The sequence below is a fragment of the Saccopteryx leptura genome, chromosome 1, assembly GCF_036850995.1.
Source record: "Saccopteryx leptura isolate mSacLep1 chromosome 1, mSacLep1_pri_phased_curated, whole genome shotgun sequence".
NCBI lineage: Eukaryota > Metazoa > Chordata > Mammalia > Chiroptera > Emballonuridae > Saccopteryx > Saccopteryx leptura.
The window spans coordinates 289,769,851-289,841,939 of NC_089503.1; the positions used below are offsets into that span (position 1 = coordinate 289,769,851).

The following is a 72,089-nucleotide window of genomic DNA, read 5'->3' on the forward strand; positions in this document are numbered from 1 at the left end:
TTATGCAGTAAGTTTGTGGTTTTTTGAATCATGTATCATTTAAGTAGTCCTTTATTAGTCTACATATTCTGCCCTTTCTATTTTTTTTTAAATAAGAAAGAACATATTAAGTTATTTTTGTTTTCCATTACATGAATAGGGCTTGTCATTTACAACAAATATTTCTATGAAAATACAATGAGTTATGATTAAAAATAAATCACAAAAAACATAATTAGTAATTATGCAAAAATTTAATCTTTGTCATAAAGATATAGTTCAATATTGTTTAATACTTTATCCTTCATAGAGACATTATTTTACCAAGGGAAATTTAAATAGCATTTAAGAATAATAAAAGAACACCCTGGCTTGTTAGCTCAGTGGTAGAGCATCAGCCAGGCATGTGGATTTCCAGAGTTCGATTCCTGACCAAGACACACAGGAGAAGTGCCCATCTGCTTCTCCACCCTTCCCCTTCTCCTTTCTCTCTATCTCTCTCTTCCTCTCCCACAACCAAGGCTCTTTTGGAGCAAAAGTTGGCCTTGGCACTGAGGATAGCTCCATGGTCTCTGCCTCAGGTAGTAGAATGGCTCTGGTTGCAACAGAATAATGCTCCAGATGGGTGTAGCATTGCCTCCATGTGGGAATGCCAGGTGGATCCCAGCTGGGCGCATGCACGAGTCCATCTCTCTGCCTCCTATCTTCTCACTTCAGAAAAATATGGAAAAAAAATAACAAAATAAATGAAGGAATTTTAAGAACAAGGGCAGAGAAATTGAGGAGATTGTTACATCCCAGGAGACAGACCACAGCAGACCCAAAGTAAATTTTATAAATTTTATTGCAAACCTGCGCAGGGACTGCAGGCAACCCACGCAAGGGAACACTGCAGCCCCGAGCTTCTAAAATGGCTCCTTTTTATAGGGTGGCTATCTAGGCTGAGCAAGCAAGCAACATTTACAAGGGCAGGAGAGGTGCAATTAGCTGACCTTGTTCTTGGCTAAGTCTCTAGGGTAGGGGCTTCCTTGATCTGTATACATAGAGTTCAGTGGAAAATCTTGCTACATTTCTAACGGTTGTTTATCTTTTTTCCTCCAGCCATGAACTGGATGTCCTCAGTTTTCATGGCTGGTGGCCTGCACTGCTGTCCTAAGATGTCACATTTCCCCATTTTTTTCTTACTAGTTCAAATCATTGAACTTTGATATTGCTCATCTGAACTGGGTATAATCTGGTAGGGCTGAGCTAAGACTATAAGTCTTACAGTATCTATTCTTTCTCGAACAAATGCTGTGGTGCAACCGTAACAAACTGGAACTGGACCCTAAACTGATGCAATCAATTTGGGTTTTATACACTGGCCAGTGATCAGCCTACTACGCCTCTCACAATGGTCAGCGATGAGCTCAGGGGGAGAGGGGTATTTATAGGTGAAACCTACAAGGTTACAATGTTTTCAGCACGTTTATACAATATCTTTGCAAAAGCACACAAGCACACACTGTTCTAAGATAATAAACTACCTTCCTGCAATATCTGCAGGGCTGATACACAAGGAATGCATCCTGCCTTTGCTAGCAAGATTATATTTGCTGAGGCTCATGAGAATTTTCTACTTTAGCTGTAGCTATAAGCTAATTGGGTCAGGGGTCCTTCCTAGTATGTGCTGGCATGCTGATAGTGTGCCCTTAGTACTACAAGCTTTACGGCTTGAATTCTCTTTTGTACATACTGCGTGAGGCAGTTGATAATACACAAACCAATGGTGACCCCCCCTACTATAAGCAAAATGAGGGGTCCGGTAAGAGCAGTAAGTAATGTAGTGAGCCAAGGGGATGAAGAGAATAAATTCTCATACTAATTTCTTTCTGCCTTGCATTTTTCTTCTCTGTACTAACTTCTTACAACTTGCACAAACCATCTGCAACTTACATAAACCTTTAATTTTTATAAACTTTCTTATCTATTTAGAAACAACTGGCTTTATAATAACTTATTTTCTCCCTTTTTCATTCTAAAGTATTTCTATACCTTATACCTTTTATTACTGAAAATACAATTTCCTTTCAATCAGAACTCTTAATTTTAAAAATTTTAACCTTCATCTTTAGTGACAACTAAGCTGGCAGTAAGTAATTTTCTTTAAAGTATACTTCTTCTTGGAGGTGTCCTCCCTCTAAGTAGCTAGTATTTATAGGTTAAGTGTAAGTACATATATATTTTTCATTACCTTGTAGCTTCCCTTCTAACTAAGGGACTTATAATAGTATATGTATTAACTTTTAAGACAACTTGTTCTGGCTTTCCTTTGACCTTAGTTCTCCTCCCTTCCCAAAGTCTAATTAAAAGGAGGTCCTTAGTATCTTCTCTAGGCATTAGCCATGTGTGGACTAGTCAACTTCTGGTTTGTGGCTGAAGCAGGGCATGCTGTCCTTCTCAGGGTCAGCTTACAAGGGTTGGCGGGGTCAGTCTCTGCTGTCTACAAGGGTGTCTCTGCTGGGACTGCAAGCTTCAGCCAGCTGTGGTGGACCCAGGCAGGTATGCCTTCTACCTTGGCAGTAGTGGGAGTGGTCAGGATCATGGTGTGTGGACCCATCTACGTGGGAGTCAGTCCTTGGGTGGTGTACTTCTTTACCTAGACTGAGTCTGCAGGCTGGAAGGGATGTATTAGGTCTTCTGGCAGTGCTGGAATCACCTCTCAGACAGTCTTTTGGACAGCCTGCTGAGTAATCTGTAGACCCTGTAAGACTCAGGAGTCCTGAAACTTTTTACACAGGGGGCCAGTTTACTGTCCCTTAGACCGTTGGAGGGCCGCTACATACAGTACTCTAGTACACTGACTACTAATGAAAGAGGTGTCCCTTACAGAAGTGCAGCAAGGGCCAGATAAATGGCCTCAGGGGGCTATAGTTTGGGGACACCTGCTGTAAGTACTTAAGAAGGAGTGCTTATTTAATTTAGTTGTTTTATTTCCTCTCTGAATTTCAGTAGGAAGGGAGGGAGTCTCTTAAACATTATCTCAAAAGGAGTAAATTCTTCCCTGTAGGGGGTGTACTTCGCCCTAAGAAGGGCTAAGGGGAGTAAGGTGGGCTACTTTCTACCAGTTTAAAACAAGTTTAAAGTTTTCTTTAAGATCCTATTCATGTTTTCTACCTGTCAATTACTTTAGTAAAATCTATTTCTAAACGTTCACCTGGGAAAGTTCTCTCTCTGTTTCTCTTTATAATTTCTTTACTTTGCTTAATATTTATTTGGGTACAGACTAAACACTTAGAAATTATGCTTTCTCTATTAGATTCTAAGTCTGACTTTTCTAATTGGTTGTAAAAAAATAAATAAAACCTTTGGCAACCTGGGTTCTAGAAAAGTCACTAAAATTTCCTAAAACCCCACTGGTTTTAGGGCTACCTTATTGGTAGCATCATCAGCTGCTTGCTTGGTTTTTCTTGAGAGTTTCTATGGAGTCCTCCTCTCTAGGTGGCCTGGACAGTGGATGATGACCACTACTTCAGGAGAGCAGTCTCCTGCATTCTCCGGGGGGAGGGTTTGAGCCTCACCTTTGCTGGTTCTTAAGCCTTCTCCTGATGGCCCCTTTTCAACTGTGCCTGTTTTAGGTTGTTCCTGCCTTCAGGAATCTTACCCGTCTTTGGCTAACCAGCCATCTTAGGGCCCAGAGTTATTTATGGCCATGAGAGTGAGGGAGGAGCAACGTCCCTTCTAAAATGCTTAGTTTTAGCAGCCGATGTTTCTACCTAATGAAAAACTTATAATACATTTCTTTTCTAATTCCTAGAGCTGAATGCTATGTAAAGGCTAAGTTCACTGCCTTAGTATCTTCTGGCTCCTCTAAGTCTAGGGGTGTATAGACTGTAAGCTTTCTATAGTCTAAGAAAGCTGTAGGGGTCTTCTGAGGATCCTGCATAACTTCTGACCTTAGATAAACTTATGGTTGTTTTTCTGAGTATCTTCTCTGATTCAGGCTAACAGAAACTGGTGGAAAGTGTCTAAAAATTTCTTCACTTGCTTGAGTGGTGGGGTCCCGCCTAGGCTAGACAATTAGAAACATTTTCTCAAGGTGGTCTCAATTGTTGTAAGTGGGGTAGCCTATGTACAGTACAGATTCCTAACAGTCCTGTTCAGGCTTGAGGCTCCTCTGAGAAAAGGGGGCTCTGAGCTTTCTAATTCTGTAGGCTACTTGGAAAAAAGAATTTAAACTATTTTTTATTTTCCCTTTCCTTGACTATCAGCTATAATTGAACTATTGATCTTATGCTACCTTAAATTAGCACCCTGCCCTTTAACTCAGTTGGAACTATGAGGGCTCTAATCTATGACATCTCCATAGGAAATATTAAGTAAAACCAGAGCAGTTTCACCTCTGTACTTTTCCTAATGTACTTATTTACTTAGTTGATTAACAATTGCAGTTTGATAGGGTGGCAAATCAGGTGGAGGTTCAGTATTATGTCTCTAGAGTTCTCTTTTCTACCTATTATGTTAAGAATTCTTCTATTAAGCAATATTAAGTAATATTTTTCACTCTGGGTTTTGTGAGCTAACATTGAACAATTAACAGTTACTGAATTATTACATATCTCCTAATATTTAAACTAAAATTTTAACATTTCAGGCTATGAAATAGCAAATGAAAAGGAGAATTAACAAAAGATTTTTGAAATAACATATACATTTCTAACATAGAAAATGTTTTTGTTTTTTTTTTACAACAACAGATTCTTGGTACAAAAAGGAAGTCTTTGTATTTGACAGACTATACAATTCTGTATGCTTTATTATTAGTACAAATTTAGTACGATTTACAATAAGAGATTATAAACTACTATCCCTAATGAACTACTGATTTTCAGATAAAAATAAGGAATGGTCAAAATGTAGTTACTATTTTGTGTCTTCCTAGCTGGCAAAGAGATGCTAACCCTCTTTTTGACCTATAGAGCTTTACAACATTAAGTCATTATATGGATCGGGGTAGTAAACTAAAAAAAATACAATTTTATAAACTTATTTTCTTAACAGTGGGGTATTCTAGTCTACTTAAGGTCCTCAATTTCCTCAGGGACATAGTAACCTTATAATTCCCTGAGGACACTTTTCTTATAATTCTTGACTGTTATGGCTAAAGCAGTGGGTTTAGAAGGGGCCCGTATTCCCTAAATCTTCTCCTCGGGTTTGGCTCCAGGTAGGAGGTGGGGATTCCCCGGAGCCAAAGCAGAGGAGGGCAGGGGGCTGTAGCAAGGTGATGATAGCCTCTAGCTTACTGCACTGTTATCTTTTGCCTGACCAAGCAGTGGCTCAGCCCTTGAGCTAAGAAAGAGGTTTCTTTGTAATATATACTATAAGGGAATTAGTCAGGGTGCCTGGGATTCCCGGTGCCCAAGGGGGAGGGGCAGGTGTCCAAAACTGCGAGGGGAGCCTGCCGCTTCTTCTTTTTTTTTTTTTTTCTTTTCTCTGCCGCTTCTCCTGCAGCCAGCTGCAGCCTGGATGCCTTTTCTTTCTCTACCTCTGCCATACTGGGCTGCATACTGACCGTGCCACCTGCCTGTGGGTGGGTGCTGATGATAGTACTCTAGACTCACTATGTTTTCTATGGGTCTAGCAATCCTTGGTTTGGCCAGTCTGCTCTTAAGTTGGGCATTTTAATTTACAGAGAGTTCTCAATGTATCTCCTTTTTTTTTTTTTTTTTTTAATAAATTTTTATTAATGGTAATGGGATGACATTAATAAATCAGGGTACATATATTCAAAGAAAACATGTCTAGGTTATTTTGTCATTAAATTATGTTGCATACCCCTCGCCCAAGGTCAGATTGTCCTTCGCCACCCTCTATCTAGTTCTCTGTGCCCCTCCCCCTCCCCCTAACTCTCCCCCTGTCCTCCCTCCCCCAACCCCTGGTAACCACCACACTCTTGTCCATGTCTCTTAATCTCATTTTCATGTTCCACCAATGTATGGAATCATGTAGTTCTTGTTTTTTTCTGATTTACATATTTCACTCCTTATAATGTTATCAAGATCCCACCATTTTGCTGTAAATGATCTGATGTCATCATTTCTTATGGCTGAGTAGTATTCCATAGTGTATATGTGCCACATCTTCTTTATCCAATCTTCTATTGAAGGGCTTTTTGGTTGTTTCCATGTCTTGGCCACTGTGAACAGTGCTGCAATGAACATGGGGCTACATGTGTCTTCACATATCAATGTTTCTGAGGTTTTGGGGTATATACCCAGTAGAGGGATTGCTGGGTCATAAGGTAGTTCTATTTTCAGCTTTTTGAGGAACCACCATACTTTCCTCCATAATGGTTGTACTACTTTACAGTCTCACCAACAGTGAATGAGGGTTCCTTTTTCTCCACAGCCTCTCCAACATTTGCTATTACCCGTCTTGTTGATAATAGCTAATCTAACAGGGGTGAGGTGGTATCTCATTGTAGTTTTGATTTGCATTTCCCTAATAACTAATGAAGCTGAGCATCTTTTCATATATCTGTTGGCCATTTGTATCTCTTCCTGGGAGAAGTGTCTATTCATGTCCTCTTCCCATTTTTTTATTGGATTGTTTGTTTGTTTGTTGTTGAGTTTTATGAGTTCTTTGTAAATTTTGGAAATTAGGCCCTTATCTGAGCTGTTGTTTGAAAATATCATTTCCCATTTAGTTGGCTGTCTGTTTATTTTGATATCAGTTTCTCTTGCTGAGCAAAAACTTTTTATTCTGATGTAGTCCCATTCATTTATCTTTGCCTTCACTTCTCTTGCCATTGGAGTCAAGTTCATAAAATGTTCTTTAAAACCCAGGTCCATGAGTTTAGTACCTATGTCTTCTTCTATGTACTTTATTGTTTCAGGTCTTATATTTAGGTCTTTGATCCATTTTGAATTAATTTTAGTACACGGGGACAGGCTGTAGTCGAGTTTCCTTCTTTTGCATGTGGCTTTTCAGTTTTCCCAACACCATTTGTTGAAGAGGCTTTCTTTTCTCCATTGTGTGTTGTTGGACCCTTTATCAAAGATTATTTGACCATATATATGTGGTTTTATTTCTGGGCTTTCTATTCTGTTCCATTGGTCTGAGTGGCTATTTTTCTGCCAATACCATGCTATTTTGATTATCGTGGCCCTATAATATAGTTTAAAGTCAGGTATTGTAATGCCCCCAGCTTCGTTCTTTTTCCTTAGGATTGTTTTGGTTATTCGGGGTTTTTTATAATTCCATATAAATCTGATGATTTTTTGTTCCATTTCTTTAAAAAATCTCATAGGGATTTTGATGGGAATTGCATTAAATTTGTATATTGCTTTGGGTAATATGGCCATTTTGATTATATTTATTCTTCCTATCCAAGAACAAGGAATATTTTTCCATCTCATTGTATCTTTTTCGATTTCCCTTAACAATGCTTTGTAATTTTCATTATATAGGTCCTTTACATTCTTTGTTATGTTTATTCCTAGGTATTTTATTTTTTTTGTTGCAATCGTGAAGGGGATTATTTTTTTGAGTTCGTTTTCTAATATTTCATTGTTGGCATAGAGAAAGGCTATGGACTTCTGTATGTTAATTTTGTATCCTGCGACCTTACTGTATTGGTTTATTGTTTCTAATAATCTTTTTGTGGAGTCCTTCGGGTTTTCGATGTATAGGATCATATCATCAGCAAAAAGTGATACCTTTACTTCTTTTCTGATATGGATGCCTTTTATTTCTTTGTCTTGTCTGATTGCTCTGGCCAGAACTTCTAGCACCACGTTAAATAAGAGTGGAGAGAGTGGACAACACTGTCTTGTTCCTGATTTAAGGTAGAAAGTCCTTTAAAACGGTTTTATGCCGTTTAAAATGATGTTGGCTGATGGTTTATCATATATGGCCTTTATCATGTTGAGATATTTTCCTTCTATACCCATTTTGTTGAGAGTCTTAAACATAAAATTGTGTTGTATTTTATCGAAAGCCTTTTCTGCATCTATTGATAAGATCATGTGGTTTTTGTTCTTTGTTTTGTTGATATGGTGTATTACGTTAACCGTTTTGCGTATGTTGAACCATCCTTGAGATTCTGGGATGAATCCCACTTGATCATGATGTATTATTTTTTTAATATGTTGTTGTATTCGGTTTGCCAGTATTTTGTTTAGAATTTTAGCATCTGTATTCATTAGAGATATTGGTCTGTAGTTTTCTTTCTTTGTGCCATCCTTGCCAGGTTTTCGTATGAGGGTTATGTTGGCCTCATAAAATGTGTTTGGAAGTATTGCTTCTTCTTCAATTTTTTGGAAGACTTTGAGTAGAATAGGAACCAAGTCTTCTTTGAATGTTTGATAGAATTCACTAGGATAACCGTCTGGGCCTGGACTTTTATTTTTGGGGAGGTTTTTAATAGTTTTTTCTATTTCCTCCCTGCTGATTGGTCTGTTTAGGCTTTCTGCTTCTTCATGACTCAGTCTAGGAAGGTTTTATTGTTCTAGGAATTTATCCATTTCTTCTAGATTGTTGTATTTGGTGGCATATAGTTTTTCATAGTATTCTACAATAATTCTTTGTATATCTATGATGTCTGTGGTGATCTCTCCTCTTTCATTTTGGATTTTATTTATTTGAGTCCTGTGCCTTTTTTCCTTGGTGAGTCTTGCCAAGGGTTTGTCAATTTTGTTGATCTTTTCAAAGAACCAGCTCCTTGTTTTATTGATTTTTTCTATAGTTTTTCTGTTCTCTATTTCATTTATTTCTGCTCTGATTTTTATTATCTCCTTTCTTCGGCTGGTTTTGGGTTGTCTTTGTTCTTCTTTTTCTAGTTCCTTAAGGTGTGAAGTTAAGTGGTTTACTTCGGCTCTCTCTTGTTTGTTCATATAGGCCTGAAATGATATAAACTTTCCTCTTATTACTGCTTTTGCTGCATCCCAGAGATTCTGATATGTCGTATTTTCATTTTCATTTGTCTGTATATATCTTTTGATCTCTGCGCTTATTTCTTCTTTGACCCATTCATTTTTTAGAAGTATGTTGTTTAGTTTCCACATTTTTGTGGGTTTTTCCCCCTCTTTTTTGCAGTTGAATTCTAGTTTCAAGGCTTTATGATCAGAAAATATGCTTGGTACAATTTCAATTTTTCTAAATTTGCTGATATTGTCTTTGTGGCCCAACATATGGTCAATTCTGAGAATGTTCCATGTACACTAGAGAAAAATGTATACTCTGTCGCTTTGGGATGAAGTGTCCTGTAGATGTCTATCATATCCAGGTGTTCTAGTATTTCGTTTAAGGCCACTATCTCTTTATTGATTCTCTGTTTGGATGACCGATCTAGAGCCGTCAGCGGAGTGTTGAGGTCTCCAAGTATGATTGTATTTTTGTCAGTTTTTGTTTTAAGGTGAATAAGTAGCTCTCTTATATATTTTGGTGCTCCTTGGTTTGGTGCATATATATTAAGGATTGTTATGTCTTCTTGATTCAGTGTCCCCTTAATCATTATGAAGTGACCATTTTTGTCTCTGAGTACTTTTTCTGTCTTGTAGTCAGCATTATCAGATATGAGTATTGCTACACCTGCTTTTTTTGGGGGTGTTGTTTGCTTGGAGTATTGTTTTCCAGCCTTTCACTTTGAATTTGTTTTTATCCTTGTTGCTTAGATGTGTTTCTTGTAGGCAGCATATAGTTGGATTTTCTTTTTTAATCCATTCTGCTACTCTGTGTCTTTTTATTGGTAAGTTTAATCCATTTACATTTAGTGTAATTATTGACACTTGTGGGTTCCCTACTGCCATTTTATAAATTGCTTTCTGTTAGTTTTGTATCTAGTTTGATTCTTCTCTTTTGTTTTTCTATCATTTGTTTTTGTTTGTTTATGTTCCATACTTCTTTCCTCTGTTGCTACCTTTTTTAAGTCATGTGTTTTTGTGGTGGTTTTTTCTAGGGTGGTTACCATTAAGTAATGAAAAGGGTACCTACCATATTCATTGTATTACCCTATCTTATAAGTATTTCTGCACTTCATCGTCCTTTGCTACTGTTAATCTCCATTCTCTCCCCCCTTTTTTTCCTTTTTTGTCACAGTTTAAGTTTGGTTTTATTGTGTTCTTGGTGGAGCTGTTACTTGTGGTGTTGTTTTCTTTTGTTCTTTGAATCTGGTTGGAAAACCCCCTTTAGTATTTCCTGGAGTGGGGGCTTTCTGTTGATAAATTCTCTCATCTTTTCTGTATTTGTGAATGTTTTTATATCTCCTTCATACTTGAAGGATAGCTTTGATGGGTATAGTATTCTTGCCTGAAAGTTCCTCTCTTTCAGGGCTTTAAATATTGGGGTCCACTCTCTTCTAGCTTGTAGAGTTTCTGCTGAGAAATCTGATGATAATCTAATAGGCCTTCTTTTATATGTTGTACTCTTCTTTTCCCTGGCTGCCTTGAGAATTTTTTCTTTGTCATTGGTTTGTGTCATCTTTATTATGATGTGCCTTGGAGTGGGTTTGTTGGGGTTAAGAAAACTCGGTGTTCTGTTTGTTTCTTGAATTTGAGGCTTTAGTTCTTTCCACAGGCTTGGGAAGTTCTCGTCTATTATTTGTTTGAGTATGTTCTCCATTCCATTTTCTTTCTCTTCTCCCTCTGATATACCTATTATTCTTATGTTATTCTTTCTGATGGAGTCAGATAATTCCTGTAGGGCTTTCTCGTTTTTTATTATTTTTGAGTCTCTTTCTTCTTCTCTCTGTTGTGCCTCAAGTTGTTTGTCTTCTATTTCACTAATCCTATCTTCAATCTGGGCTGTTCTGCTAGCTAAGCTTGTTACCTCGTTTTTCAGCTCGTGAATTGAGTTTTTCATTTCTGTTTGATTTGTTTTTATAGTTTCAATTTCCTTGGTAATATATTCTTTGTGTTCATTGAGTTGTTTTCTGATCTCCCTATATTGCCTTTCTGTGTTTTCTTGTATATCTCTGAGTATTTTTAAGATTTCTATTTTAAATTCTCTGTCATTTAGCTCCAAGGCTTCCAATATGTTAAGTCTTTTCTCCATAGATTTTTCCACATCTATTTGTGTTACCTCTCTTTCTTTTGTATCCATAATATTCGATTTCCTCTTTCTTATTGGCATCTGAGGGTGATCTTGTTGATAGCACTAATTAGAATTAATAAAGAGTAAAAAGTAGAAAAAAAAAGAAAAAGAAAAAAAAAAAGGTAAAACACCCCACAAAAAAAAGCAGTAATAATTTATTATTTCCCCCTTTTTTTCTTTCTTCTCTTTCCCTCCTCTCCCCTCCTCAGGGAAATATCATGCCTATAATGGAGGGCCTGATTTGCGGTGAAGAGTTCAAGGGGCAAAAAAAAAGGGGAGTAGGGACCTACTAAATGCAAAAAAAAAAAAAAAAAGAAGAAAATCTTAGACAAGCATAAGATGATTTGCTTGTGGGTGATGGTCAACTAAGAGATATAATGAGAGGGATAAGAGGGAACCAGAAAAAAGGACAAAAAAAAGATATAATAAAGAAGAAAAAAATAAAAATAATAAGTAAAAATCTGTTGTATTAAGTGGAGCGGAGACTAAATACAATGGAGACCTTGGGTTGGGAGGACCCAAAATGCCACAAAAATAAACAAACAAGAAAAAACAAAAACAAAAGCGAAAAAGAAAAATAAAGCCAAAAAAAAGCCTTGAGTCCCAAATTTACTAATTTGTTCTTGATTGAGGATTAAATGGGAGGAAAGTAAAACGTGAAAAGAGAAAACGAATAGAAAGGAAAAAATAAGAAAAAGAGAAAAACAAAAGAAGAAATAAAAAAGGAAGAGAAAAAAACAAAATAAAGCAAAACAAAAAAAAAAAAACAAAAGAGGAGAAAGTGAGAGTTAAGTGTTTTGGAGTATAATCTTAAAGGAGGGTGAGGATGAAGAAGAGAAATAAAATGTAACACTTATGGGTAGTGTAGTTCAAGAAAAGGGAAGCATAAGTTGGGCAGAGAATATAAGGACTGAGGTGGAGGAAATAAAGGCAATAAGATAGAACAAACAACAACAACAAAAAAAAAATTAGTGGAACAAGTTGTAAAGTCTGTGGATTTTTCTTGATTTTGAGATGTTAACTTCTTCCTTTTTCTTTTCTCTCCCTCTTCCTGGTCGGTGACTCTGTACCCCAGGCTCTGCCCCTGTGTCACACTTAGGTAGGGATTTGCAGTTGATGGGATTCTATGGCAATGTCATATAATTGGCTTTAGTCTTGCTGGGAGTCAAGGCTTGTTGGCGTTTGCAGGGTCCAACGATGAGAGAGTTTGCTTTCCTGGATTCTCTCTCCTAGTCCCCCCTTCCTGAATTAGCAGCCTGGTGATCCAGCTATAAGGCTGCCACTGCTTCTGCCTGGGGAGTAAGAGGCTCAAAGAGCTGGGAAATCCCCACTTTATCCCCACTCAGTGCAAGGCTTTGGGAAAGGCTCTGGCAGTCAGGGCCTCCAGTGTAATCAGGCGGGGGTGGGAGTCAATTGTTGTCAAGGTGACTGTTCAGCGCCTAGCATTCCGTTGGACCTCTCAACCCAGGCTTTCCACACTTTGTAGCCTGTTTTGGCTGGGAAGAAGAGGCACTAGTCTCTGCTTGCGACTAGTGTAGTATAGATCTTATTATCTGCCAAGTCCTTCTTGTTAGCGTTTATCCCTGAATATGGAGGCTCTATCAATCAGAAGTTGCCCCTGCCCCTTTAGCGAGAGGCACTAAAAAATATCACGCCTCTTGTCTTGGGTCGGTGAACTGAGAGAGATCTTATCAATTAGAACCGAGGGTGCGCAGATTTCACGGGTTAAGTTAATTTCAGTATTTGGGTCGCAGCTGTGCTCCCGAAGGTATTTCAGGCTGCCTGCGCGCGCCCCTCCCTCAATGCTTGATTGTTAGCTTGAATGGCTGGGTGAGGTGCCCCGCCCACGGAGAAAATCTCCCAAGTAGGGAATACCGCCCTGGGGCCTCTCCCGCTCCCCGTGCGCGGGCCGCTGGGAACGTTAGCGGTGCTCGCTCTGCAACCGACCCGGGCGCTGCTCGCGGCGGCGGCTCGCGGCGGTGGCTCGCGGCTCCCGAGTATGGGCTGACTCACCACCACCACAGGCGCACTTCCTCGCGGCTTGAATGAACATCCCTGTGGTAGCTTCCTCCACACCCTCATCTCTCAGATTCAAGTGATAACAGTCCTTTCACTTTCAGTTTGTGTGGAACTCCGGAATGCTCCGAAGATAAATTTTCCTGTTTCTAGTTGATAAATTTGTTGTGATTTTGGGGAGATCTGTCGGACGCGCTGCTCACGGCGCCATTTCCGTGACGTCACTCCAATGTATCTTCTTAATATTAATTCTTACCCTTTATTTTCTAAGTGGGTAAAATTTCTTTGGGTCAGTAGGTGAATATCTGAATATCTGAAACTAGTTTCTACTCTATACTTCCTCCAGCACTCTCTTAGGTCTTTAGTTAGTTTCTATAATTTGTGGGCTTGTTTACAAATTTACTTTAATATAGTTCTTAAAAATTTTCTTAACATAACCTGGTCTTCCCGTGGCTATGTCAATCCACAAATCTATATATGGCATCTGGTCAGGGTGCGGGGCCCGATAGACATTTGCTGTGACAGCAAAGAGTGTGGGTAAATTGAAAGTGCCCTCCAAGGGCTACCTTACACCAAAGGTTGGCCATTCTAGTTCACTAAGAGTCTGCAATGTGGCGGAATCAACAGGAGTCCCATAGTCTTGTGCCCTGCGAGAGAAATCAGAAAAGTTATCAAGCAAGCACTGAAGCGGCATTAGGGCAGCAGATTGCCCCTGACCCATGGCCCTTGAATCTTGAAGGAATCCTGTGAGGAAGCAATGGGTGAAGCAGACAAACAAGCCAAATATGCACACAAAACAAACAAAACTGCTAAACCAAAACCAAAGGGAGAAAGCAGCGTCCTACGTTCCCCGACCGACCAGGTGGGGAGAAATCAGGTGGCATCCCGCCTGCTCCACTACACCCTTTTCAAACCAGAGCTCTATTTCCAAATATTCAAAGAGGAAGCTTCCTTACCAAACAGTATTGAGACTCCAAATGTTTCGAATCAGCCAAATTCAGTTTCCAGATGGCAACTGCCGGAGACTGGCCAGCTACCAATGTCTGCTGCAGCCCACTCCGTGAGGAGGGGTCTTTCACAGCCAATCTTGCTGGGGCCCCCATATGTTACATCCCAGGAGACAGATCACAGCAAACTCAAAGTAAATTTTATAAGTTTTATTGTAAACCTGCACAGGGACTGCAGGCAACCCACACAAGGGAACACTGCAGCCCCGACCTTCTAAAATGGCTTCTTTTTATAGGGTGGCTATCTAGGCTGAGCAAGCAAGCAATGTTTACAAGGGCAGGAGAGGTGCAATTAGCTGACCTTGTTCTTGGCTAATTCTCTAGGGTAGGGGCTTCCTTGATCTGGGTACATAGAGCTCATTGGAAAATATTGTTACATTTCTAATGATTGTTTATCTTTTTTCCTCCAGCCATGTACTGGATGTCCTCAGTTTTCATGGCTGGTGGCCGGCACCGCTTGTCCTAAGATGTCACAGAGATAAGTTTGGGAATTAATGATTGGTGTGTTACCATAAAGATGAACATGTAGTAATTCTTCAGACTATTGGTCACAAATACCATCAAATACAGAGTGTTAAAGGATTTATGATTTTAGAAGTTTGCAATGATAATATAAGTGACACAATTTGAATATAATGAAAAGTAGTATGCAATTTCAACTTTAGAAACCCTGCCTAAGAGTAGAATTTTAACATCTAAGATACTCTGAACAAGGCCTAAGGTTTCTGAGTTAGTGAATAAGATGAAAGTAAATTAACAATATTGATGGTCAAGTCTTTTGTCCTCTGATATCCTTTGGAATAAGAAAACAATATTTCAGGGCATTTACCAAAAAACAGAGTAAATTGCACTCTACCAGCCCAATGTATCTTATATCCTGGAGATGTTTGATGAGGTAAGCCGTCTTTAAATAGTCCAAGTGCAAGAATTTCCTGTTTAAACTTTAAGTGATACATTAATGAGAAATCTACATTTTCCACTCATACTTCACTCTGAGCCTTCACAGGGCAGCCTGTGAACCACAGAGATTGTTTGTTTACAAGAGTAACCTGGTCTCCCACTAAAGGATGCATGACTTTCTGGCTACAGAAGGTATGTGTCTCTACTCTCCTGTCTCTCTATTAACCTATCTCATGTGGTGGAAGATTACAAATGCTAGATGTGATGCTGGTGAGGTATAATTAATATACAACAAAATCAAAGAGATGCTGTTATCTTTATTTAAATAATTCATGAGGAAAAACAAGAATAAAATTTAAAATGTTTTGGAGGATATTTAAAACTTCACATTTTTGCTTATGAAGAATTATTCTAGTTCATACATACATGTATAACTGAGTGTGTTAATCAAAAAAATTTAAATTAAATTCTATAAGAATTATGACAAGGAAGAGTTATTTTTGGTTTTATAATAAATATAGGTATAAGTATGTATATTATTTAAGTTTAACCCAACCTTTAAAAGAAATCCAAAAAATAAATTCTTTGAATTATGAAGGTCAAATATAATAAATACCTTCTACATTTTCATAGATTGAATTTTAGGCAGTTGGCTTTTAATAAAGTCAGAATAAAATAGTTCTTATAAAACAATAATGTAAGCTTAATTATCAAAAATTAAAGTCTTTTTGTAAAAATTTAACAAACATTGCAAGTAAAGGAACCTTACTGATAAAGAGATTCTTGTTTAATGAATTATGTTATAGCATTTAACTGATATAAATTAGAAATAACATGGAAAATGTGTTTTATATAAGAATTAGCATAACTAACATATTATTGAGTGCTTATAAAAAGAATATTAAATATTAAATGTTCTACATGCATTATATCTACATATTTTTATTACCACTTCATATTATTAAGTTGCTAGATACTAAGTAGCTTTCTATAGGTCAATTTTAAATTTCAAAGTCAAAATTAATTCTATAGTTCACTGGCCACAGAGCCCATTGATTGAATTATTGTTACATTATTTGTATCATTACTATTGCTTACACAACTAAAAGTACTCTCACTGACATAGAAACATTTTGGAAGTTTGAAACAATACTGTTCTAATATAAATGATCTACACACTTGTTTATTATATTATGTGTTTTACATTTCTTTCATTAACTCAATTACCAATTTCTTGTGTTACATAATTATTTTTAAAAAATTTACTGTTGTTTTGTTGAATATTGTTTAGGTGCTTAATAAGTTCAGTGTGACTGTAAGATGTTTCAACATATACACCATTGTTTAATAGTAATAATTTCTCATAACTCCACAATCATTAAAAATAAAAGATCATTTGATAAAAATTTATCACAGGAAATGCTGAGGTCATTGGTTCAAAATCCTTGCCTTCCCTGGTCAAGGCACATATAGAAGTTGATAACCACTTATCATCTTTTATAAATAAATGCATGTCTCTAAATAAAATTAATTTAGTTTAAAAAATTACTTATATGGAACACAACTAAGGCCCCACCACTAAAACAATCTGTAAACATTTTATGACTTCATATTTATTATATTGTGTCTCTTTTTTCCAAGATAGCAATGTATATTTTTATTGAGAGAGAGAGAGAGAAAGAGAAAGACACAGGAAGACAGAGAGATGAGAAGCATCATCTCATAGTTACAGCACTTTGGTTGTTCATTGATTGCTTCTCATAAGTAGCACTTTAATTTTTAATACAAGAATTTTAAGGGTATTAAACTACTTCTGTGGAATATAACTTTAAATTAATAAGGATGCTATTATTTATTATATTTTTTAATCCTCAGTGATTTCTTGCTTTTTATTGCTCCAATACATTACACTGGGGAACAAAATTTTTGTTGCATCCACAAAAGCACTTGTTCTTACCTAATTCTAGTGTGCTGACCTCAAATCTGACATTCGTTTTTCTCTGTAAGCTATCAGTTTTTTGCAATTCTAGATTTTAGGTTTTCATCTTATTGTAAAATTTTCAACATAATGAAGTAGAATATCTTATTGGGCATCATCTTTGAGAAAATATAATAATTTATATAATGCAGTAAATGCACTAATACACTAAAAGATATGATTGCATCAGAATTTGTCTACAATTTTGAAATAAAACATATTAAAACACTTATTTGATCATAAAATTTGCGCAAAACTTATTTAAATTCTATTCAGGCAAAAATTTGCGTTTGTAGCTCTTGCGTTTGTGTATTTGTTGAGGACAATCTCATTTGATGCTCCAGCAATAGTCTGCTCATCACTAACAGCTCCAAGATTTTTGGAAAACTCATCAAGGTGACTGTTCAGGAAGTGAATCGTAATGCTCATTTTACTTCTAATGTCACAGAAAGCCAACAGCATCCTTTGAATCAGTTCATAGTTATCTGCTTTTTTGTTGCCAAGGAAGTTCTTTATAACTGCCACAAAAGACTGCCATGCTGCTTTCTCCTCCTTATTCATCTTCATGGCAAATTCTTCTTCATGTATGAGGGTTCAAATTTGAGGTCCATAGAATACACCTGCTTTTATCTTCTCAAAAGACAAGGCAGAAAAAGCAGAAATAATATGTTGAAAGCATTCACTTTCTCTATTCAAAGCCTGAACAAACTGCTTCACTAAGCCAAGTTTGATTTGAAGTGGGGGAAAAATGATCCTGTCTCGATTAACTACAGAGTCATTCACAATATTTTGCATCCCTACTTCCAGAGCTTCACATTTTGGCCACTCCTTCTGTGTCCAGTGTTTCTCCCGAGCTCAGCTGTCCCACAAACACAGAAAGCAAGGATACTTCGTAAAACCTCTCTGTTGTCCTAGCAGGAAATTTATCATTTTAAGATCCACACAAATGATCCAGTTATGCTCCTTATACTTCAGAAAGTTGAGGAGAATTTTTGTCGAGATGAGTTGAATAACCGGTTGGAACTGCTGCATAAACGTTACCGTTGTGTAGGAGAACACATTTTAGACTCCGTTTAGAGCTACCCAGAAATAGCCTCCATTCTGTTGGACTGTAAGTGGTAACACCTAGCTGGCTGAGAAGACTACTGATCTCATGACAGTAAACAAAGTGTTGTCTTTGGAAAAAAAATCCACAAAAATTTGTTCACGCTTCCTGGAATGGGATACTTTAGCTGACTGGTTAAGTACATTCTTTTATTGAAGCCTGGAAGCTAATAACTCAGCTGCTTTCTTTAATAGGTCCAAATCTCTTCCTAAGCCATTCAATTCAGGTTGGCTAAACTGCTGAGGGGTTAATGACTGCTTGACATCGAAGAAGACCCTTCAGATTCTACAACTATTTCCTCATGCATCTTATCAAAATACACTTGATCACCATGTACACTTTCTTCTTCCTTAGAAGAAATAATACCATTAAAAACTGGAACCAGGAGTGTCTCAGAATGTGGGATAGGTCGTATTGCTGAAGGAATATTAGGATATGCGATCATAAGCCATTTTTTCTTGCTGATGCCCTTTGTATTGCTTAGATAGAAATAACAGTCACTGCTGTGGTCCTTAGGTTCATGCCAAACCATGGGAATACCAAAAGGCATTCTTTTGTGATTTCCTTTTGTCCAGTCACAAAGCATTTCCTCACAATTATGACATACAATATGAGGAGGCCAATTCTTGTCTTGATCACCAAGGGGAACTTGAAAATAGGCAATATATGCATGTGTCACAAATGATGAAATATTGTGCTTTTGATGTTGAAGTGTGTAACAGCACCTGTATAACAGAAGGTGTCAGGACTATTCTTACATTTCTGCCTACTCAAAGAAGCCATGATTTAATCTTAAAACAAAATAAGAGGGTGTTTTAATCAGATAATAAATTTTTACATTTAAAAACAACTACAATTATGTAAAAGTGATGTTTATAAAACATTAATTGCCTAGTGGTTATGTTCAATCCAAGAGTCGTTGTCCTTTAACTCCAATTTAAAAACCAATGCATGCTATTAACTATAACAAAAAGAAATTAAAATTTCATAAAAACTAGAGCATGCACCAAAAAACAGATTTCTGATTTGGAATCCGTGATTTAGAATTATATATAAACAGTTATAAAACCTCATGCAACAGAAAATGAAAAAAAAATTGTTCCCCAGTGTTTATATATTGTCAAATGTAGACTATCTTAAAAATTGCATCTACCATGACGTACTTTTTAAAGATCTAAGAAATTTAAAATCAGAACTTTAGATTCTTTACCTGGGAAATGAACCCTAATGCCCTCTACCCCGCCCAGTTTTTCTGCACTAGGATCTCGTTACTGCTTATGTCACTTACTTGTAAGTACAGTTATCTTCAACCGCAGTCCCCAGACACCACTCAGCTACAGAGATGAACAACGAAGAAGTAACCTATGCAGACTTGAATCTGGTTAATGATTCAAAGAGGCAGCAAGTACAACATAAGGGCATCAAATGTTCCAGTTCAGTAACTGAGCAGGAAGTAACCTATGCAGACTTTAATCTTCAAAATGCTTCTGAGGATCTTCAAAAGACTGAAAAGAATGACCATTGCAAAGGTAACATATTTAATAGACATATAGTATAACATACAGACATGCAGCTGGGATGCAGTGATGTGGGGGAACAGTAGAAAATGAGCTCCCATATATTTCCTCTTTATGGATCAGAACTTCAAGTTGGAATATGGTATTCAAGATGAAAGCTGAAGATTAATTTTATTCAGACATTGTTGTAAGGTGTGGTCTTTGACCAATAACTTATGGACTATTATTATTTCCTGTAAATGAAAGAAAGATTACAGTGGTAGGTTTAAGTTTGAGGTCCGGTGTCTGTACGTGATTCTCTCTGTGTAAACTAACAATTGTCTCCTCCTCTCCTTTCTTGCTGTTTCCCTTTCTCTCCTGAAAATTCCCCATCACCTCCAGGGAAGCTCATTGCTGGGGTGCTGGGAGTCATCTGCCTTGTCCTGATGTCCACTGTGGTAACTGTAGCTGTTATTCCCTGTAAGTAAATTTTTGTAAGATAAAACAGAACTTTTCACTTTAATGATCATCAGTGCCTCTAAACACTTCTAATATTGTAGAATAAAACTCATTTTAAAGTATGTATTTAGAGTAAGTGAGAAATGGTTATTCTGAATTTATCTAAGGTAAAAATATTAGAATAATTTTAGAGAATAGTTTATGCATACATGTCCATATATATCCAAATATATATATTGATTTTATAACTCAAGACATCCTTTAAGACACATTATTGAGAAATACAAATTAATTTTTGAGATTGGTAAATTCAAATGTTATAAGAGAAGGTGAATTTTGATTTTCTTGGCTTTTGTATTATTTTTCTTATAAATTACCATTGCTTCATTAATTTTTTGTATAAAAACACCATATTTCAATGTAGAAAAAAAAGAGTTATCATTTTATTTAGATCAATATTTTTTTAATAAGAATTTTTTTTTTAGCTAATGGAAACCAGAAGAATAATTCTTCCTTGACAACCAAGAACCAGATAAGGACAACAGTATTTTGTAAGTTGTGATATTAGTACAGTTCATACTTTTTATCTGACATAAAGAAGTAAAAAAAATCACAGTTTGGGGGAGGGATCATTAGTTATAATATTGGGCAATAAATGTTCATAATTAGCGAGTATAGAAAAGTGTTTTCTTATGCAACAATATGAGGAAACATTTATTTAAAATCGTCATAACCATTGTTGCCAATACATTCAGATAATTTTTGTATTCTACAAAAGTGATTTTGTTCATTGACATTCAAGATATGTATAGAGTGAATATTTTTGTGTGTGTGTTTGCTTCATATGGGCACATAGATTAGACAAAGAGAGGCTGACCCTTCTCTGTGTGTGTATGTAAGTGTGTTTGCTTTTATATGGGCCAGCAGATGAGGGTGTATACGTATGTTCTGCAGGAATGTGTCTATCTGTATGCAAATTAATTTAGTTTTTTCTATTTTGAAGTATTTTTGAATAATACTCATGATCTTTCTTCAGCATGTCACTGTGGTCAATATACAAAGGAGTGGTTACTATATTCCAACAACTGCTATTACATTAGTACTGAAAGAAAGGCCTGGACTGAGAGTCTGACGGCCTGTGCTTCCAAGAACTCTAGCCTGCTCTACATAGATAGTGAAGAGGAAGTGGTAAGTTTTTTAAATGTTTCCAACATTTTACTTAGCAGCTTAATTTACACCATATTTGTAGAATTCATTCCTATTTCGTATATATTTGTAGTTCATTTCTTTTAAAGGCAGCTAATACTACATTGTTTGTCTCTATATTTTATTCATATTTTATGCCATTAATACTCATTTGATAATTTTCTATTCTTGCTTTTCAGAGATAACCATGCTTCTGTAAATATTTTTTTCTGACATAAACATTGCTACTTAGTTTTGCAATACCTCATGGAAAATAAAGATATCATGATTGTGCAGATTAATTACAAACAGCAAAGCCCAATGTAATTACAAATCAGATTATGAAGCAGAAGTGGCCAGTCCGCGGTGGCCCCGCTCCTGTGCACTTTCTCATAGCTTCTCTCCCTCCTCACTTAGGCATGGTTCTGATTGTTTTATTACAAACTATTTGTTTTATTTTGAACTTTATATAATGGAAATGATTCATTATACATTTTATGTGTCTTCTTCTACTCCCCTTATGATATTTTTGCATTTTGTCCATAATACTGCATTTATCTTTAGTTGTTAATTTTCACCGCTGTGTTGTATACACATGACGTTTTAATCTATTCTACTCAGAATATAGTTGTTTTTTAATGTGTGGCATTATGAATAATTATTTTATAAAAATTCATGCATATGTCTTTTTTACAAATATTGTATTTTAAATAATTTACACTATATATAAATGTCACATGTCTTATTTATATAGTATAAAATTATATTTTAATAATATAAAAATAATTACTAAATACAATTATATTATTATAGTTGTATATGTATACAATTATAATTTATTTTTTTCTATGCTCAGAATAATTATATTCCCATAAATATATGCATATGCTAAATGTATTAGATTATCCCATCATTTTTAGTTAATTGTGTAAATGCACATTTCATCCAATAGTTTTATGATTTACTCTCAGAAATTTTAATGCTATAAGTTTGGATCATTTTACAAAAGTATTATTATCACAACAATAGGCATTTTCCTGATTACTGATAAATTGAACACACTTTTCTCAGCACTCATCATTATGAAAATCTCTACTGTGAGAATGAGAAGTGACTGTTCATGTCTCTCAACAATTTCTCCCATATGTGGCCTGTCATTTCCTTCCGATTTTGTGTACAAGCTTTTTATTTTGAAATTATAAGATGGAAATAGCTCATTTGATTGTTACATTTTTATTCTTATATTGGTATCTTTTAATAACTAAAATATATTAATGTCGCCATAGTCCAATATCTTATTTGGGGTGTTCGTGACTACTTTGGACCTATTTCAAAGGTTAACTTAACTAAAGTTCATGAAGATAATTTCCTACCTTGCACTTAGGGTTTATATTTTCTCTTTATTGAATAACTTTCAAATTTATATTTTTGTGACACTATATTTGTGTTGCTATGTGGTAAAAGTAAAGATTACATTTTCTTATACCATAGTTTGATTGATATATATAATTTATAACAGATAATCTTCTTTATAAAAATATTAATATGCATAGGTTTATACATTTTTAACATAAAACTTAAGACATTGTTCATTCATTGTGTCTCAAAAATTATTTTTCTGTCTCCCTCTATATTCTCATACAGTATTTACACCAATGTTGATTTTCCTGATACTGTTCTAAAAGGTCTCTGAGGCTCCACTAATTTTCCTCCTTTTTACTATTTCCTCAGAAATTAATCAATCTATTATTCCATCTTTAATTTCATCATTTTTTTCTTCTGAATCACAAAACTTATGTACATATAGTAAATATTTCTATGTATTTTCCAACTGAGAAATTTTATTTGATTCTTTCATATAGGTTTTAGTTCTCTAGTTCTCATTGTTATCAGATTTTTATATAGTTATATGAACATAGTTTTTTATACATAAATACATATTTATAATAATTTCTTTAAAATATTTTTAAAATAAACCCAATATCTTATCCCAATAAAATTTATTTTATTGACAAATTTTCCCCCCTGAGTATGGAGGATTTTTCAATTACTTTGCATGTTCTAATATTTTATAAGTATTATATATTTTTAATAATATAGTATAGTAAATATGCAATCTATATCTTCCTTAGATTTATTTTTGTAACTTGATTAAACTTTTATGAGAATCATCTCTTTTAAGATTATACTTATTCAGTTTTTTTTAATTCTTATTGTTTATTATTTTTTTAATCCGGTTTACCTGGGATTCTCGTTGTTAATTTATTTATTTTTAATTTGGCTTACCTGGGATGCCCCATGTATAAGCATAGCTGGACAACCAATGATCTTTAAAATGTATTCTATACCTCCTAAAGTCAGTATGGCTTCAGCCCTTTGCTATTTGATGCACTTATGGATGTGTTTGTATAAGGAAGTGCTAAAACAATGAAATTAGTTTTTAAAGTCCTCTTGGCTCTTTTTAACTGAACCATCTTAGTTTCTTCTACACATGTGCACATTTTTCTTTCAGATGAGCTTATGTAGAAAGCTGATGTCATCTCTCCTACTGTACTCTCATTTCTAGTACCTTCTTGTTACATTTATAGCTGACACTATGCCTGACACCATGAAAAGCACAACCCTGAACTAGGAAACAGATGGTTCTCATTTACTAAGTACTGCATACAGCACTCTGAGATGAAAAAGTAGTGGATATTTAACAACCTCTTCCACTGCTAACCAAGTCTGCCCCTCTGGCAACACCATTAATATATGCAGCTTTCCCAAATTATAAATAAAATTAGAATTAAAGTTATAATTAAAAATTATAATTCTTACTCAGTGAGCTCAGATTGGCATTGAGAGAGACATGGGAGCATGCTAGACACGAAGACACAGATTTGCTCTATTCTTGCTTGAATCCCTAGCAGTTTTTCCAATAATAAATAATCATAAGTTATTGTTAGTCTTTCATCAGAGCTGTGAAATTGTTCATTTTGTCCATTTATCCACTTCACTTTATCATACCAACATATTTTCTTGATGTGTCCAATTGAAAGACTATAAATTAGGGAGAATTAACTTTATTTGCTTTTCTCATTCTTAAGTTTATTTAATTCTAAATATTTTAATTGCAAATACACAATTTACATAGTTACTTAATATTTCATTTGTTCCCTTTTGATTTGTTCCCTTTTGAAGTCTTATAGCTTGCCATTAAAATATTACCTTTGCTATCAAACTGCTAATAAGAATATAATTAAATACAAAATATAAACAAAAATAATACTTTCTACAGTATGAAGAACAAATCATTAAAACAATTTTTTTAAAGAGATAAGTGAGTTAATTGGAAAATACTTAATTCTTTGTTTAATAAAGAATGATTCAGAATGATTAGTGAAGAACAAATTATAGGTTTTGAAACTTTTACTCAAAAGTTGTGTTTAAATTGCCAGTTTGAAAACAGTCAAGACAATGCAAATCACAACATAGAGAAGATAGTGAACAATATTCTAATAACCATTCATGATGTTCAATGCGCACCAGACTTACTGATGTGAGCACCTCTCAGGTTATACAAACATCCATTCAACATGCTATCCACCCAAAACCAAAACTAAATCTTAGCCAACTACCAAAAAAGTTTTTTAAACAGTTGATTTTCAAAATAAGGTAGCTGAAAATACTAATTTGGCCTTTGTTCTGAGGTAAATTTCTTAGTTTCTGAAATCATTCTCACTGTTTAATATAAATAAAAACTACATTCAAAATTTTAAATACAATTAAAACCCAGAAGATAAATAATTATAATATAAGTCATTAAATGCAAAGGTTAAAAGTTTTGTTTGGTTTTTCATTGTTAACTCATATTTTTTTTAATGGCTTGTGCATCTCACAACTACATTCAGAAACTTTTCTCTGATATTTGCAGCCTTTGACAGTTGCTGGTTGGCTTGTTGAACATGCACCCTTACATTTTCAACTTTGGTTTCTATGCTGTCATATCTCCTTGATCATAAATTGTCATTCCCAAATTTTTAAATAGTTCATTAATATCCATAATGTCAGTTTCAAGTTGCCTAATAGAATACTCTCTCTTGAATAAAGCAAAGGTCATTCTCTGTCATTTCCTCATCCTGCACCTGCATTTCAGGATGAGTGTGGCTTTCCCAGGATACAAGATGTCTGTTTGAGCTCTCCTCAGAAATATCACCAGATTCTCTGCAACAGGCTCCCACTCAAGCAACAACCAGCTTCTCTTTTTTCAGCAGTTTATTCTTGACCTATGGAAAGTTTGTCAGTGATGTGATCTCAGCCACTAAGCGATCATCCTGTATTTTCTGTTGATATTGTTTAATGGGGGTGGTGGGCAGAGGTCCAAACTCTATAATGTACTTATCTGTTTCTTTGGCAAGTTGGTTAGGACACTGCTACTTATGTGACAGCAGTTGACCCAGTTCACTGAAATCTTGTGGTGTCCCATGTTGCTTTGGAGTTCTCTGTATTGCAACAAAAGGTTGTGTGATCATGTGGATGTTGTATATACTAGGTCAGCTGGGTGGGTCACCAACAATTCATGGAGTGTAAAACTTGATTGATAAGTCATCAATTTCTCAGATGTGGGTTGGTTTCTTTTTTTTCTCTTACTAATTTCACCGGATGCTGATAGGTTGTTACAGTTTGTTTAGCAGTCACCCTGACCTCGTGGGATTCCTCCTCCTCCTCCATCTGCAGGCTTACTTTGTGCTTCCAAATTCAAATCTGTATGCAAGTGTTTACTTAATTTCTCATAAAATTTGTTTTCTCATAGAATTTTTTGAGCATTTTCAATATATTTCCATGGATTGAACTCTCCCACAGAAACAATAATAATTTGTGGCTACAGCCAAATGGCTCAACTTTCTCTTCCAAACTGTAAGTTTCTTGGGATTCATATATTTTATGCCTTCATGCTTGCTAGGTTAGGAATTAATCTTAGAAAGAAAAAGCAATGTGTGAAAATTTATATAAATAAACTAAGCTTTTTTGTAGAGAAATTATGGGAAATATTCAGATTTATATGTATAATTATTAATCTAAATAAATTATTTATTCAATACAATATTAAGTTATATATTACCAGATTAATTATATATTATCTCTGTATTTCAGATTCTCAAATTCTTCACATTTGAACAAGAATTGTACATATGTGACATTTCAGAGACCCATGCTCTCTTCTAAACCCTGTTCAGAAAAAGGAACATATGTTTGTAAGCACCAAGCACGTTAGATTACCTAAATTTGGTACAATGATATTCTCACTATCACTAACTACCACAGTTTTAGTTTCTTCATACACTATGCGTTTATTTAGGTAAAACTATTTCTAAGACCATTTTGAGACCATTTTCAGGTTCACAGCAATATGAATAGGAAGGTGCTATGACCCGTGCAGAGCGTCCCCGTGATCAACATCACTCACCACAGTGCTACAATATTACTGAAAATAAATCTACTTTGGAACATCGTAGTCACTTAAAGTGTACTGTTTTTCTGATACTTTACCCTTGGTATCATAAAATGCTTTTAAATCTATATCTATATTAATTTTAAATAATATTCATCCAGGTATATGTTATATATTTCTAAATCTGCTAGAAATGAAAATAAATCATGTGAAAATAATTATGAATTATAATATCAAGAACTTTTATGTTAATCTGTAATAAAGTGAACAATATCACATATACCTTAAGTTAATTGATTTGTCTCAGCTTTTATGTGTTGAAAATGAGGACTGAACATTCTAAAGCAGCAAAGTATATAAATCAGTCAACTCAGGAGAGAGAAACCATGAGATATTTGATTTAAAGAAGTATTAACTATTTGTTGGGGATAGCCTACAAAGAGGACATAAAAGATAATTATAAAATATACCATAGGGTTAAATAAAAGTATAAAGGGTGGAATCACATGGAACACAGGTCCACTTCTTCAGCATGAGTGTTAGACTTCATGGAAGACAGTTCACTACGGAAAACTATACAGCAGACTGTTTTCTTGGAGCAGTTCCAAGTCTGCAGTCGATATTGGAGAAGATGGATCTCAAGCTCTGCCTGACAAGCAGGAAGAGCTCCCTGCCAAAGTCAGAAGGCAAGGTCTGGAGGAAAAGGAACTCTGACTCTGACTAGCTGCACAAGCACTGCCTGCACGCATGTAGCTGTCCACCACCCCACTGTAGCCACACAATAGAAAACACTGTGAAAGCAGGAAGAAGAGCCCTTTCTTTTGGTGTTTCTCTCCCTTGCCTTTATTGGCAAAACCTCAAATGAGCTGACAAAAAAAAGGTTATGGGATCTAGCCCAATTGTCTCTGAAAGAGCAATGAAGATAGAATTGGAGCTGAGAGTATTAAATTCTTTTATTATTTTTTTTTGTATTTTTCTGGAATGAGAAACCTGGGAGGCAGATAGACTCCCACATGTGGCAGACCAGGGTATATCCAGCATGCCCACTAGGGGGAAATGCTCTATCCATCTGGGCCACTGCTTAGTTCCAACTGAAGCCATTCTAGCATGTTAGGAGGAAGACATGGTGCCATCCTCAGCACCCAGGCCAACTTTGCTCCAATGGAGTCTTGGCTGTGGGAGAGCAAGAGAGAGATAGAGAAAAAAAAGAGGGGGAAAGGTGGAGAAGCAGATGAGCACTTCTGTGTGTCCTGGCCGGGAATCGAACCCAGGACTTCCACACGCCGGGCCAACGCTCTACCACTGAGCGAACCATCCAGACTCTGAGAGTACTAAATTCTTAATTTGCAATCAAGGTTATCATGCAACAAACCAAGGTTTCTTTATAAAATCTATTTTAGTATGTCTCATATTCTCAAAGAATGGATCCAATATATACATTTTCAGAATCTATTTTTGTGCAGCATTATCAATGATTAGATTCATTTTTGATAGAAATGAGTGATTTCATGGGAAATAATCAGTGTTCTTTCAATTTATTTACATGTTCATGTTTTCCTCTTCTGGAGTTTAGATACTTTGGAAGTACTTTGTTTATTAAATTCTCTGCCTCCCCCTTTTGACACTCTTAATTACTATTCTTAAGAGCATACTTTCATAGAATAAATAAATTATTCAATAATAAAAAGAATAAAAAATTAAAAAAATATTCATGTGAGTAAAACTGTCAGTTACTGAGAATTGGGATAAACTTAAATAATTTTTTATAATAATTTTATTTTTTTAATGGGGTGACATCAATAAATCAGGATACATATATTCAAAGATAACAAGTCCAGGTTATCTTGTCGTTCAATTCTGTTGCATACCCACCACCCAAAGTCAGATTGTCCTCTGTCACCTTCTATCTTGTTTTCTTTGTGCCCCTCCCCACCCCCTTTCCCTCTCCCATTCCCCCCTCCCCCCCCCATAACCACCACACTCTTATCAATGTCTCTTAGTTTCACTATTATGTCCCACCTACGTATGGAATAATACAGTTCCTGGTTTTTTCTGATTTACTTATTTCGCTTCGTATCATGTTATCAAGATCCCACCATTTTGCTGTAAATGTTCCGATGTCATCATTTCTTATGGCTGAGTAGTATTCCATAGTGTATATGTGCCACATCTTCTTTATCCAGTCATCTATTGACGGGCTTTTTGGTTGTTTCCATGTCCTGGCCACTATGAACAATGCCGCAATAAACATGGGGCTGCATGTGTCTTTACGTATCAATGTTTCTGAGTTTTGGGGGTATATACCCAGTAGAGGGATTGCTGGGTCATAAGGTAGTTCTATTTTCAGTTTTTTGAGGAACCACCATACTTTCTTCCATAATGGTTGTACTACTTTACATTCCCACCAACAGTGTATGAGGGTTCCTTTTTCTCCACAGCCTCTCCAACATTTGCTATTACCTGTCTTGCTAATGACAGCTAATCGAACAGGTGTGAGGTGGTATCTCATTGCAGTTTTGATTTGCATTTCTCTAATAGCTATAGAAGATGAGCATCTTTTCATATATCTGTTGGCCATTTGTATTTCTTCCTGGGAGAAGTGTCTATTCATATCCTCTTCACATTTTTTTATTGGATTGTTTGTTTGTTTGTTGTTGAGTTTTATGAGTTCTTTATATATTTTGGATATTAGGCCCTTATCTGAGCTGTTGTTTGAAAATATCATTTCCCATTTAGTTGGCTTTCTGTTTATTTTGTTATCAGTTTCTCTTGCTGAGCAAAAACTTCTTCGTCTGATGTAGTCCCATTCATTAATTTTTGCCTTCATTTCTCTTGCCTGTGGAGTCAAATTCATAAAATGCTCTTTAAAACCCAGGACCATGAGTTGAGTACCTATGTCTTCTTCTATGTACTTAATTGTTTCAGGTCTTATGTTTAGATCTTTGATCCATTTTGAGTTAATTTTTGTACAGGGGGACAGACTGTAGTCCAGTTTCATTCTTTTGCATGTGGCTTTCCAGTTTTCCCAGCACCATTTATTGAAGAGGCTTTCTTTTCTCCATTGTATGTTGTTGGCCCCTTTATCAAAAATTATTTGACTATATATATGTGGTTTTATTTCTGGACTTTCTATTCTGTTCCATTGGTCTGAGTGTCTATTTTTCTGCCAATACCATGCTGTTTTGATTGTCGTGGCCCTATAATATAGTTTGAAGTCAGGTATTGTAATGCCCCCAGCTTCATTCTTTTTCTTTAGGATTGCTTTGGCTATTTGGGGTTTTTTATACTTCCATATAAATCTGATGATTTTTTGCTCTATTTCTTTAAAAAACGTCATTGGAAGTTTGATGGGAATTGCATTAAATTTGTATATTGCTTTGGGTAATATAGCGTATGGACCCACAAAAAGCAAATAAGGAAAAAATTTGGGTCAAGAATAAAATGCTTTGCTTTTAGTTGTTGGTTGTCTAAGAGTTATGATGAGAGGAATAAGAGGAAAACGAAAAAATGGGGGGACAAATTAAAAAATTACTATTGTATTTAGTGGAACAAGAACTAGATAAAATGGAGAGCCGGGGATGGGAGCACTGCTAGTGAGTTAAAAAGGTGAAGTAAAAACCCCCCAAAATGCCACAAACATAAGTTTGAGTCCCAGATAAGATAATTTGTTTGTTATTGAGGTTTGAATGAGAGGAGATGTAAAGGAGAAAGGAAGAAACTAATATAGAGGGAGAAAAGAAAGAGAGAGAGAGAAAAAAAGAGGGAAACACTAAAAGAAGAAAAAAGAAAGGAGAGAGAAAGAGAGAGTTAAGGGTTTTGGAGTGCAACCCTCATAGAGAGAAAGAAAGAGAAGAGAAAAGATAATGGGAGATGTAACACTTATGGGTAGTGTAGTTCAAGGAGAGGAGAGAGTAAGACCAGCAGAGAGTTAATCGGCCAAATTGGAGGAGGAAAAAAAGTATCAAGAATGAAGATAAGAGAAACAAATGAACAAATATAATAAAATGGGATAGGTTATAAAGTCTGCAGATTATTCTTGATTTTGAGAGGTTATCTTCTTGCTTTTTCTTTTCTCTCCCTCTTCCTAGTCGGTGACTCTGTACCCCGGGTTCTGCCCCTTTGGCCCGCTCAGGTAGAGGTTTGCAGTTGATAAGTCTCTATGGCAATGTCATGTATTGTGCTTTAGTCTCATTGGCAGTCGAGGCTCATTAGCATTTATAGACTCCGACAGTGAGAGAGTCCGTGTTCCTGGAGCCTTTCTCCTAGTCTTTCCTTCCTCAATTAGTAGCCTGATAATCCAGCTATGGGGTTGCTGCTGCCTCTGCCTGGATAGTAAGAGGCTCAAAGAGCTGGCAACTCCCCACTCTATTTCCACTCAGCACAGGGCTCTGGGTAAGGCTCAGTCAGTCAGAGATGCTAGCATAATCAGGCGGGCTTTCCGCCCACTCAAAGACCTCTGGCTCTGCCACTCTGTCCGGTAACACAAGCGGGCGCCCAGTTCTGGGGCGCTTGGAGGAAACTCTCACTCACTGTCTGTGCGCGCAAACCAGGATATCCAGCCAGCAGTCTCACGCTCTGAGTGAAACCCCCAACCGCAGGGAAAAGTTGCAGCGTTGGAATTGAGTCTCGCTCCGTCCCCGTGCGCAGCTTTTGCAAGGCGCTGGGGCGGCCCGAGATTCCGCTTTGGCCCACACAAAGGCCCCTGACTCTGCCCCTCTGTGCGATAACACGGGCGCGCACTGCCGAGGCACTCGGAGGAATCTCTCATTCACTATCTGCGCGCGCAGACCAGGATATGAGGCCGGCCGCGTTTCCCTCTGAGTAAAACCCCCTCCAGCACGGAAAATCTGCACCGTTGGAATTAGTTCTCACTCCCTCCTGTGCGTGGCTTTCCCAGGGCGCTGGGGCTGCCCAGAGACTCTGCCCTCGGCCCATAGAAAGGCCTCTGACCCTGCCTCTCCTTGGGGCAACATAGGCACCCACTCTCGGGGCCTAGGAAGAAATCTCTCGCCCACTAACTGCACGCACGCCAACCAGGAGACCGGGTAAAATGGCCGCCCCGCTTGTCTTTCTTTGTTTGGGTTTGGCGCGAGTGTTAGCTTGTATTGCCCGGGTTGCCACAGGATCAGTTTTTCCTCGGCTTGGATCTCCGTGCCACAGCCTGGTTCGGCCGTTTGTGCCGCGGCCTGGATCTATTCACCCCCTTTGCCCGCCTCAGTTTCTATATTCACAGTTACCAGAGAAAGCCGCCCTGTTTAGGTTAGTGAGGAAGGCGGAGCATTTCTTACTCCTTATTTCCTTCGGGGTTTGGTTATATATTTAGCCAATTTTTCACTCGACCATACCTTTGGGTGTATTGCGAAGCATCTGGAGGCTCCAAGTATAGGTTTTTCTGTTTCTGGTTGAAGATCTTGTTGAGTTTTGGGGGAGATTTATCGGTATCGCTTCCTACCCCACCATTACTCTGACGTCATCCTAAACTTTAATAATTTAACAGTCATTCAAAGATACTTTCATTATAATTCAATTATATTTGGGTGTGCATTATTTGCAAAGTAAAATAATTGTCATATACATTTATCTCTTTGAATATAGATGTAGTCTCTACATTCTCTATAGTTATTATTTATATTCACATAAAAGCAATATGTCAAAATTCAACATTGTTTTCTTATACTCTGTACTGTGTAGATGTATGTAATTGATGGAGTTGAGTTACAAACAGCAGTTACATTGACATTTAAGAACAAACATTTATTTCATTCAATTATTTCTCATTCCCTTTTGTGTTTGGTTGACTTTCAGTTGACAAAGCTGGCAAATGTGTGCTTAGCTGCAAACCACAGATTCAGTTAAGGTCTTTTCTATATATTTTATTCTCTGAACAGTGGGCTAGCTGGCAAATGACCTTCTCATTGCAGTGATTATCCACTCTCAGAGGGTCTAGCAAAACATGTATTTCTCAATGCTTTTGCTCAAAATTCATAAACTGTTACTTTCACAATTACATTATATTTTCAAAACAGGACACATAGCCAACCTTATTAATTGTCTTCAAAGTGTACTTTTCTCTGAACTGTCAGAGGGAATAAATGTATGTGCACCAAAAACATCATCTAAACTCTAATAATAGCCATGGGATCATGTGGAGAAGAGTAGCGTATTAGCAGTTATGACCATATGTATGAGTTACGGAAATTCTAGAAGCCAAAATATAAAATACCCATATACTTTGTATAGCCACATTGCTCCTTACATAATTTCAATATTGCTAGCTGTTTCTTTATATTTTAACTAAATTACTTAACAAATCAATGGAAGTATTATATCATGATAGAAAACATATTTCTCAAATTTAAAGTACCAGTTATCATTATGGAGAGATAGATATCATCATACTTCTGAGGAGAAGTCACTAAACTAAATGATCAGAAGGATAAGTCTGAATGGGTAACTAATTAATCAAAGCCAGTATTTTCATTTAAAAATAATCAGACTTTTTGGGACAGTGTTGGGGAAATGGTGACTTGTGTATATATTGTTAAATCCTTGTTCATCTCAACAGTTGTGTCTCTGATGGAAAATGACTCTGACAAGCAGCATCATAGTGACTGAACCTCTCTACCCTTCACAGATATTCAGCATAAGTAGCAAAAAGAGAAATAATAAGCAAGATATGAGAGATGAAGAATCTTCTTGGAACAATAAGGAAGACAGATATTTTGTGATAGTTAGGAGCAAATTTGTCAACATTGCTGGTTTTCACACCAACTTAGTATCTTTATCTAAATATAACATTCCAAATGTATCCCAATGAAATTGCAATTCCCTTTGACAGATGGTACTCCCAACTCCTCAATACTTTGTTCAAAATGTTTTCATGCATCATTTATTACTTCTTTAAATCTTATATTTTAATGTTTCTTGGTTTACACCAGAAATACTTATTTTATTTCTTTCTCTTTCTTTTCTTACCACAACCATGGCTCAATTGGTTCAAGCACATCAGTCTGGGTTCTGAGGATGGTTTTATGGATCCTCTGCCTCAGGTGCTAAAAATAGCTCAGTTGCAAGCATGGTCCCAGATGAGTAGAGCATTGGCCCAGATGGATCCTTGTCAGAGCATGATTTGGAATCTATTTCCCCTCTTCTCATTTGGAAAAGAAAAAAAAAGAAAATGAAATAAAATCATATTATAAAAGTTCTTTTTTAATTTTTGCAAATGTGATTTTATTTTTTACAGTGGATATTCAATATCATTTTATATTAGCATCAGATATACAGCATTGAAGTTATATGTTCTTAAAACTCATGAAATGATTCCAAAGTAAGTTTAGCACCAATGTGATGCCATGTATAGTTACTTCAATATTATTGGCTATATTCTCTATGCTTTACATCCCCATGACAATTTTGTAACTAATAATTTATAGAATATTTTTAGAACTTTTTCTATTCAGCAGGGTTGCATATCAACTAAAATTTTTATAATCTGGGGTTTATTTTGTTACTTTTCCCCCCTTTGGGAAAATATTCAAGTTATATCTCTTAGTAAATTTCAATTAAAAATACAATATTATTACCTGTAGTCACTATGTAATACATTATATCCTTAGGCCTTATTCATCTTATAATTGAAAGATTGACTCTATTACCAGCCTCCCCTATTTTCTCAACCCTCAGTCCCCAGCAGCTGCTTTCCAACCAATCTGATAGTTTTAAATTCCACATATAACTGATACCATACAGTTCTTTTCTTTCTCTGTCACACTTACTTCACTAAGCAAAATGTCTTCAGGTTCCTCCTTGGCACAAATGACAGAAATTTTATTTTCTCATGACTGAATAATAATCCAGTGTGTGTGTGTGTGTGTGTGTGTGTGTGTGTGTGTGTGTGTCATTTTTTTATGCACTCACCCATGAAGACACTTGGGCTGCTTTTCATACATTAAGTATGGTGACTTATGCTTCAATAAACATGAGGGTACACATATCTCTTCAAAAATAATTATGTCATTTTCTTTGGATGTATACCCAAAAAGTATATATGCTGGATCATGAGATACTTTTAATTTTAATTAATGTACCAATAATATATAAACATTTCCTCTTTTCTTGATACAGTATGACAAAGATGAAAAGAATTTCATCTTATATGCACTATACAATTTAGATTTAAAGGTTTATTTCTTCTTATATTCATGTGTCATTTAACATGTGTTTTCAAAGTTTACCTTTTCTTCTCTTTCTTGTTTAGGTTCAGTGAAATTTTTTTAATTACATTTGTTTTTCTTCACACAGACTTGGGCTTTTGTTATTTACAACAGATATTTCTATTGAAACACAGGCAACTAATTATAATGAGAGGATGAATTAATGAATAAAAACATGAGTAAAAATGTAATACTTCAATCTCTTACACTATAGTATAGTTCAATGCTGTTTAATGTTTTCTCTTTCACAAAATCACGGGGTTTTTTTTTTCTTTTTTTTAATGAGACACACAGAGAGAGGAATAGCTAGGACAGATAGGAAGGGAGAGAGATGAGAAGTATCAATTCTTTGTCTCAGCACCTTATTTTTTATTGATTGCTTTCTCACATGTGCATTGCTTGGGGGGCAGGGGTCTCCAGTCGAGCCAGTGACACCTTGCTTAAGCCAGCAACCTTGAGCTCAAGTCAGAAATCTTGGGCTTCAAGCCAGCAACCTTTGTGCTCAAACCAGCGACCATGGAGTTATGTCTATAATCCCACGCTCAAGCTAGTGACCCCTCACTCAAGCTGATGAGCCTACATTCAACTCAGCTACCTCAGGGTTTTGAATCTGGATCCCTGTATCCCAGGCTGACACTTTTTCCATTGTGCCACCACCTGGTTAAGAAAAAACATTTAATTTTATTAGGGGAGATATAAATAACATATATATAAATAATAAAATTAAATGCTAAAATTTTAAAAACTAGGGCAGAAAGGTTGAAAATTAAATTTTGGAATTAATATTTGTGACACCTACCATCAGTTGAAAATATAATTTTTCAGACTATCAGTAACAAATATAATTATCTATTGTTAACAAAATTATGACTTTAAATATTTTTCATTATAATAAAAATAACAATAAGAGTATAAATAAAATTTGGTAATGCCAGTATTAGGCAACCTTGTCTAAGATAGTACTTTAACATCTAAGATACTCTGAATAAGGCCTAAATTTTCAGTGTGTATGATTTTAAGATGGAATTAAGTTAACCACATGGATGTTCATATATTTTGTCCAAGAAATCTTTTACAATATGAAAAGATTTCTCAGGGGCACTTACCAATAGAAAAACTAAATGACATACTACAAGCTGCAAGTCTCCTATATTCTGAAGGTGTGATGAGATAAACCATCTTCAAAATTGCCCAAGTGTAAGAATTTCCTGTCCAAACTTTAAGTGACACAGTGATGTAAAATCACCTTTTTTCTAGTTGTGCTTTTCTCCGTCTTCACAGGGCAGCCTCTGAACCAAGATATTGTTTGTTCACAGGAAAAACCTAGTTTCTCAGTAAAGGATGCACGACTTTCTGACTCCCAGAGGTATGTGTCTACGCTCCTTTCTCTCACTGGCCCAATTCACTTAATGGGAAATTACAAATGCTAGTTGTGACACAACTGAAGTTCAATTAATATACAATCAAATCAAAGACAACATTGTTTCCTTTCCTTATTTGTGCAATTTATAGAGTAAAAAGATTAAAACATAAAATATGTTGAAGGAGATCTTAAAATATTCAAATATTTGCTTGTGCTAAACTACTAACTAGCATACATAAATATATATTCTGGTATGAAAATCAATATAATTTAAATGAAATTTCATTAGCATCAATAAGAGAAAAAGTTAACTTTGAATTTGTAATTAATGGATATAATTATATATGTATATTATTTTATATTTACCCAGATTTTAGAAATAGATTCTTAAAATAAATTCATCAGATCATGAAGGTCAAACATAATTTCTCATACATGCACTTCAATTAAATAAAAGCAGTTTTACTTGTAATAAAACTCAGGAATTAATAGCCTCTGTAAACTGTTTGTTTAAACTAACCATATACAATCTAAAACTTTTTAGAAATTGAACAAAACTTTGCAAAATGATATGCCACACTAGTAAAAGATTTCTGTAGACTGAATTATATTACATTGATATGAATCAGAAATAGTAACATGGCAATCCTGTTAAAATAATTAAATGAGTTTCATATTGAAAGATTATAAATGCCATACTGAGGATCATGTTTTACATGCCTTGCATCTTAAGTATTTTTATTACCACTTTAGATTAGTAAACTAGTTGCTAGACACCAAATAACTATGAGTCATATATTGTAAATATCAAAGCAAGAATTTATTTTTGATCTCACTAACTATGGAGCCCATTGATTAAATTATTGAATTGCATTATCTGATACACAGTTAAGCTACCTTCTTTGACTTTGACAGCCATAAGCTCTTATTATAAGTTTTTACCAACAATGTTTCTCCATAAATGATTAATGTTTGTTTATTATATTATGGATTCATAACTTAACCATTAAATGAATTACAAGTTGCTTGTGTAAAAAAATTTTTAAATACATTAATCTTCTATTGCTTTTGTTATTTATTAAGTTTTGGTTGTAATAAAGTTTAGTTTGTCATGTATGATTTTTCAACATCTAAAATATTCCATTAAAATTTAAAGATTTCTCAGAATCCAACAATCACTCAAGATAAAATATCATTTGATCCCATTTTATCTGATCTTTTAATAAATAAATGCAAGTGACTAAAATAAAATTAATTTATTGCAGGAAATTACTATGTATGCTAACACTGTTATGCCCCCAAGTTTAGAACATTTGACCTTTAACCATTAGTGGATTTAAAAATCATCATAAAAATTAGTGCATCACTTTTTTTTTCTGTACAGCACTTTAATTTTTACAGTTATCATAACAATGTTAAAATGTTTCAGTGGAGGCCTGACCTGTGGTGGCGCAGTGGATAAAAGGTCGACCTGGAAATGCTGAGGTCGCCGGTTTGAAACCCTGGGCTTGCCTTGTTAAGGCACATATGGGAGTTGATGCTTCCAGCTCCTCTCCCCTTCTCTCTCTCTGTCTTTCTCTCTCCCTCTCTCTCCCCTCTCTAAAAATGAATAAATAAAATTTTTTTAAAAATTTATAAAAAAATAAAATAAAATAAATGTTTCAGTAGACTCTGATTTTAATAAAGATATTATTATTCTGAACTTCTTATTTCTCACCTACTCATTACTTTTGATTGCTTCAAAGAATATCATGTCAAACACAGAATATCATTTTAAGGAATATTATTCTAACATTAAACATTATTTTAAATCTCTAAGCAAATTAGAATAAGCTTTACATTGGTTACATGTAAAGTGAGTCCTACTTATCTCACACTCCACCCACATCAACTATCCTATGGATCTTGTAATTATTCACATCATGTATTTACTATACAAGTCCTGTAATCGTAAGAATCATTCCTGATAATACTCAGCTGCAGAGATGGATATACAACAAGAAAACTACTCTGAACTAAATCTGGCTAAGTACTCAAGAAGACAGCAAGTGAAAGGTAAGAGCTTAAAAAGCTCCATTATTATTACCTAAACAGCAAATATCCTATGTGGCAATAAACTTTCAAATACTTCTCAAGATCTTCAAAGGAATGACAAAAATGACCACTGCAAAAGTGATACATTCAATACACACATCATATAACTGTTCTAAGAAGGACAGTTGGTGTGCAGAGGTTTGGGGGAAAAAGTAGTGAGTTGGCTCATGTTTTTATTCATGAGGATCCTAGCTTAAAGTTGGAATACCATATTCTAACATGAAATCTGAAGACTAATTTCTTTCAGGCATTGTTATAAGGTATAGTCTATGACCAACAGCTCATGTGGCATTATATTTCTAAAAATACAATAGTGTATTTTTGAAAAGAAGATTACAGTAGTAGTAGATATGGATTTGGAGTTCAAGATTATGTATACGAGTCACTGTGCTTATAGGTTCTCTTGTATGTAAACTGTCAAAAGAATGTTTCCTTTCATCATCTCCTCCAGAGAAGCTCATTGCTGTGATGCTAAGAGTCCTCTGCTTTGTCTTGATGTAGAGTATAGTAAGAGTGTTATATTTTATTTCCTTTAAGTTTTTAAAAGATTTAAAGGGAACTTCTTACTTTAATGAATCTTAATGCCTCTAAAATTTCATAATATTATGGAATAGAACTCTCATTTTAGAGTATGTATTTAGATAATCATGGAATGTTTTTCTGAATTAGTCAAATGCATAAATAACAGAATGATTGTAGAGAGTATGTTACATATATTTATATGTTCTAGTTTCATAACTCAAAAACATACTTTAGACATCTAAAAGACCTTATTGAGAAATGCAAATTATTTTTTGTTTAAACCAATATTGTAATTATAGTGAAGTGTGATACTATGGTCTTTTGAAATATTCTCCCAAATGTTTATTTTTTTATGGATTTTTCTTGATAAAATCAATTTAATCCATATTTTCTGCTCCTAAACAGTATATCAAATTTCAAGCTAAAAAAAACAAAACTAAGATGATTATTATTTATTTATATTAATGTTAATTTCTATAATAAGAATCACTGCAAGTTTTTCAAGGTACTGTAATACTGGAGCAGAGCCGTTCACCCCCAATAACAAAGATGATACCATCTTATCTGGAGAAAGGTACATTATGATTTCAAAGTTTTGTTATTAGTACAGTTTTTTGTTGTTGTTTTTGGGAAAGCAAAAATGTAATATGTTTGTGGAGGAGAACATAAATTATAAAATTTGGCAATAAATGTTCAAAAATATTGGTTATAGGAGAAGGCTCCTTGTTATCTAACCATATGAAGAAGCGTTAATTTATAATCAACATACCCATTGTTGCCAAGTGGCTCAAAATTCCTACTGGTCTATATGATGAGACAAATATCATTGTTATTCTAAAAAAAAGTGATTTTATTCATTGACTTCCAGTACATTGGAGAGTTAATATTTTAGTTTGTGTGTTTTCTTTACATGAGCACATAAAATAGGAAAGAGAGGTAACTCTTTTCCTTGAGTGTGTAGTGTTTTTTGCTTTATATGTATCTGCCCGGGAAATGTAGACATAGTACACATATCTGTATATATCTATGCACATATTTAATTTTTTAATTCAAATTATATTTGGTTAAATATCTATAATTTTTCTTTAGCATATTATTGTGTTTGTTGTTCACCAGAGTGGTTTACCTATTCCAACAATTGCTATTACATTGTTACCTGACAAAAAACATGGAAGGGAAGTTTGACGGTCTGTGCTTCTAAGAACTCTAGCCTGCAGATGTCCCCATGCTATGGCCAGGCCCCCTGAGGCCATTTATCCGGCCCCCCACTGCACTTCCAGAAGGGGCACCTCTTTCATTGGTGGTCAGTGAGAGAAGAACTGTATGTGGTGGCCCTCCAATGGTCTGAGGGACAGTGAACTGGCCCTCTGTGTAAAAAGTTTGGGGACCCCTGAATGAAGAAGAAATGGTAAGATATTAAACATTTCATACATTATTACAGGCTTGTTTCAGTCAATATTATATTTGTGTAATTCATCCATATATTTCTTTCTATTTTAAATATATGTAATATTCATTGTTTAACTTTATAATATTTTATATTTTTATATCACTAATGAACATTTGCTAACTTTCAGTCTTGCATTTCATAGAAAACTGTTTCTATAAATGCTTAGTTTCTAAAATAAACTTTGTTATTTAATTTTACTTTATATCAGGGACACTAAATATATTATAATTGAGTAGACTGAGTACAAGGAGAATGGGAATGTGTACTTACAAATCAGGTCACAGAGTTTGCAGACTCCTCAGCCCTGCTCCCGTGTATTCTCTCATCACTTCTCCCTCATCACTTACCACTGTGCTGACTTTTAAAATTATAGACTCTGTTTTAGTACCTTATATAAATAAAATAGTACAGTATTCATTTTTCTTCCTGTCTCTTTTAACTCCCATATGATAGTGCTACATTTCATCTCTTCCATTTATCTACAGTTCGTTAATTTTCATTGCTGAGTTATGTAAATGTGGCATTTTTAAATCCATTCTATTCAATATTTGTCTTTCACTGGGGATGTGAGTCTCATGCCTTCAGAGATAAACAGCCTGCTGGATCCATTACTTTTAGTCATAAGATCCCCATTGCTGGTCCCACCTCCAACCCACCTACCCTGGTTTCTCATAGGGAAGGAGAAGCTCATCCTGTGATTGCTTTTGTTAACTGTTGCACTGGGACAACCCTCCTGGGTTTGCCTGCTGTTGCTGGGCAGGATATTTTCTGCAACTCAAAGGAGGAAGGCATCCATAAACCACCTATTGCTAGGTTGAGTATTGGGAAGCATCAGGCCTAAGTGACTTTCTTTTCTTAGGTGGGGATATAAAATACACTATAACTGTGTTGTTTCTTAATCCTGGCATACCAAACTCTTTTCCCTTTTGCTTTCCACCTTTCAGAGTTTTCCTTGACTCGTATCTTTCATTAGTTCCTGAATTTACAGTTGTAGTTAGCAGAGTACTGAGTTTCCGACACCTGCATCATGAATTCCACAAACACAGAAACAGATCATTTGGGGCTAGTCTGGTTAAAGAATGGTGTGGGGCCTAAAAAACAAACTTTTGGCTTTTATGTCATTTATTTACTTAATCACAATTCTTTAATTTTCAAAAACAAAATAAACCCTGATCCCTAAGAAATAGTAGAAAACTACAATGATTTAGTCATGGTATCAAATACTTTTAATAAGTATTTGGAAATGTATTTGAAGTTTTGCTATGCTCGTTTTGTTGACATAGATAACTACTAAATTATACAAATCAGAATTTTCCTTATTAACTTACAAAGAATTAAAATATTAGACATAAATGTTTGAATTAATTTGAAGTCAAATGTACAAACATTGCTGAAAGTTTTTAACAATATAAAAATTATGTTATATATATGTATATTTTTTATTTATAACAGCTTTATTTATAATAGTTCCAAACCTGAAACAACCCAAATGTTCATTAAGAGGAGTATGAATCAGCCATATCTTTAGTATTCAATTAAGATCAAACACTCTCATTTTGTTTTAAAATGAAGGATCCTTTGAAAAACTATATTACTTGCATTTTTAAAAAAAGAATACATACTTCATAATGATTATTTAAATAAAAATTATTTATTTTGCAGTAGAAATTTCTGAGTTCCATATTGCCTCCATCATGGATTAGAGTCTTTCATAACAGCAGTGATCATCTATGGGTGTGGATAGATGGTTCAACTTCCAAACTGAAGTAGGTTGTTTGTATTTAAATGCAATAGAGAAGAGAAATATAAAGGAGAACAATTCAGTATTGAATAAATGTAATACATTTTTAAGTTGAAATCTAAACATGAAGAATGATGTCTAAAGTTAATGAAATGTTGATATAAATATTAAAAATGGACTACCTAGTTTTTCTAATAACTGACTCTTACTAATATTATATGAAAAATATAATTACCCATTTTCAAAATATTCTTCTATTATAATTACATGCAAAATGCTATTTATTATTTCATGGATTGCCCCCATACAATGTAACAACAAAATTATGCATTTTCCTTCATTGCAGGGCAGCAGAGTTGTCATCGGTAAAGGTGACTGTGCTGTGATAACCCTATATGACCTCACGTCATGTAATTGTGTGGCTCCAAAAATATATAGCTGTAAACATAAGCTTTAGAGTTAAAGCACTTGAGTTTGGATTCTATTGGGTAACTTAATTATCTATGAAATAGAAATAAAATTGTGATTGCATAAATCTTGAAATTAATTACACTATTTTTCCTAATAATGAAAACAATTTTTATGCTTGGGAAGAATGGCTTCCTCGGGCCACCTCCTATTGCTAAGTGAGGTATCGGGGAGTATCTGCCCTAAGTGACTTTCTTCTGTTGGGGGGAAATTGATATTCTGTCACTCTGTTGTTTCCTAATACTGGGGTACCAAATTCATTGTCCTCTCTCTTTCTACTTTTTGGAGTCCTCCTTGATTTTATCTTTCATCAGTTTCTGTATCTATAGTTGAAGTTAGCAGATACAAGTCTCTGACACCTGGACTATGGATTCTACCAACACAGAAATAAAACAACTCAGTCCTTATCTGGTTAAAAAATTATGTGGTTTCCAAAAACTCCAAATATTTGACTCTCATGTCATTTATTTCCTTAATTACAATCCTTTATTATTTTTTTTAAAACCTGCTATTTGAGAAACAATAGAGAACCACATTGATTTAGTCATGGTATCAAATACTTTAAACAAATATTTAGAAACTTATTTAAAGCTTTGCTGGCCCTGATTGGTCAGCTTAGTCAGTTAAGGAGTTGTTCTGCAACACCAAATTTGTGGGTTTTATCTCCAAGTAGGGCACATGTGGGAAGTGACTAATGAATGCACAACTAAGTGAAACAACAAATGAATGCTCCTCTCTTTCCCTTTCTCTCTCTGTCTTTCTAAAATCAATCAATTTAAAAAAAAAAAAAAAGATTTGCTATTCTAGTTTTGTCAGCATGGGCTCTACTAAATTTCATGAATCAAAGTTTTTTTTTATTAACTAAAAAGAAGAATGAAACTACTAAGCATAAATTTTAAGTTAATTTTAAATCAAATGTGCAAACTTTGCTAAATGATTTTAACAATATGAAAAGTGGTTTTAATGTATTTTTTTTGTTGTTCATAGCAGCTTCATTTACAATGGTCCTAGACCTGAATCAACCCAAATGTCCATCAACAGAATGAACCATCTAATTGTCTTTAGTGTTAGATGGATTCAACGTTTCATTTTGTTCTCAATATAAAGGATCCTTTGCAGTCTTTCATAACAGCAGCAATCATCCATGGGTGTGGATGAATGCTTTAATTTCCAAATGAAAGTAAGCTGTGTTTTAAATGCTATAAAGAAGAAGAAATATATAGAAGGGAACAACTCAGAAGAGTACTACTCATACATTTTTAGTTGAATTATAAATGTGAAGAATGATATTCAGAGTTAATGAAATGTTGATATGACTACTAAAGAATGACTAGCCAGTTTTCCTAATAACAAATTCTTATTAATATTTTATGAAAAATCTTATCACCCATTTTTGAAATATTCTTCTATTACAGTTACAAGGAAAATGTAACTTATTGTTTTATGTATTTCCCCCATGCAATGTAACGAAACTATGCATTTTTCTCCCTTACAGTGTAGCAGAGTTGTCATCTGGTGAAGGTCACTGTGCTGTGCTAACCCAATATGGCCTCACATCATGTAGGTGTGGATCTCCAAAAACATATATTTACAAGCATAAACTTTAGCATTAAAACACTTAAGTTTGGATTCTGTTGGGTAATTTTATTATTCATGAAATGTAAATAAAATTATGATTGCATAAGTCTTCAAATGAATTACATTATTTTTTCTAATAATCAAAAACTTTTTCATTATAATTATTAGAAAATAATATGCACATTCCAAAAATTTAGATATCATTAGTTTATAGTGTCTGGTATTTTTGCTCAACATTATATTTGTGAGCATTCAACTTTTCTAAAAGATCACATTATGTGAGTCAATTTAAATGAAATATCAAGAATAGGCAAATCCACAGAGGCAGAAACTGGATAACTGGTTGCCAAAGGTTGAAGGAAGGTAGGAATAAGAAATGACTACTAATGTCACACTGCTTCTTTTGGTTGCTGACAACTCTAAACTTTGATGATGGTGATGGTCGAAAACTCTGTAAACATAATAAAAATCACTAATACATACCCTCTAAATAGATAAGTTTTATGCTTTGTAAAAAATACTTCAATAAAGCTGTTAAAAAACCACTTGGGATTATGTTTGGCACTGTAATTGAACTTCAAGCAATTTATAGATTAGTCATTTAACATTATTTACTCTTCTGATACATATCATGCTTTATCCTCTCATGTATTAGGTTTTCTTTAATTTCTCTACTACATTTTTAATATTTCTATATTGAAGTCTTATAAAATTATATTTTATAATCGTGATTTTATAAATGACATTCTGTTTTAAATTTCTTCAGAAATTTTTGCTGCTTTAAACAGAAATGGAATTAAAATTTATAAGTTGCTCTTATATACAATAATCTCACTGATAATTTTTATTTTATAAATGTATTGAGGTAACTTCATTAATAAAATTATACAGGTTTCAAGTATACAATTTTATGATGCATCATCTGTATATTGCATTGTGTGCCCACAACCTAAAGTCAAATCTACTTCCATCACCATGCACTACGTGCCCTCTACGTTTCATTGCCTCCCAGCCCTCTTTTCCTCTCATAACCACCTTTCTGTGGTGTCTATGAGTTTTTGTTTTGTTTGTTTATTCATTGCTTTCAGTTTTATATTCCACATAAGAATAAAATCATATGGTTCTCGACTTTTTCTGTTTGACTTATTTCACATAGCATGATATTCTTAAGATCCATCCCATCTCATTGCAAATGGCAGTGTTTCATCATATAGTAACTCTATTCTTAATTTTTTAGAAATTTCCATATTGTTTTTCATAGTGGCTATACTAGTTTACATTACCACTAGCAGTGAATAAGGGTTCTTTTTCTCCACAACCTCTCTAACACTTGTTACATAATGGCTTGTACTTGTCTGTTGATAATAGATATTCTAACAGGTTTGCGGTAGTATCTAATTGTAGTTCTGATTAGCATTTTCTCTAATAGCTAATGAGGTTGAGCATTTATTCAATTACCAGGAAGCATTTGTGTAAGAGAATTAGTGTATTTTTAAGCATTATTATTCATTACAGTTACGATCTGAGCTTGCCGAATTATTTTGTAGGAAGTTTTATACAGTGATGTCAATTTCTTTATTGTATGTTAGGTTTACATTGATTACTATTTCTTGTACTGTATAGGCAATTTATATTTTATCATAATTTTCTATTTCATATAGATATTAAAATATATTTACAGTATGTTTTTTATGTATTTAATACCTGGAAAAACAACAATCATATTTCAGGTTCATTCTAAACATAAAATTTTGTGTTTTCTCTATTTTTTTCCAGTCCTTTCTCAATTTTTTAAATTTATTTATTTTTATTAATTTAATGGGGTGACATTGATAAATTAGGGTACATATGTTCAGAGAAAACATCTCTAGGTTATTCTGACATTTGATTATGCTGCAATCCCATCACCCAAACTCCAACTGTCTTCTGTCACCTTCTAACTGGTTTTCTTTGTGCCAATCCCCTCCCCCAATCCCATCCCTCTCCTCCCCCCCATAACCACCACACTTTTGTCCATGTCTCTGAGTCTCGTTTTTATGTCCCACCTATGTATGGAATCATATAGTTCTTAATTTTATCTGACATACTTATTTCGCTCAGTATGGTGTTATCAAGTTTCATCCATGTTGTAGTAAATGATCCGATGTCATCATTTCTTATGGCTGAGTAATATTCCATAGTATATATGTATCAAAGCTTTTTTAATTCACTTGTCCACTGATGGACACTTGGCTATTTCCAGATCTTCACTATTGTGAACAATGCTGCCATAAACATGGAGGTGCATTTCTCCTTTTGAAACAGTGCTATGGTGTTCTTGGAGTATATTCCTAAAAGTGGGATAGCTGGGTCAAAAGGCAGTTCAATTTTTAATTTTTTGAGGAATCTCTACACTGTTTTCCACAGTGGCTGCACCAGTCTGTATTCCCACCAGCAGTGCAGGAGGGTTCCCTTTTCTCCACATCTTTGTCAGCACTTATTCTGTGTTGTTTTGTTGATGAGCGCCATTCTGACTGGTGTGAGGTGATCTCTCATTGTGGTTTTAATTTGCATTTCTCTAATGATTAGTGATATTGAGCATTTCTTCATATGCCTATTAGCTATCTGAATGTCCCTTTTGGAGAAGTGTCTATTCATTTCTTTCACCCATTTTTTGATTGGATTACTTGTCTTCCTGGTGTTGAGTTTTACAAGTTCTTTGTTACTTTTGGTTATTAACCCATTGTCAGACGTATTGTCAAATATGTTCTCCCATTGTATAGTTTGTCTTTTTTTTTTTTTTTTTTTTTTTTGTATTTTTCTGAAGCTGGAAACCGGGAGGCAGTCAGACAGACTCCCGCATGTGCCCGACCGGGATCCACTCTGCATGCCCACCAGGGGGCGATGCTCTCCCCATCCAGGGCGTCGCTCTGTCGCGACCAGAGCCACTCTAGCGCCTGGGGCAGAGGCCAAGGAGCCATCCCCAGCGCCCGGGCCATCTTTTGCTCCAATGGAGCCTTGGCTGCGGGAGGGGAAGAGAGAGACAGAGAGGAAGGAGAGGGGGAGAGGTGGAGAAGCAGATGGGTGCCTCTCCTGTGTGCTCTGGCTGGGAATCGAACCCAGGACTTCTGCACGCCAGGCTGACGCTCCACCACTGTATAGTTTGTCTTTTTATTCTATTCTTATTGTCTATAGCTGTGCAGAAGCTTTTTAGTTTGATAAAGTCCCATTTGTTTATCCTGTCTTTTATTTCACTTGCCCGTGGAGATAAATCATCAAATATATACTGCTACAAGAGATGTCAGAGAGCTCACTGCCTATGTTTACTTCTAAGATGCTTATGGTTTTATGGTTTACATTTAAGTCTTTTATCCATTTTGAGTTTATTTTTGTGAATGGTGTAGGTTGGTGGTCAAGTTTCATTTTTTTACAGGTAGCTGTCCAATTTTCCCAACACCATTTGTTGAAGAGGCTGTCTTTATTCAATTGTATGCTCTTACTTCCTTTGTCAAATATCAGTTGTACAAAAAAGGTGTAGGTTTATTTCTAGGTTCTCTGTTCTGTTCCATTGATCTATATGCCTGTTCTTATGCCAATACCAGGCTGTTTTGAGTACAATGGCCCTGTAGTATAACTTGCTATCCTGGAAGTGTGATACCTCCCACTCTATTCTTCCTTTTCAAGGTTGCTGAGGCTATTCATGTTCTCTTTTGGTTCCATATAAATTTTTGGAATATGTGTTCTATATCTTTGAAGTAAGTCATTGTTATTTTGATTGGTATTGCATTGAATTTATAAATTGCTTTGGGTAATATACACATTTATTTATGTATTTATTTATTTTTACAAAGACACAGTGAGAGTCAGAGAGAGGAATAAATAGGGACAGACAGACAGGAACAGTGAGAGATGAGAAGCATCAGTAATCAGTTTTTCATTACGACACCTTAGTTGTTCATTGATTGCTTTCTCATATGTGCCTTGACCGTTGGGGCTACAGCAGACCGAATAACCCCTTGCTCAAGCCACCATCTTTGGGTCCAAGCTGGTGATCTTTGCTCAAACCAGATGAGCTCGCGCTCAAGCTGGCGACCTTGGGGTCTCGAACCTGGGTCCTCCACATCCCAGTCTGATGCTCTATTTACTGTGCCACTGCCTGGTCAGGCTAATATAGACATTTAAATGATGTTTATTCTTCCTAATCATGAGCACATTATATACTTCCACTAGTTTGTTTCTTCCCTGATTATTTAATCAATGTTTTATAATTTTCCTAGTACAAGTCTTTAATCTCCCTGGTTTAATTTATTCTTTGTTTTTTTATTATTTTGGTTGTAATGGTGAAGGGGATTGCTTCCTTAATTTTTCTTTCTGATAGTTCATTGTATGTGTATAAAAATGTCCCTGATTTCTGAGTGTTAATTTTATATCCTGCCACCTTGCTGGGATAGGTTATAAAGTCTGTGGATTATTCTTGATTTTGAGAGGTTATCTTCTTGCTTTTTCTTTTCTCACCCTCTTCCTGGTTGGTGACTCTGTACTCTGAGTTTTGCCCCTGTGGCATGCTTAGTTAGAGGTTTGCAGTTGATAAGTCTCTATGGCAATGTCATATATTGGGCTTCAGTCTCGTTGGCAGTCGAGGCTCATTAGCATTTGCAGGCTCCACCAATGAGAGAGTCTGTGTTCCCAGAGCCTCTCTCCTAGTCTTTCCTTCCTGAATTAGTAGCCTGATGATCCAGTTATAGGGTTGCTGCTGCTTCTGCCTGGAGAGTAAGAGGCTCAAAGAGCTGGCAAATCCCCACTCTATTCCCATTCAGCACAGGGCTCTGGGTAAGGCTCAAGCAGTCAGAGCACCTAGCATAATCAGGCAGGGCTTCAGCCCACACAAAGACCTCTGACTCTGCCCCTCTGTCCAGGACCACGGGCGCCAACTCCCGGGGGAAAGCTCTCACCCACTATCTGTGCTTGCCGACCAGGATATCTGGCCAGCAGCCTCTCACTCCCAGTGAGGCGCCCCGCCCACATGGAAAAGTTTGAGATTAGGGAATTTTGCTCCCACTCACTCCCCACACGCTGCTTTTCGGGGAGCAGGGGTGACCCCGAGACTCAAGTTTTGGCCCACACAAAGGCATCTGACTCTGCCCCTCTGTCCGGTAACACAGGCACCCACTCTCAGGGCTCTAGGAGGAATCTCTCGCCCACTATCTATGTGCGCCGACCAGGAGATTGGGGCGGATGGCTGTCCCAAGTGCCTTTCTTTGTCTGGATTTGGCTTGAGCGTTAGCTTGTGTTGACTGGGTTGCCACAAGCACAGTTTTTTCTCAGCTTGGATGTCCATGCCACAGCCCAGTTCGGACGTTTGTGCCACAGTCTGATTCTATTCACACCCTATGCCCGCCTCAGTTCCTATACTCTCAGTTCCCAGTGAAAGCAGCCCTTATTTAGGTTAGTGAGGAAGGCAGTGTTTTCTCCTCCTTATTTCCTTTGGAGTTGATTATATATTTAGTCAATTTTTCACTCAATCATACCTTTGCGTTTAGTGTGGAACTTCTGGAGGCTCCAAGGATAAATTATTCTGTCTCTGGTTGAAGATCTTGTTGAATTTTGGGCGAGATTTATCGGTATCACTCCTTACGGCGCCATTTCTCTGACATCACCCTTTTATGATTAAAATAAGTGTTTTAATATGTTTTATTTTGAAATTGTAGACAAATTTTGATGCAATCATATATTTTAGTGTATTAGTGTATCCACTGCATTATATAAATTATTATATTTTCACAAAGATGATGCCCAATAAGACATTCTACTTCATTATGTTAAACTAAATGTTGAAAATTTTACAATAAGATAAAAATCTTGAATTAAAAAAAACTATAGCTTACAGAGAAAAACTAATGTCAGATTTGAGATCAGCATACTCAAATTAGGTAAGAATAAGTGTTTTTGTGGATGCAACAAAAATTTTGTTCCCCAGTGAAAAGACACTTCTACTTCTGAGTAGCTGAGATTTTAAAGTAGCTGAGAATATTAAAAATTTAATTGTGGGCCACATAAACTTATTACATAGGCCGGATTCAGCCTGTGGGTCGTATGTTGGCCATGCCTGATCTAGTATGTCTATTAAGGCCACTGTAAGAAAAGGGGGGAGGGGCACTGTTTTTTGTTAATTTTTTTCTGGAGGATCTATTAATTGATGTTAGTGGGGCATGAAAATCCCCTATTATAGTATTGCTGTTGATCTCGCCCTTTATATCCATCAAAATCTGCTTTGTATACTTAGGTTCTCCTATATTAGGTGCATAGATATTTACAATGATTATATCCTTCTGTTGGATTGCTCCCCTTATCATTATGTAATGACCTTCTTTATCTTTTTGTTTTAAAGGTTATTTTGCCAGATATAAGTGTTGTTAGCTTTTTTTTTTTCATTTCCATTTGCTTGAAATACTTTTTTATATCTCTTCATTTTTAGTCTATGTGTATCTTTTGTTCTGAGGTGGCTGTCTTGTAGACAGCATATGTATAGGTTTTGTTTTCTTATCCATTCAGCTGCCCTTTGTCTTTTGACTGAAACATTTAATCCATTTACATTTAAGGTTATTATTGATAAGTAGTTGTTTATTGCCATTTTATTCATTAAATCTACAATCCTTTTTTTCTCTATTTTTTTTTTCTTTGCTCTTTTTACAGCAGGCTTCTTTACATTTCTTGAAAAATTGGTTTGGTTGTAATGAATTCTTTGGGGGGGGGTTTCTGGGGGGATTGTCTGGGAAGCTTTTTATTTCTCCTTCAATTTTAAAAGATAGCCTTGCTGGATAAAGAAGTCTTGGTTTTAGGTTCTAAGTTTGCATCACTTTGAACATTTCTTGCCAATTCCTTCTGGCCTGAAGTATTTCTGTTGGGAAGTCAGATGTCATCTTTATGGGGGCTCCCCTTTAGGTAATTAACTGGTTTTATTTTGAAGCATTTAGTATTCTTTCTTTGTCTCTTAACTTTGACACTTTAATTATGATGTGTCTTGCTATAAGCCTCCTTGGTTTCCTCTTTAATGGAAATCTCTGTGCTTAAACTTGTGTAACTTTTTCCTTCATCAATTTAGGAAATTTTTCACCTATGATTTCTTCAAATAGGTTGTCTACTTCAATTTTGTTCTCTTCTCCTTCAGGAACCTTTATGATGTGGATGTTGTCTCTCTTCTTGTTGTCACAGAGGTCTGTTAGATTTTCCTCAGATTTTTTGAGCCTCTTTTCTTTTTGCTGCTCTGATTTCATGCTTTTGTTTATCTTAGCCTCTAAATCACTGATTCAATCCTCTGCTTTCCAGCCTATTAATTTCTTCTAATGCAGTCTTCATTTCTGATGTTGTTTTTTTTTTTTTTTTTTTTTCATTTTTCTGAAGCTGGAAACGGGGAGAGACAGTCAGACAGACTCCCGCATGCGCCCGGCCGGGATCCACCCGGCACGCCCACCAGGGGGCGACGCTCTGCCCACCAGGGGGCGATGCTCTGCCCATCCTGGGCGTCGCCATGTTGCGACCAGAGCCACTCTAGCGCCTGAGGCAGAGGCCACAGAGCCATCCCCAGCGCCCGGGCCATCTTTGCTCCAGTGGAGCCCTGGCTGCGGGAGGGGAAGAGAGAGACAGAGAGGAAAGCGCGGCGGAGGGGTAGAGAAGCAAATGGGCGCTTCTCCTGTGTGCCCTGGCCGGGAATCGAACCCGGGTCCTCCACACGCTAGGCCGACGCTCTACCGCTGAGCCAACCGGCCAGGGCCCTGATGTTGTATTTGTCTTTTCTGACTGGTTCTTTTTTATGCTTTCATCATCCTTTTTGATGTTTGCTATCTCTTTATGTTGTTGCTCATTATGTCCATTCATTGTTGCTCTAAGATCCTTGAGCATTCTAAAAATCATTGCTTTAAACTCTGCATCTGGTATTTTGCTTACTTCCATATTTATTCAGTTCTTTTCCTGGGGATTTCTTTTGTTGACTCATTTGGGTCTCATTTTTTTGTCTGTCCATTTTGTCTGTGTATTAGGTAGCACTGTCTGACTTTGAAATTTTTGTGTGGTCTTTGTAAAGAAGATGGGCTCGTTGGTATTGTTCTCCAGGCCACTTGTTTATCTTGTTCTAGGAATGCTTCTTGAGGGTACTATTTTCCCTCTTGTTGTATGTGAGTATTAAATTCAGTTGGTTCTTTCATGAGTACAGTTATCCCTTCAGGCTGACTGGCTTTAAGGGTCAACCTTGATTATGTGTATTACACACTGTGCAGTGTCTGTCCTGTTGGGCATATTTATTCTCCACTGTGTCTGGTGCTTGCTAGACTGACTCCACCTTTAGGTGTGCTGCTGTGCAGTAGTTGAGTCTAGGGTTGGTGTTTTCTGCCACCCACTACCAGTCATGTAGACCCTAGTTATTCTTGGGTTGGCATCAGCTGTTGTTTGTAACCTACTGTGTGCTACCAGTCTGCAGCTTCTACACTTTTCACTGTTTGTATCTGTGTTTTCTGGGTCTGGATACTGTGAGAATGGCCAACCTTTGTATAAGGATCAGATTCCTCCTGCTTAGAGATGATAACAGCTCTGTAAAAGCCCCAAGATCTGTAAGATTTGTCTCCACTTTTCAGCTGCTCCTTCTCCTCTTGTGGCTGCCTGGTCTTCCCACAAAGTCTTCTGTAATAAGACATTAGTGTGGGCTCAGACTGGCCTCACCCAACCAACCCCTCTACTGGTTGCATACTTGGCAGGTTAGGGCAACTGAGGTTGTGACAACATTTGTGAAACCCTTACTTCAAGAGTCTCTTAGGAACTCAGTATAGGGAATGTGGCCCTTAGTCCAGAGTTTGATCCCTCAGCCACTGTTGGATACTCAAATTTTATTTCTTCCCAAAAAGGTGAGCAGAAGGTTCAGACCAAGTGTGGTCAATAGTTGCCTCTGCAGAAGTTTTTTTAGCTACTGAAACCCCCGTCTCATGGAGGAAGTCTGAGAGAGTCCTCTCCTAGGGCTGACTGTGCCCATCCTGAAGGTGGCTAAGACCCTTGACCAGATTCAACAATAAACTCACAGGGACCCACATGTTAAATGTCCATGCTCCAAGCCTCTCCTCTTTCCCCCTGTGGAATGTAGCCTAGCAGGACAGAATATCCAGCATCCAGGCCAACTGACTTGAAGCTCTATCCTATCCAAGGTACATGAGCTGCTATGCTGGTGCTAATCACAGAGAGTGGAACTCACCTCTGCTGGGCCAGGTGTAAGGTGCTTTTCCTTATGATACTACTCTAGCAAGGGTTGTTAGGTCCTGAATCAATGCTTTTTGCAGCTATACCCAGGATATTCCTTCCCTGAGCCTCCCTAGCAGGAGCCCAGCACAGACCAGTGGGAGACACTGCCCATGACTAGCCCTTAGCAACCTTTTTGGAGCTCCAAGAAATTCAGAGTTTGTGGCTGCCTCTGCTAGGACCAGGTGTACATAGAAATACTTAGTTGCACTCCTAGGCTGACTTTTACCCACTCTGGGCCTGGTAGAAAGTCCACTCAATTGGCCAACTTTCCCTGAGTCCTGTCTCTTGCAGCCTCTGTCTGCTGGTTGCTTGTTAAGCTCAGCCATTGAAAACTCTTCTCCTAGAGTATAGAGCCTGTGGCAATTCAAGGATTAGAAAGAGTGGTGGGTGTAGCTCCACCCGTCAGCCCCAGGTGTCAGTCTGTCCAGACTCTTTTCACAGACTCAGTAGAGTGTGGCCTCAGGAGTCCAGTGGGTATGGTTTCTGAGACTTAGAGGTCCCGTTGCTTGCTCTCTGAACAGATGCAACTGAGTCTCTGGTGAGGTGGAAGCATTAGTCATAGACACAAGAGAGTGGGGGGAGGGACTCCAGTCTCAAAACCAGAACACTATGTCACTAACACCCCCCCGCCCCCGCTTCCTGGCCTCTCAGAATAACCCATCACCATGTCTGGAGACCTCCAAGGGCAGAGGAGCTTCTTTTCTCCAGGCTGATGTCACTCAGAGGTACTGCTCCACCCAAGAAAGATGGTGACTGCAGTACTGGAAAATGACTCAGTGCAGGGGTTTTGGTTTTTGTCCCCCACAGAGTCTCTTCCTGGGCCTCCAACTTTTCACTTTCTTACAACTCCAGTCCTCTCAGCTCTCTCTCACCGGAGCCCTGGGAAAGTGATTTAGAATGAGGTTTCTTGTGAGGGCCCTTTAAAATAAAATCTGTGTCTGAGAGGTGTATCTCTATCTAATGGACAGAAACCCTGCTGTTTTCACAGCTAAATGCTGTCTAGGCACCTCTTCTAGGCTCTGGGGCTCTAGTCTGTGGCTCTGGACCTGGGGTTGAGGACCCACACCTCTCAGGGCAACCCATCCTGCCGGGAGAGTCCCTCCAGGCCACCGCTTGCTCGCTCCTGGGCGGAGGGCAGCCCTTTCCACATCTCCACCCTTTCTACCAGTCTGTGTGGCTTCTCTGGTGATCCTTGGTTATAGATTCCACTTAGTTTAGTCCAAAGTTGGTTTTTTAATGTGACTGTTCTTACATTAAGTTGTAATCCAATTTGGTCCCGGATGTGGCAGTTTGAACATTTGCCTACTCCGTTGTCATCTTTCCTTTTTCAACAACATAATTTTTGTAGTGAATATTAAACTTATTTTATACTAATCTAGAAAATTAAGCCAATTCAAAAATATAAAAATATTAGTCAGATTATTCTTTCTTTCTCTAATGCTGTCATAGATATAATTAACCTGATATATCTTTATTCTATTAGCAAAGAAAACTAAAAACTGATGGCATGAATATTAAGCTTATTTCTTTAAAAAATTCAACATTTACCTCCCCAAATAAGTTTTGCTAACTCATTTTTCAAATGAAAAAACATATCATCACTTACAGAAAATTATTTGTATTGGTTTTCTGTTCATGTTATTGAATTACAGATTTAAGGCTTGATATTTTTATCACATAAATTTCTTACTTCAATTATATTTCTCAAATTAAAACAGGTTATGAGTAATGCAGTTGTTCACAGGGCTTTTAAAAGTCACACTTAAAGAATAACAAAAACTAAAATGACAGGATTTTTTTTTTCAGGGCTGAGTAATAAGCCATTTTATACATTTATATATAGCACAATTTCTCTATCCATTCATTTGTTAATAGACCCTTATATTGTCTTTATATCTTGGCTATAGTGAGTGAAGCTATAATGAACATTGGAGTACAGGTGTGACTTTGATATCTTATTTTAATTTATTTTGGATATATACTCAGAGGTGGGGTTGATGGAAGATATGGTAGTTGTATTTTTAATTTTAAAAAAATTGCCATACTGGTTTCCATAATGATTGTACTATTTTGCATCCCTACTAATATTGACCAAGGGTTCCCCTTTTCCCACATCTTCAAAAGAATTTGTTATGCCTTATTTTTTGTGAGGTGATAAATTATTGTGCTTTTGATTTGTATTTCCCTGAGGATTAGTGATTCTGAACACCTTTTCATGAATCTCTTATCCACTTGTATTTCTTTTTTAATAAAATGTCTATCTGGATCTTTTTCCCATTTTTTAATAAGCTTATTTGTTTTTATGTTACTGAATTGTATGCCCTTCTTATAGATTTTGAATATTAACTCGTTATCATATATGTGGTTTGCAAATATCTTCTCCATTTTGGTAGGTTAGTTTTTTATTTTGTTGATGGCTTCCTTTGCTGAGCAGTAACTTTTTCTTACACATGAATTTTTAAAATTTTTATTAAATTTATTGGAGTGACATTGGTTAATTAAATTATATAGATTTCAATTGTATATTCTATAATACTTCATCTGTATATTATATTGTATGTTAAACACCCCAAATCAAGTCTTCTTTTGTTACCATTTATCTTCTATTTTTCTTCTTCTACTTTCCCACCTTCTTTTACTCTGGTAGTCACCACACTGTTGTCTGTGTGTATGTTTTTTTTTAACTTTGGTACATTTACACAATGGAATACTACTCAGTCATAAAAAAGATTAAAATCTTGCTTTTGTGACAGCATGGATGAACCTGTAGAGTATTATGCTAAGTGAAATAAGCCAGTTAAAGGGACACATATACTATATGATTTCACTGATATGTAGAATTTAATGAACAAAATAAGCTTACCATCAAAACAGACTCAGATACAGAGAACACACTAATGGCTGTCAGAGGGAGGGTTATTGAGAAGCTGGAAGAAAATGGTGAAGTTATTAAACAAAAGCTTTTTAGTTTGATGCAGTTTCATTTATTTATTTTTTATTTTGTTGCCTTTGCTTTCACTGTCAAATTCAAAAAAAGTTATTGCAAGACCAATGTCAATTTGCTTAGTTTAAGCCTTATGTTTTCTTTCAAGAGTTTCATGGTTTTGTATGTTTAAGTGTTTAATCCATTTTGAATTTATTTTTGTGTATGATATAAAATATGACTTTGTGTTATTCTTTCATATATGATTATAGAGTTTTTCCCAACCATTGAAGAAGATACTCATTGTATGTTCTTGAATTCTTTGCTGAAAATTGCTTGAGCATCTATGCATAGGTTTATTTCTTGACTCTCCATTTTGTTTCATTACTCTATGTTCCTATATGCCAGTATCAAAGTGTTTTGTTATAACTTTATAATAGAGATTGAAATCAGAAAGAGTGGTGCCTCCAATTTTCTCTTTCTCAAGATCACAGAACATCTTTTCATTTATTTGTGACTTCTTAAAATTTTTTCATATTGTCTTAGTTTTCAACATGTAAATCTTTCCTCTTATTGATTAAATTTACTCCTAAGTAAATGCAATTGTACTTAGAAATCAAAAGAAATTTAAAAAAAAATGGTTCAACTGGCCTGACCAGGCAGTGGCGCAGTGGATAGAACATCGGACTGGGATGCAGAAGACCCAGGTTCAAGACCCCGAGGGTGCCAGCTCAACAGCTTGATCCCACTGGCTCGAGCAAGGGATTACTCAGTCTGCTGTAGCCCTACAGTCACAGCACATATGAGAAAGCAATCAAGGAACAACTAAGCGCCACAACAAAAAAACTGATGATTGACCTTCGCCAGTTGGCTCAGTGGTAGAGCGTCGGCCTGGCGTGCAGAAGTCCCGGGTTTGATTCCCGGCCAGGGCACACAGGAAAAGCGCCCACTGCTTCTCCACCCTTCCCCCTCTCCTTCCTCTCTGTCTCTCTCTTCCCTTCCTGCAGCCAGGGCTCCATTGGAGCAAAATTGGCCTGGGCATTGAGGATGGCTCTGTGGCCTCTGCCTCAGGCGCTAGAGTGGCTCTGGTTGCAGCAGAGCAACGCCCCAGATGGGCAGAGCATCGCCCCCTGGTGGGTGTGCCGGGTGGATCCCGGTTGGGCTCATGCGGGAGTCTGTGTGACTGCCTCCCCGTTTCCAACTTCAGAAAAATACCAAAAAAACCCTGATGATTGATGCTTCTCATCTCTGTGCATTTCTGTCTGTCTGTCCCTATCTATCCCTCTCTCTGGCTCTCTCTCTGTCTCTGAAAAAAGAAGATGCAAATGTAAGTGGAATTGTTTTTCTTAACTTCCTTTTATAATAGTGTTATTAGTGTACAGAAATGCAATTGATTTTTGTGTATTCATTCCTTATCTTACAACTTTATTTAACTCGTTTAGTACTAATAATTTTTGTTTGTTTGTTTTGTGGAAACCTTAAGTTTTTCTATACTGTCAGCCAATGGTCATTGGTGCCAATTCAACACCAACAGGAATCCCAAATTTGAGAATAGTAAAAAAGGAAACAACAGTAAAAATGTCTCAATTGTAATAAAGCAGGGCTGTGAAAATAGCATGGCTGTGAGGTGATGCTAGAACCAGGCAAACCTGGGGTCAGGTCCCTATCCAGTTGGACAGCTATGCTCTGTTCTTCTCTGCTCTACTCTGCAGTGCCCTCTGCTGGTCGGCAATATGCTGTGCTGTTTGTTCCACTGGGCTCTAGTCTGCTTTGTTCTGCTCTGGTCTGCTCCTCTCTGTTCCGAGAGATATCTTCAGTGTTTCAGCTCAGTGGAGAAAATTCAATTTTCAGTTTTATTCGAAATGGAAAGTGCTCTTTCAGAACCAGAAGAGAATTGTCTCATATGGACAGAAGTCCCTGCCCTTGGTTCTTGATTAGTAATAGTACCCGTACAAATGAGGACTCCATATTCTTAAAGTTTGATTGGTCCAAAAGGCGGCACTGTTTTAAATGGTCAGAATAAAGCCACTCTGGTTGGTTGCAGCTGCACAACTCCAATTGGATAAGGAAAGCTTCAGTCCTATTGATTGAAATAAAATTCCAAGAATTTCATTATAAAGGCTGGCTCAGATGGCAGAAACAAAATGCAGGCAGGCTACCCAGTGCAAGCTTCTCCCTGAAGTGCTATTTGCATGAGAGACCCTTGTATAGAAAGAACTGCAAGGCTGTTCTTAACATTTTTAACCCAGTTAGCCACCAAAAGCCCTTCTTATTAGGTGTCTTTTTTTTAGGGTTCACAGTACATAAAATATCATGTCATCTGCAAATAAAAACTATTTTACTTCTTTTCTTTCCAATTTAGATGTATTTTTCTTGCCTAATTGCTCTGTGTAGGACTTCCAATATTTTGAATAGAAGTAGTGTGAGTGGGAATCTGGTTTGGTTTTTTTTTCATCTTAGAGGAAAAGCTTTCAACCTTACACAGTGGAGTATAATTTTCATATAAATTTTATTCTTTATTTTGTTACTATGGTGTATCACATTGATTAATTTTTAGATGTTGAGCTATCCTTACATCCTAGAGATAAATCTGACTTGATTATGGTGTATAATGCTTTTAATGCATTGTTGCTAATATAAAATATTTTGTTGAGGATTTTGCATTAATTATTATCAAGGATAATGGCCTATAATTTTCTTTTTTTTTTTTGTAGTGTTTTCTTGGTTTTGGGATCAGACTGATGTTAGCTTCATGAAATAAGTATGGAAGTGTTTTCTCCATCTCAATTTTTTGAAAGCATTTTTAGAAGAACTATTATTAATTCATTTATAAATACTAGGTAGACTAGTTGTTAGTTTTATTCCTCTTTTCTCTTGCTTTTCTATTCGTGTGTGTGTGTGTGTGTGTGTGTGTGTGTGTGTGTGTGTGTGTGTGACAGAGACAGAGAGATGGACATATAGGAACAGACAGACAGGAAAGGAGAGAGATAAGCATCAATTCTTCACTGCAGCTCTTTGGTGTTCATTGATTACTTTCTCATATGTGCCTTGACCAGGTGGCTACAGATGAGCAAGTGACCCATTGCTCAAGCCAATGACCTTTGGCTTCAAGCCAGAAACCATGGGTCATGTCTATGATCCCACACTAAAGCCAGAGATCCTGTGTGCTCAAGCTGGTGATCCCATGCTCAAGCCAAATGAGCATGCACTCAAGCCAGTAACTTCAAGGTTTTGAACTTGAGTCCTCTGTGTCCAATTCCAATGCTCTATCTACTGTGCCACTGCCTGGTCAGGCTTGTTTTTCTATTTTTTATTTCACTTATTTTTGTTATATTCTTTTTTTTTCTTAAGTGAGAAGTGGGGAGACAGAGAGACAGACTCCGACATGCACCCCTAATGGGATCCACCTGGAAAGCCCCTATGGGGCGATGCTCTGCCCATCTGGGGCCATTGTTCCATTACTCAGAAACCAAGCAATTTTAGTACCTAAAGCAAGGCCAAGGAGCCATCCTCAGTGCCCAGGGACAACTTACTCCAAACGTACAATGGCTGCTGGAGGGGAACAGAAAGCTAGAGAGAGAGAAGTGGGATGGTAGAGGTGGAGAAGCAGATTATCAGTTTCCTGTGTGCCCTGACTGGAATTGAACCCAGGACATCCATATGCTGGGCCAATGCTCTACTATTGAGCCGACCTGCAAAAGCCATATTCTTCTTTCTATTAACTTTTAACTTAGTTTCAATTTTTTTTTTTTTAGTTCTCTGTGTTATAAAGTTAGGTTGATAATTTGACCTCTTTCTTTATTCTTTATCTTGGTGTTTATTGCTATAAACTACCTTCTTAAGACTGCTATTACTGCATCTCATAAATTCTGACATGTTATTCCCATTTTCCTTACTCTCTGGAATTTTTTAATAATCTTTTTATATATTTTTTTATTTACCCAATGATTGCTCGGGAACATGTCTAATCTTCTTATAATATGAAATTTTCTTGTTTTCTTCTTATTGGTTTCTAGTTTAATAGTATTAAAGTCAGAAAGGATATTTGCTATAATTTAAATCTTCTTAAATTTGCCTAGACTTGTTTGTGACCAGCATATTACTAACATGGAGAATGATTTATATCAATATGTATTTGAGAAAAATGTGTATTTTAGGTTTGTTTTGTCTAATGTATAGTTCAAGTCTGTATTACTTTCCTTATTTTGCTGAATTGTCTGTCTTTTTTCTTGTAGCTTATTAAGCTTCCTTTAAAAAGCTATCTTTGAATTTTTATTGGTTAAAACACAAATCTCCATGTTTAGGAGTGAGTTACTAAAAGATTATTGTAACCCTTTGTTGGTATTATTTTTCATGCTCTTGAAGTTTGTATTGTTGTTTTGTTTGGAGTAGCAGTCATCCAGGTAATAACAGATGTTAGAGAGGCTGTGCAGAGAAAGGAACCTTCATTCACCACTGAAGGGAATGAAAATTATTACAACCATTATGGAAGAAAATATGGTGGTTTCTCAAAAATTAATAATAGAATTACCATATGACCCAGCAATTCCACTGCTGTGTATCTAACCCCAAAACTCAAAAACATTAATATGTAAAGTCACATGCAATGTCATGTTCATCACAGCATTATTCACAGTGGCCAAGACATGGAAACAACCAAAGTGTCCTTTGATAGAAGATTGAATAAAGAAGATGTGGTACATATATACAATGAAATACAACTCAGCCATAAGAAATGATGACCTATTGCCATTTACAACAACATGGATGGACCTTGAGAACATTATACTAAGTGAAATAAGTCAGAAAGTGCAAAAACAGTATGATTTCACAATAGATGAGATATGAAACTGAGACTCATGGCCATAGATAAAAGTGAAGTGGTTACCAAGAGGAGGGGTAAGTGAGGTAGAGGGTGAGAGGAAGGTAGTAAAAATGGACAAATATACAGTGACAGAAAATTATTTGACTTTGGGTGATGGGTTTACAACATAATCAACAGTTCAAATGTTATAGAAATGTTCATCTGAAACCTATGTACTCTTATTAATCAATGTCACCTTGTTGAAGTTGATTTCTTAAGTAAAAAAAAAGAAGAAGCAGTCACCTCCTTGAGTCTCTCTCTCTCTCTTTTTCTGATAGCTCCAGTCTCAGGTTTATTGGTACAAATAGCACAACAAGAATATACCAACTCTGTGCAGATGACAGCCCAGGGGTCACATCAATCCTTCCACCCTCATTTTGGCAGATGGAGGCTTTTACTGTGAAACCTTTGTGAGGTCCTAGGCACCTTTGGAAGTCTGAGCCTGAGCTCGAGTTTAGCCACAGCCATAGTCTGAGGCATGGTTTGAGTCCTGGCCTTAGATTTTGGTCTGCAGAACTTGAGACCTGTGACAGATATTGAGCATATTTTCCAAGCTTGGTATGGTTGATGTAAGCAAGTTGATTAACCTTGTAAGAGTCACCCTTTCCAATCCTGGGCTTGACCACCTTGGGTCTGACAAGGGCTTTGACAGCCTCAGCACATGCACTCGCGGCCTTGGTGTGGTTGGCCTGTGTCTTGTTCAGGCACTTCTTGTTGTGCTCCTTGGTAAAGTGCATGTTACTCAGGAACTTGTGGTCTACCCCCTTAAAAGATTCATGTCTGTGAGTGGGATTTCTTGATGCTGTTTATGAGTCATTTTGAGGACTGGTTGTACATGATGTGGTTCTTGGACTTGGCCATATCTGCACCAAATCCTGCACCTCTCGAAGCACCTGGGAATGGATGAGTCCTCTAGTCTTTACTTACTGCCTTTGGGAGAGAATTCTCTTCTATTACACCTACTATAACAGAGAATGAAAAGCATATAAATTTTGTATAATATTGTGCTACTCAGTATTAATTGTACTAACAATCTAACATATTCGTAGAAACAAAAAACAGGAACCAGACTTGTTGCTAACAACTTCTATTTTAGTACATTTCAGGAACTAGTAGTGCCTGCTCCTGCCCACATAAGAGCTGATGAACTGCAGGAATTGATCTGACGCCAAAATCTTTGTCAGAACATAAAAAATGCTGCCTGCACACTTTTACGTTCCTTTCCTCTTCTTAGAAAAGTCACCTGCTTGACCAGAGATATTAAGATGGTTTTCAGGACAGAAAGACTCGATCTTTTTAGGTTACTGTCTCAACAGTATTGGCTTTTGTAGTGGCAAACAACTGAACTTATGTTTGATAACATTGCTACTGACTCTGAGGCTTTCTAGGACCTTCTATGGGTGCACTTACTGAAAACTCTTTGTTTCTTCTTGTGCTAAAATTATTAACCTTGTTTACCCTATCTTTATCCTGCAATTCAACAGACTAGGTGGTGAAAGTCTTTTTTTTGTTTTTCCAAATGTTGTGCTAAAGATCAAGTTTATAATTTCTCCTTGGTTTGCAGATTCAGACTGGCATTCTGCACATGCTCACTGGCCATCTGCCAAAGCTGACTCTCTCCACTGTTGTTGGGAGCACTTACAGCAAGCTAGCTACAAAGTGTGGGTGTGTTGAAGTGAGGTACACAAGTACCAAAGGTGCTAATGGACTAGTTAGGTTGAGCCACAGGTAAGCCAATCCCAGCAGCTCATGAGCAGGCTTCTTGATGGAGTCCAGGATACTGGCAGTAAGATATGCTCTCCTTTAATATCATTTGAGAGTCTTAACTGTTGCTATCCCAGCCTCTACCTGCTCCTTACAATTTAGTAGTCTGATTGGAGTGAGAGACAAATGAACCTTTTTCTGGCAGCATCCTATACAGCAGTGGAGGCTGGGTGCTCACTCACACTAACTTTTACCAGTAGGAGAAATCACTGGTGGTAAAGACCCCTCTTGGCTATAGTTGTGTTACTTTGTGGGAAGGGTATTATGGATAAAGTCAAATTGCTCCTTTTATTTTCACTAATGCATCCAATGTCATATATTCCAATTGTGTGTTGGAACCTTTTCTCTTGAAACCTGAACTTTTACATGGGCTGTCTTGTTCATGGGTGATTGTCTAAGATGTTGTTTTTAAAGATTCCACGATCAATGTGGAGAGGGACTGGTTCACAACTGTAGGTTCCACAGCTGGGACTGAGTTCTCAGTTTCAAATAATACAATGTGACAAACACTAAGAATAATAAGACAATGTTGATAAAGAATGTGACAATATATTTTTCTATTAGTTCAAGAAGATAAATAAAATTTTTATTAAAAAAAAAGGAATGCTTTGTTCACAGTGGCCAAGACATGGAAACAACCAAAAAGCCCTTCAATACAAGACTGGATAAAGAAGATGTGGTACATATATACTATGGAATACTACTCAGCCATAAGAAATGATGACATAGGATCATTTACAACAACATGGATGAAACTTGATAACATTGTACTGAGTGAAATAAGTAAATGAGAAAAAACTAAGAACTGTATAATTCCATACATAGGTGGGACACAAAATTGAGACTCATGGACATAGGTAAGAGTACAGTGGTTGCCAGGGGAAGGAAAGGGAGGAGAGGGTGGTGGAGGGGAGGGGCATAAAGAAAACCAAATAAAAGGTGAGGGAGAACAATTTGACTTTGGGTGATGAGTATACAACATAATCAAATCTCAAAATGATCTGGAGATGTTTTCTCTGAATCTATGTACTCTAACTGATCAATGTTACCCTGTTAAAATTAGTTGTCTAAATAAAATTTTATTAAATGCTTTCAGGCACTGTGCAATGAATATATGGCAGCAGAGGTGACATTTCAGATCCTGAGGAAAAAATAGGTCACTCAACAAAGGTGATGAAGAAAATCGTTGTCCTGTGGGAAAATATTAACTACAAAAAAATTTATTATGAAAGATGTCCTCACAAGTTTAATAGAAAGTATAGTAAAATGCCTGAAGACCTTTAGTTAAAGATACATTTCTCAATCAAATTTCAAAATAACCAAATTATAAATGAAAATGATGCAATAAAAATAATTAAATAAATACATTTATTTTCTGGACAATGAAAACCATTATTAAAATTGGAAAGATACACCCAGACTACCACAAGTTAAACAGTCAGTGTATGGTGTGGTGGATCAGAAAAGATTACTGTTAGAAGTTCAAGAATGTTAAAGGCCAGTTTTTAAACACAATTACTATTAAAATTCAATTATATAAACATAAAATATTATAAATTATATCAACAATAATAGAAATAAATATTCAAAATTTATTTTCTAGTTTGTTAAATTTACTATATTTATTAACTTATTTACATCTTTAACATCTAAATGGTGGAAATACTATATAATAGTGCAGTACTACAAATCTCTTCCCAATTCTCCATTCAGTGATAAAATATTGGTTGCTTTTAATTAACTCTTGTCAGAGTATTTATACCATTAAAATTGGCAAATATTACAAATAAGGTCTTCTTTCACCAGAGAACTGTTATTAAACATTTACTAACCTACTCTGGATGCACTTGAGAATAGATTTCTACTTAGAATATGTAAACTCTAATCAATTCAATAAAAAAAGCAAACTCTATAAAATGATAAAAATAAGTGAATAAAAATTCACAGATAACTAGATTAGAATGTTCCATAAGATATTATTATAAAAGTGAAGTATAAGTAATAATCATGCAAAAGCAAACTAAAACATGTTGAGACAATTTAGTATCCATGATATTAAAAAAATTAAAAGATCGTAGATTTCAAATTATGTGAAAAAATGGAAGATCTCATATATTTCTACTTGTAAAAGTAATACAAAAGTTTTGGAAAAAAATTTGTCAATATTTATGAAGTTTTGAACATATCCACCCCAGTACCCAACAGAAACACTGTCCTGCACTTGTGATAAAAGAGAGGTATTAAGAATATTCAGTCTGACCAGGCAGTGGTGCAGTGGATAGAGTGTCAAACTGGGACACGGAATATCCAGGTTTGAAACCCCAAGGTCGCTGGCTTAAGCACGGGCTTATCTGGCTTGAGTGTGAGCTCACCATCTTGAGGGTGGGGTCTCTGGCTTGAGCACTGGAATATAGACATGACCCCATGCTCACTGGCTTGAGCCCAAGGTCACTAGCTTGAGCAAGAAGTCACTCACTTTGCTGTCAATCCCCCATCAAAGCACATATGAGAACACAATCAAATAACAACTAAGATGCTGCAATGAAGAATTGATGCTTCTCATCTCTCACACTTCCTGTCTATCTGTCCCTATCTGTCCCTCTCTCTGACTCTCTCTCTGTCTCTGTCAAAAAAGTAAAATAAAAGAATATTCAAGATAACATTTTGAATAATGATAAAAATAAAAATAATGGAAAAATCAAATAATAGTAGGTAAAATATACTATATTCAAGAACTAATTATATTTTATGTAAAATAAATAATGGGAAAATATACAAAACACATGACTAATATTTGTTCTTCACTTACTATGTTCCATGCATCATTCTATGTACTAAAGATACATGAATGAACAAGACAAACCTTCTGTCCTCAGAGTTTATATTCTGATGAGCAAGCAGTATAAAAGACAAAATAAACACAAGAGAATAAACTAAAATGAGAACCACAACATATTAAAACGGATTACAGTGTGTTCAGGAAAACAACTTTAAAATATATTCAAACAGAATTTGAAGAAAATAATTTATTGAGCAAATGAAAATGATGAGTAGAAAAACAAAAGTCTTGAACTAGATTCCAGGACCGTGAAGGAGTATGCAGACTTTCCAACTGCTACCTCTCAGGACCAAACAGGATTACAACTTAATTTAAGAACAATCGTCTTGAAAAACCAACTTTGGACTAAAAGAAGAGGAGTTGATAACCAAGGATCACAGAAAAAGCCACATCAAGTCTGGTAGGAAAGGTGGAGACCTGGAAATGGCTGTCCTACTCCAGGAGCTAGCTGTGGCTGAGGGTCCGGAGGGACTATCACTGGGGGGATGGTCACCCTGAGAGGTGTGGGTGCTCAGCCCCAGGCCCGGAGCCCCAGCCAAGAGCCCCAGATCCTAGAAGAGGCACCCACACAGCATTTACCTGTGAAAACAGCCAGGTTTCTGTCTGTGAGAAAGGGTGTGAGCTCTTGGACGCAGACTCCATCTCTTGGACACAGATTTTGTCTTAAAGGGCTGGCACAGAAAATCTCATTCACAGCCACTTGGGCTCTGGCAGGAAAGAGCTGAGAGGACCTGAGTTGTGTGAGGAGACTGTAAAGTTGGAGGCACAGGAAGAGACACTGTTGGGGACAACAACCACCCCTGTGCTAAGTCATTCTCCAGTATTGCAGTCTCCATCTTTCTTGGGTGGAGCAACCCCTCTGTGTGGTAGCAGCCTGGAGAAAAGCAACTGCTCTGCCCTCAGTAGTCTTTCCTGCTCTAGTCAAGGCAAAGTGTAATTCTGAGAAACCAGGAAGCAGGGGGCATGTCAGTGACTCAGTTTTCTGGTGTTGATGCTGGAGCTATCCCCACCCCCCATGCTCCTGAGTTTAAGACTGATAATTCTACCTTATGGGAGACTCAGTTGAAACAGTCCAAAGGACTGGAAGACCACACCTCTGGGTCGCAGATGCCACATTCATGGACTCCTGGGGCCACACCCACTGAGGTCTGTGAAAAAATGTCTAGACAGATTGACACCTGGGACCGAGGGGCAGAGACATACCCACTACCCTCCTTATTCCTTGAATTGCTGTAGGTTCCAGACTCTAGCAGAGATTTAGTCAGCAGCCAAGCCCAACAAGCAGCCTACAGACAGGCTGCAAAAGGATGAACTCAGGGAACCTTGGACTTTTAAAGGACTTTCCCCCAGGTCTAGAGAGAGTAAAAGCCAGCTTAGGTGTACAGCTTGCTATGTCCGTGTGCACCTGGGCCCAGAAGAGGCAGCCATAAATTCTGGATTGCTTGTAGCTCCAAGAAGTTTGCTGAGGGCCAGTCACAGGCACTGTCACCCACTGGTCTGCACCAGGTTTCTGCCAGGGAGGCCCAAGGCTGGCACATCAAGTGGCCAGCTGCAGAGAGCATTAGTTCAGGACTTAACAACCCTTGCTAGAGTGGTATCATAAGAAAAAGCTTCTCATTCTTGATGCAGCTGAGATAAGTTACACTCTCTGTGATCAGCAGCAGCACAGCAGCTCATGTGCATTGGATAGAGTGGACCTTCACAGTCAACTGGTCTGGGTGCTGGATATTCTGCCCTGCTTGAATAGATTCCAAAGGGGAAAGGAAGAGAGGCTTGGAGTAGGCACATTTAAAGTGTGGGTCCCTGTGAGCTTAGCCACTTCTGGTGTGCACAGACAGCCCAAGGAGAAGAATCTTTCAGTCTTCATTTTTGAGACCAGGATCTCATCAGCTGTAAGAACTTGTGCAGAGGGGACTGTTTGCCCACTCAAACTGAACATGATGCTCACCTTGTTAGGGAGAAATAAAATTTGAGTATTCCAGCAATGGCTGAGGATTAAGCTCTGGAGTAGGGGCCGCAATCCCTGTACTGAGTTATTGTCCAAGAGACCACTGAAGTACGGGGTCCCACTAATGTTTTATTCCCAACCTCAGCTGTTCTAACCCAAAACTTTGCAAATTGTAGAAGGGTTGGTGGGGTGAGGCCAGTCTGGGCCTGCTCAACACATTATAGTCTTTCTACAGAAGACTCTGGGAAAACCAGGCAGAAACAAGAGGAGGTGGAGAAGCTGAAAAGTGGAGGCAAATCTTACAGAGCTTGGGGCTTTTAAGAAGCTGCTGTCAGCTCTAAGCAAAAGAAAGCTGATCTTTTACAAAGGTTGGCTCCTCCCACACTACAAGGCACAGAAAATGGAGACATAAACAGCAAAAAGAACAGTAGTTAAAAACAAGGAGCCCACAGTGGGTTACAAACACAACTGATGCCAACTCAAAAAAAATCTAAATTCAACACAACTGGTAGCTGGTGGCAAATAGCAGCAACCCTAGACTCAGCTAGCTACATAAGCAATATGCCCAAAGGAGGAGTCTATACACAGACAAAATGAGTAGAAAAGAAATGTGACCCAAATGAATCAAGAGAAATTCCCAGAAAAAAAAAAAACTAAATAAAATGGAAGTAACCAAATTACCAGATACAGAGTTTAAATTAATAAATTTTAGGATGCTGAAAGATATTAGAGCAACAATGGATGGACATAATGAGCACATAAATAAAGAGATAGCAAGTATCAAAAAGGACATTGAAATCATAAAAAGAATCAGTCAGAAATGACAAATACAATATCAGAAATGAAGACTGCACTAGAAGAAATTAACAGCAGGCTGGAGGAAGCCAAGGATCGAATCAGCGATTTAGAAGACAAGATAAATATAAGCACAGAAGGAGAGTATTAAAATGAAAAGAGGCTAAAAAAGACTGAAGAAACTTTATCAGACTTCTGTGACAACATGAAGAGAAACAATATCTACATCATAGGGGTTCCTAAAGGAGAAGAGAAATAGAGAACCTGTTTGCAGAAATCATAGCTTAAAACTTCCCTAAATTAATGAAGGAAAAAGTCACACAAGTTTAAGAAGCACAGAGAGTCCCATTAAAGAGGAATCCAAGGAGGCCAACACCAACACATATCATAATTAAAATGTTAAAATTAAGAAAAAAATACTAAAAGATGCAAGAAAAAAGCATTTAATTACCTACAGAGGAGCCCCCATAAGGATGACATCTGACTTCTCAACAGAAACACTTGAGGCCAGAAGAAATTAGCAAGAAGTATTCAAAGTGATGCAAAACAAGAACATGCAACCTAGACTACTTTATTCAGCAAAGTTATCATTTAAAATTGAAGGAGAAATAAAAAGTTTCCCAGGCAAAAAAAGACTCAAGGAATTTATTACAACCAAACCAGTACTGAAGGAATGTTAAGGGGCCTGATGTAAAAAGAGCAAAGGAGAAAAGAAATCAAGAAAAATAGGAATGTAGATTTAAAGAATATAATGGCAATAAATAAGTACATGTCAATAATAATCTTAAAGGTAAATGGATTAAATGACCCCATCAAAAGACATAAGGTATCTGCATGGATAAGAAAACAGGATCTGTAGGTATGTAGTCTACAAGAGACCCACCTCACAAAAAGAGATACACATTAACTGAAAGTGAAGGGATGAAAAAAAGTATTTCACGCAAATGGAAATGAAAAAAAAGCTGGGGTAGCAATACTTATATCTGACAAAATAACCTTTAAAACAAAGGGATAAAGAAGGTCACTACATAATGATAAAGGGAATAATCCAACAGCAGGATATAACCATTGTAAATATCTATACGCCTAATATATGAGCACCTAAATATATAAAGCAGATTTTGATGGATATAAAGGGCAAGATCAACAGCACTACTACAATAGTAGGGAATTTTAATACCCCAGTAACATCAATGAATAGATCCTTCACACAGAAATTAACAAAGAAACAGCAGCCTTAAATGACACACTAGATAAACTGGATTAAATAGACATCTTCAGAACCTTTCATCCCAAAGCAACAATATATAAATTTTTTTTCAAGTGCTCATGGTAATTTCCTAGGATAGACTACATGTTAGGACACACAACAAGTCTCAATAAATTTAAAAAAAAATTAAGCCATATCAAGCATCTCCTCTGATCACAATGGCATGAAACTAGAAATCAATAACAATAAAAAAACTGAAAAACGTTCAAACATTTGGAGGCTAAATAGCATGTTATTAAATAATGAATAGATTAACGAGATCAAGGTAGAAATCAAAAAAATTTTGATACTAATGAAAATAACATACAAAAACTCAAAATAGCAAAAGCAGTCTTGAGAGGGAAGTTCATAGCATTATAGGTATACCTTAAGGAGCAAGAAAAAGCTAAAATAACAACTTAACCTTGCATCAAAAAGAACTAAAAAAATAACAACAAATAAAGACCAGAAGAAGTAAAAGGAATGAAGTAATAAAGATCAGAGCAGAAATAAATGACACATGGATTAAAAAGCTTTGGTACATATATACTATGGAATACTACTCAGCCATAAGAAATGATGACATTGGATCATTTACAACAACATGGATGGACCTTGATAACATTATACTGAGCAAAATAAGTAAATCAAAAAAACTAAGAACTATATGATTCCATACATGGGTGGGACATAAAAATGAGACTCAGAGACATGGACAAGAGTGTGGGGGTTTTGGGTTGGGGGGAGGAGAGGGAGGGGGTTGGGGGAGGGAAGGGGCACAAAGAAAACCAGTTAGAAGGTGATGGAAGACAATTGGACTTTGGGTGATGGGAATGCAGCATAATCAAATGTAAAAATAACCTAGAGATGTTTTCTCTGAAAATATGTACCCTGATTTATCAATGTCACCCCATTAAAATTAATTTTTAAAAAAAGAAATAGGCCCTGGCCGGTTGGCTCAGTGGTAGAGTGTTGGCCTGGCGTGCAGAAGTCCCGGGTTCGATTCCCGGCCAGGGCACACAGGAGAAGCGCCCATCTGCTTCTCCACCCCTCCCCCTCTCCTTCCTCTCTGTCTCTCTCTTCCCCTCCTGCAGCAGAGGCTCCATTGGAGCAAAGATGGCCCGGGTGCTGGGGATGGCTCCTTGGCCACTGCCCCAGGCGCTAGAGTGGCTTTGGTCGCAACAGAGCAACGCCCCAGAGGGGCAGAGCATCGCCCCCTGGTGGGCGTGCCAGGTGGATCCCGGTCGGGCGCATGCAGGAGTCTGTCTGACTGTCTCTACCCATTTGCAGGTTCAGAAAAATACAAAAAAAAAAAAAGAAATAAAAAAGAAATAAATGACACAGAGGCTAAAAAGCAATATGAAAGATCAAAGAAACCAAAAGCTGGTTCTTTGAAAAGGTAAACAAGATTAATGAACTTTTAACTAGACTCATAAAGAAAAGAAAGAAAGTAGTCAAGTAAATAAAATTAAAAATGAAAGTGGAGAAATAACAACTGACACAGCAGAAATATAAAGGCTTGTAAGAAAATACTATGAAGATCTATATGCCAAAAATTTGGACAAACTGGATGAAATGGATAAATTCCTAGAAACAAACAATCTTCCAAAACTCAATCTAAAAGAAACAGAAAACCTAAACAGACCAATTACAACAAATGAAATTGAAATGGTTATCAAAAAACTCCCAGTAAACAAATGTTCTGGAACAGATGGCTTCAGAGGTGAATTTTATCAAACATTCCAGAAAAAACTAACACCTATTCTTCTCAAGCTATTTCAAAAAATTCAAGAGGAGGAAAGACTTCCAAGCTCCTTTTATGAGGCAAGCATTATTCTCATTCAAAAACCAGGTAAAGACACTACAAAGAAAGAAAACTATAGGCCAATATCCCTGATAAACTTAGATGCTAAATTCTCAACAAAATATTAGCAAACTGGATCCAGCAATACATGAAACAAAATCATACATCATGATTAAATAGGGTTTATTCTGGGGAAGCATTGCTAGTACAATATTCACAAATCAATCATAGTAATTCATCACATAAACAAAAGAAGAAAAATCACATGATTATATCAATAGATGCAGAAAAAGCATTTGATAGAATCCAGCACCCATTTATGATCAAAACTGTCAACAAAATGTGAATATAGGAACATACCTCAACATATTAAAGGCCACCAATGACAAACTCACAGCCAACATCATACTCAATGGCAAAAATTAAAAGCAATCCCCTTAAGTTCAGGAACAAAGCAGGGGTACTCCCTTTCATCACTCTTATTCAACATAGTTCTGGAAGTCTTAGGCACAGCAATAAGATAAGAAGAAGAAATAAAAGGCACCCAAATCAGAAAAGAAATAAAACTATCATTATTTGCTGAT

At 36.4% G+C, this 72,089-nt stretch overlaps 1 protein-coding gene and 1 pseudogene across 1 annotated transcript; one reads left to right on the forward strand and one right to left on the reverse strand.

Annotated features, from left to right (window-relative positions):
• The first annotated feature begins 19,397 nt into the window (after positions 1 to 19,397).
• LOC136384980 (NKG2-A/NKG2-B type II integral membrane protein-like) lies at positions 19,398 to 44,087 on the forward strand. The gene is made up of 6 exons (XM_066355677.1): positions 19,398 to 19,584; positions 19,936 to 20,031; positions 20,496 to 20,542; positions 21,043 to 21,198; positions 41,937 to 42,037; positions 43,976 to 44,087. Exons 1-6 carry the CDS (start codon positions 19,398 to 19,400, stop codon positions 44,085 to 44,087), a joined length of 699 nt encoding a protein of 232 aa, XP_066211774.1.
• LOC136377047 (syntaxin-7 pseudogene) lies at positions 25,056 to 25,709 on the reverse strand (annotated as a pseudogene).
• Positions 44,088 to 72,089: the final 28,002 nt, after the last annotated feature.

Bases quoted from the DNA above. Each gene is read 5' to 3' on its own strand.
- LOC136384980 (XM_066355677.1), top strand. From the start codon at position 19,398: ATGAACAACGAAGAAGTAACCTATGCAGACTTGAATCTGGTTAATGAT. The intron at 20,543-21,042 runs ATAAGGACAACA...CATGATCTTTCT, and splicing joins CCTTGACAACCAAGAACCAG to TCAGCATGTCACTGTGGTCA. The intron at 21,199-41,936 runs GTAAGTTTTTTA...ATTTTGCAGTAG, and splicing joins TAGATAGTGAAGAGGAAGTG to AAATTTCTGAGTTCCATATT.